At 40.3% G+C, this 72,089-nt stretch overlaps 1 long non-coding RNA gene across 2 annotated transcripts; it reads left to right on the top strand.

Moving 5' to 3' along the window:
* Positions 1–27,555: 27,555 nt before the first annotated feature.
* On the top strand, positions 27,556–68,209 carry LOC134484296 (uncharacterized). 2 transcript variants are annotated; one of them, XR_010061706.1, is made up of 3 exons: positions 27,556–27,758; positions 56,220–56,470; positions 67,894–68,209. It is a non-coding gene; the product is annotated as an uncharacterized LOC134484296 (long non-coding RNA). The 2 variants fall into 2 exon arrangements; XR_010061705.1 differs by lacking the exons at positions 56,220–56,470; positions 67,894–68,209 and adding an exon at positions 30,609–30,820 and having other exon boundaries at positions 27,577–27,758.
* The last annotated feature ends 3,880 nt before the right edge of the window (positions 68,210–72,089 follow it).

Genomic DNA, 72,089 nt, shown 5'->3' with positions numbered 1-72,089 from the left:
TTATCTTTTTGTTTGATTCTCCTGAATAAATTTTCAGGTGGTATACCTCTATCAAATCTGATCAGTATGACTCTGTGAGGTTTCCAGAGCCTAATCACATACCTAGCAATAGCCTCAACTTGAGCCACAACAAAAGCTGTACTGACCCCATTTTTTCTGCCTTCTCTCTGTTCCTTTTATCTCCTTTTCTTTTCTTTTTTTCTTTCGAGACCTTTTATCCCTCTGACATACTTTCTTGTTGCTCTGCAAGGACCCTCTGACCTGTCCTAACGGCTCTAAGGGCTTCCTCACATGGTTTATCCTCTAAGCAGGCAGGGACCATTTACCAAAGAGGTTTTGGTCCGGGCTTAAGCTTGCCGTCAGTGGCTTCTCTATCCCACACAAAGAAAAAAAGGAAACAAAATTACCAGCCTTGCCCACGAAGGACCCATAACTTTAGGTTTCTTCACAGTGGCTCTCCACCTAGGCCCATATCTTTCTTCCTCTTATATGGCTGCCTCTTCCTCTAATTCCTCCTCCTCAGACTCTGACAACTCTTGCTCAGAGTCACTGCCAGCCAGTTCTAAGGCTTCTAATTCTTTTAATGGATACAAAGTATCCTCTCCGGATGACTTGTACTTCGTCCTCCGGGGTACGCCTATTTTTTCCTCCAGCGGCATTTCTTCAGCTTTTTGTATCTCTTTCACTTCTGTTTTAGTAACCTTTTTCTTTTTGCGTGCTCCTAATTTCTCACTCTGCTCCGTTTCTGACATTCTCTCTTGAATGTTCTGTCCTGCCTTGACTATGTCCTCACATTTTAACACAACTAGTAAGAAGACAACAGTCACTATAAAAACGAGCAACAATCCCTCCATGGCAAGACTAAATCCAAAAAGGGGCATGCCTCTCGGAGCTTGCCTTTTAATTTACCTTCTCGAAGTTCTGAATCCTCTTCAGCACACTGAAGGGTCCCCTCGGCACTGGCGATGTTGGTTACCGGGTTTCAGCACCACTTGTCGAGCGCCTAATGTCCCACCAGCAAGAACGACGCACGGCAATAGGATTCTTCTGCGAACAAGCCTTTACTGTGTTACATCTCTTCTCCGTGTTACAGCTCTTCTCCGTGTTACAGCTCTCTTGAACAGGGACCCCGAACAGCAAAATCGCTCAGCTTATATAGACAACAGTTTGGTAATTATCTCTCAGGGATTGGTGGGGCATGGATCACCCCACTATTTGTCCTCCAGGGATTGGCGGAGAATGAATCACCTCATTAGCATATTAACGGTCAACTGACACCTGGTGCATAAACCGCACATGTGCAGTACCGATGTTCACCACTAGAGGAAGCCCTAGCAAGGGGAAAAGCCTGCACATGCACAGTAAGTCATTTATATCTAGACAAGGGGGGATGTTGGCGCCATCTTTTTTTCTCCACGCCGCTCTCTACAACAAGCTAGTAATTTGCAAAGTGAAATGCTATTACTTGGCCAATAAGATTAATTTTAAGTGTTTCTAGACTGTAAGAAGCATACTCTTCTATATGGAAAAAACATGCGTTTCCCAGTGTGAGTCACACATTCTTAGGCAAATTCTGTTCGGTCAAAGCGGGAAAAGCTTGTAAGAAGTTGACTTTGAACATAAACACACAGCTAGTGATTTGCAAAGTGAAATGCTGTTACTTGGCCAATAAGTTTAATTTCAAGTGTTTCTAGATGGTAAGAAGCATACTCTTCTATATGGACAAAACCTGTGTTTCCCAGTCTGAATCACATATTCTTAGGCGAAATCTGCTCAGTCCAAGTGGGAAAAGCTTGTAAGAAATTGACTGTGAAGGTAACACAGCTAGTGTTATGCAAAGTAAAATGCTGTTACTTGGCCAATAAGTTTAATTTTAAGTGGTTCTAGACGGTAAAAAGCATACTTTTCAATATAGACAAAACATGCATTTCCCAGTGTGAATTACACATTCTTAGGTGAAATCTGCTCGTACCAAGCGGGAAAAGCTTTTCGGAAGTTGACTTTTAAGATAAACACAGCTAGTGTTTTGCAAACTGAAATGCTGTTACTTGGCCAATAAGTTTAATTTTAAGTGGTTCTAGACGGTAAAAAGCAGACTCTTCTATATGGACAAAACCTGCATTTCCCAGTCTGAATCACACATTCTTAGGTTCAGTCTATTATCATCAAGGCACAACATGGCAGCATCTAGGCAGGCATGGTGCAGGAGGAGCTGAGCGCTCTACATCTTCCTCTGAAGGCTGCTAGAAGACTGGCTTCCAGGCAGCTAGGGTTAGGGTCTTAAAGCCCACGCCCCACAGTGACACACCTACTCCAACAAGGCCACACCCACTCCAACAAGGCCACACCCCCTAGCAGTGCCACTCCCATTTGTCACTATTTCTCTTTGAACTTGTAACTTATTCATAAAACTGTTCAATGGACAACAGGTAACATTAATGAAATAAATATAGAAGTATTAGAAAAATACACAGGAAGATGTGTGCCTTAGTTACTGTTCTATTGCTGTGAAGAGACACCGTGACCAAATCAATGTATGACAGGAAACATTTAATTGCCATCTTACAGTTTCAGAGGGTGAGTCCGTGGACCATCGTGGTAGACACCATGACAGCAGGCTGGCAGGCAGGCAGGCCTGGCTGTAGTAGATCCTGAGAGCTCACATCCTGCTCCCCAGATGAGAGAGAGAGAGAGAGAGAGAGAGAGACAGAGACAGAGACAGAGACAGAGAGAGAGGAAGAGAGACAGAGACAGAGACAGAGAGAGAGGGAGAGAGAGAGGGAGAGGGAAAGGGAGGGTGGGAGAGAGAGGGAGAGGGAGAGAGAGGGAGAGGGAGAGAGAGGGAGAGGGAAGGATGGAGGGAGGGATGGAGGGAGGGAGAGAGAGAAAAGCCTGTTGGGCTTTTGAAATCTCAAGGCACCCACCTCCCATTGACACATCTCTTTTAACTAAAACACAACTCCCAATCCTTTCTAAACAATCCACCAACTGGAAACCAAACACATTCAAGTATTTGAACCTCTGAGGGTCACACTTATTCAAAATCCTAAAGTATGTTTTCTTTTTTTCTTTTAAAAGAAATCAAGTAATGAGTGTCCATCCCATTTGGAAGTATATTTTATCATTACATATCATTTCTCAGAGGATAGGGTTATTTGTATAACAAGTTTAAAATCAAGCCATCACTCCCTCATAAGACAAAGGCATTATACCCCCCCCCCTTTCTACTTGATTATCCACATAGGGGTTACTTATTTGTACGGAAACAAATCCCTTCAACCTGATTTAGTTCAAAGAATTGGGAGCTATTAATGTGCAATTAATTGCTATTCATAATGGGATAAACCAGAAGCCAACATGATTGAGTCTATTGTTGTTGGGAGCTGAAGATTTCCCTTCCATTTAATAAATCGTAATAAATATGATTTTAACGCAAGCCTAGAAACCCCAATGAACCCTTGAGTTTATATTTGTTTTCAGTATTTCCAGATAATTCTCTGTGATACACAGGAAACTAAAGGAGGAGAACTGTGTGGACTTACTGACAAACACTCAAAAAGGTTTCGTTTGCACAATAAGGAGATATATAGTGTCCGCTGAGAGTTGGCCCCAAGACTCCCAATGATCTAAAAGTCCTCAGGTTCCCTGTCTAAAACGACATTGTATTTGCATATAACCTATGCAAGCATCTTATATACTCTAGTCATATTTATGTGTGTGTGTGTGTGTGTGTGTGTGTGTGTGTGTGCGTGTGTGCATAGAGACATGTAAGTGCAGAGGCTTGGGGAGGGTGGAGCGTGTCCTGCTCTTTCACTACCTACTGTATTCCCTTATCACAGGGTCCCTTGCTGAACCTGAGGTGAGGCTCACTGTCAGGAAGCCCCGGTCATCCTCCTGTTCCCATACCAAGCACTGGTGTTTGCATGTGTGACCACACACATGGCTTTACCCCTCTGCCATCTCCCCAGACCCTCCTACATTTTAAATAATCTCTGAATTACTTTTATACTTAATGAAATGAAATCATGAGGGGCTGTTATTTAGGAGATGACAAGAAAAATGGTTTGTACGTGTTCAGTACAGATATGGGACTTTAAAAACCACTTTTATTAGTTCCTTGAGAACTTTGTACATTATATAATGATAGAATTTACTTCTCACGTCTCTTGCTAACTCCTCCCAGATCCATCTACACCTAATCCCCTTTTCCAAATTCAAGCTCCCTTTCTGCCCTCTGTAATAACCCACTCAAGTCATTTATGCTGCCCATAAATTCATGGGCCTTGGGCAAGCCCCTAGAGCCTGGCCAGCTTATCACCAGCTATATCTTTGTAGAAAACTGACTCTCCCTTTCCTGTCAGCTAGGGCTGAGGGATAGTGGTCCTGTCGTGTATAGAAGACACTGCTTTGTTCTGGTTCTCGCTGACATCTGTATCTTGTATTTCCACTACCTCTTCTTTGAGGGTTCCTGAGACTCAACTCCTTCCCTTTTGGCCTCTCTCTGTGAGTCTGTGTATATGCGTGTGTGTCTATATTATAGATGTCCCATTTTACATTCAAGCACACACATGGTGGGGGGCGTCTTTACACTTGACTGCTGACGGTATCTCACCCCAGACAAAATGCTGCAATGCAGACATGGTGTAGCTCAGTCCCAGAAAGAAATAGGGGATGGCTGCCACAGCGGAGAGGACTTAGGCAGTACCCCACGAGCAAACTTGAGCCTTGGAAGCACAGGTAGGACCAACTTTTCCCCTGCAAGAAACCTGCCTGGTGAACTCAAGACACAGGCCCACAGGAACAGCTGAAGACTGTAGAGAGGAAAAACTACACGCCCGAAAGCAGAACACTCTGTCCCCATAACTGGCTGAAAGAAAACAGGAAAACAGGTCTACAGCACTCCTGACACACAGGTTATAGGACAGTCTAGCCACTGTCAGAAATAGCAGAACAAAGTAACACTAGAGATAATCTGATGGCGAGAGGCAAGCACAGGACCCCAACCAACAGAAACCAAGACTACATGGCATCATCGGAGCCCAATTCTCACACCAAAGCAAACACGGAATATCCAAACACACCAGAAAAGCAAGACCTAGTTTCAAAATCATATTTGATCATGATGCTGGAGGACTTCAAGAAAGACATAAAGAACTCCCTTAGAGAACAAGTAGAAGCCTACAGAGAGGAATCGCAAAAATCCCTGAAAGAATTCCAGGAAAACACAATCAAACAGTTGAAGGTATTAAAAATGGAAATAGAAGCAATCAAGAAAGAACACATGGAAACAACCCTGGACATAGAAAATCAAAAGAAAAGACAAGGAGCTGTAGATACAAGCTTCACCAACAGAATTCAAGAGATGGAAGAGAGAATCTCGGGAGCAGAAGATTCCATAGAAATCATTGACTCAACTGTCAAAGATAATGTAAAGCGGAAAAAGCTACTGGTCCAAAACATACAGGAAATCCAGGACTCAATGAGAAGATCAAACCTAAGGATAATAGGTATAGAAGAGAGTGAAGACTCCCAGCTCAAAGGACCAGTAAATATCTTCAACAAAATCATAGAAGAAAACTTCCCTAACCTAAAAAAAGAGATACCCATAGGCATACAAGAAGCCTACAGAACTCCAAATAGATTGGACCAGAAAAGAAACACCTCCCGTCACATAATTGTCAAAACACCAAACGCACAAAATAAAGAAAGAATATTAAAAGCAGTAAGGGAAAAAGGTCAAGTAACATATAAAGGCAGACCTATCAGAATCACACCAGACTTTTCGCCAGAAACTATGAAGGCCAGAAGATCCTGGACAGATGTCATACAGACCCTAAGAGAACACAAATGCCAGCCCAGGTTACTGTATCCTGCAAAACTCTCAATTAACATAGATGGAGAAACCAAGATATTCCATGACAAAACCAAATTTACACAATATCTTTCTACAAGTCCAGCACTACAAAGGATAATAAAGGGTAAAGCCCAACATAAGGAGGCAAGCTATACCCTAGAAGCAAGAAACTAATCATCTTGGCAACAAAACAAAGAGAATGAAAGCACACAAACATAACCTCACTTCCAAATATGAATATAACGGGAAGCAATAATCACTATTCCTTAATATCTCTCAATATCAATGGCCTCAACTCCCCAATAAAAAGACATAGATTAACAAACTGGATACGCAACGAGGACCCTGCATTCTGCTGCCTACAGGAAACACACCTCAGAGACAAAGACAGACATTACCTCAGAGTGAAAGGCTGGAAAACAATTTTCCAAGCAAATGGTCAGAAGAAGCAAGCTGGAGTAGCCATTCTAATATCAAATAAAATCAATTTTCAACTAAAAGTCATCAAAAAAGATAAGGAAGGACACTTCATATTCATCAAAGGAAAAATCCACCAAGATGAACTCTCAATCCTAAATATCTATGCCCCAAATACAAGGGCACCTACATATGTAAAAGAAACCTTACTAAAGCTCAAAACACACATTGCACATCACACAATAATAGTGGGAGATTTCAACACCCCACTCTCATCAATGGACAGATCATGGAAACAGAAATTAAACAGAGATGTAGACAGACTAAGAGAAGTCATGAGCCAAATGGACTTAACGGATATTTATAGAACATTCTATCCTAAAGCAAAAGGTTATACCTTCTTCTCAGCTCCTCATGGTACTTTCTCCAAAATTGACCATATAATTGGTCAAAAAACGGGCCTCAACAGGTACAGAAAGATAGAAATAATCCCATGCGTGCTATCGGACCACCACGGCCTAAAACTGGTCTTCAATAACAATAAGGGAAGAATGCCCGCATATACGTGGAAATTGAACAATGCTCTACTCAATGATAACCTGGTCAAGGAAGAAATAAAGAAAGAAATTAAAAACGTTTTAGAATTTAATGAAAATGAAGGTACAACATACCCAAACTTATGGGACACAATGAAAGCTGTGCTAAGAGGAAAACTCATAGCGCTGAGTGCCTGCAGAAAGAAACAGGAAAGAGCATATGTCAGCAGCTTGACAGCACACCTAAAAGCTCTAGAACAAAAAGAAGCAAATACACCCAGGAGGAGTAGAAGGCAGGAAATAATCAAACTCAGAGCTGAAATCAACCAAGTAGAAACAAAAAGGACCATAGAAAGAATCAACAGAACCAAAAGTTGGTTCTTTGAGAAAATCAACAAGATAGATAAACCCTTAGCCAGACTAACGAGAGGACACAGAGAGTGCGTCCAAATTAACAAAATCAGAAATGAAAAGGGAGACATAACTACAGATTCAGAGGAAATTCAAAAAATCATCAGATCTTACTATAAAAACCTATATTCAAAAAACTTGAAAATCTTCAGGAAATGGACAATTTCCTAGACAGATACCAGGTATCGAAGTTAAATCAGGAACAGATAAACGAGTTAAACAACCCCATAACTCCTAAGGAAATAGAAGCAGTCATTAAAGGTCTCCCAACCAAAAAGAGCCCAGGTCCAGACGGGTTTAGTGCAGAATTCTATCAAACCTTCATAGAAGACCTTATACCAATATTATCCAAAATATTCCACAAAATCGAAACAGATGGAGCCCTACCGAATTCCTTCTATGAAGCCACAATTACTCTTATACCTAAACCACACAAAGACCCAACAAAGAAAGAGAACTTCAGACCAATTTCCCTTATGAATATCGACGCAAAAATACTCAATAAAATTCTGGCAAACCGAATTCAAGAGCACATCAAAACAATCATCCACCATGATCAAGTAGGCTTCATCCCAGGCATGCAGGGATGGTTTAATATAAGGAAAACCATCAACGTGATCCATCATATAAACAAACTGAAAGAACAGAAACACATGATCATTTCATTAGATGCTGAGAAAGCATTTGACAAAATTCAACACCCCTTCATGATAAAAGTCCTGGAAAGAATAGGTATTCAAGGCCCATACCTAAATATAGTAAAAGCCATATACAGGAAACCAGTTGCTAACATTAAACTAAATGGAGAGAAACTTGAAGCAATCCCACTAAAATCAGGGACTAGACAAGGCTGCCCACTCTCTCCCTACTTATTCAATATAGTTCTTGAAGTTCTAGCCAGAGCAATCAGACAACAAAAGGAGATCAAGGGGATACAGATCGGAAAAGAAGAGGTCAAAATATCACTATTTGCAGACGACATGATAGTATATTTAAGTGATCCCAAAAGTTCCACCAGAGAACTACTAAAGCTGATAAACAACTTCAGCAAAGTGGCTGGGTATAAAATTAACTCAAATAAATCAGTTGCCTTCCTCTATACAAAAGAGAAACAAGCCAAGAAAGAAATTAGGGAAACGACACCCTTCATAATAGACCCAAATAATATAAAGTACCTCGGTGTGACTTTAACCAAGCAAGTAAAAGATCTGTACAATAAGAACTTCAAGACACTGAGGAAAGAAATTGAAGAAGACCTCAGAAGATGGAAAGATCTCCCATGCTCATGGATTGGCAGGATTAATATAGTAAAAATGGCCATTTTACCAAAAGCAATCTACAGATTCAATGCAATCCCCATCAAAATACCAATCCAATTCTTCAAAGAGTTAGACAGAACAATTTGCAAATTCATCTGGAATAACAAAAAACCCAGGATAGCTAAAGCTATCCTCAACAATAAGAGGACTTCAGGGGGAATCACTATCCCTGAACTCAAGCAGTATTACAGAGCAATAGTGATAAAAACTGCATGGTATTGGTACAGAGACAGACAGATAGACCAATGGAATAGAATTGAAGACCCAGAAATGAACCCACACACCTATGGTCACTTGATTTTTGACAAAGGAGCCAAAACCATCCAATGGAAAAAAGATAGCATTTTCAGCAAATGGTGCTGGTTCAACTGGAGGACAACATGCAGAAGAATGCAGATCGATCCATGCTTATCACCCTGTACAAAGCTTAAGTCCAAGTGGATCAAGGACCTCCACATCAAACCAGACACACTCAAAGTAATAGAAGAAAAACTAGGGAAGCATCTGGAACACATGGGCACTGGAAAACATTTCCTGAACAAAACACCAATGGCTTATGCTCTAGATCAAGAATCGACAAATGGGATCTCATAAAACTGCAAAGCTTCTGTAAGGCAAAGGACACTGTGGTTAGGACAAAACGACAACCAACAGATTGGGAAAAGATCTTTACCAATCCTATAACAGATAGAGGCCTTATATCCAAAATATACAAAGAACTCAAGAAGTTAGACCGCAGGGAAACAAATAACCCTATTAAAAAATGGGGTTCAGAGCTGAACAAAGAATTCACAGCTGAGGAATGCCGAATGGCTGAGAAACACCTAAAGAAATGTTCAACATCTTTAGTCATAAGGGAAATGCAAATCAAAACAACACTGAGATTTCACCTCACACCAGTGAGAATGGCTAAGATCAAAAACTCAGGTGACAGCAGATGCTGGCAAGGATGTGGAGAAAGAGGAACACTCCTCCATTGTTGGTGGGATTGCAGACTGGTAAAACCATTCTGGAAATCAGTCTGGAAGTTCCTCAGAAAATTGGACATTGAACTGCCTGAGGATCCAGCCATACCTCTCTTGGGCATATACCCAAAAGATGCCTCAACATATAAAAGAGACACGTGCTCCACTATGTTCATCGCAGCCTTATTTATAATAGCCAGAAACTGGAAAGAACCCAGATGCCCTTCAACAGAGGAATGGATACAGAAAATGAGGTACATCTACACAATGGAATATTACTCAGCTATCAAAAACGAGTTTATGAAATTCGTAGGCAAATGGTTGGAACTGGAAAATATCATCCTGAGTGAGCTAACCCACTCACAGAAAGACATACATGGTATGCACTCATTGATAAGTGGCTATTAGCCCAAATGCTTGAATTACCCTAGATCCCTAGAACAAAGGAAACTCAAGATGGATGATCAAAATGTGAATGCTTCACTCCTTCTTTAAATGAGGAAAAAGAATACCCTTGGCAGGGAAGGGAGAGGCAAAGATTAAAACAGAGACTGAAGGAACACCCATTCAGAGCCTGCCCGACAGGTGGCCCATACATATACAGCCACCCAATTAGACAAGATGGATGAAGCAAAGAAGTGCAGACCGACAGGAGCCGGACGTAGATCGCTCCTGAGAGACACAGCCAGAATACAGCAAATACAGAGGCGAATGCCAGCAGCAAACCACTGAACTGAGAATAGGTCCCCCGTTGAAGGAATCAGAGAAAGAACTGGAAGAGCTTGAAGGTGCTCGAGACCCCAAAAGTACAACAATGTCAAGCAACCAGAGCTTCCAGGGACTAAGCCACTACCTAAAGAGTATACATGGACTGACCCTGGACTCTGTCCCCATAGGTAGCAATGAATATCCTAGTAAGAGCACCAGTGGAAGGGGAAGCCCTGGGTCCTGCTAAGACTGAACCCCCAGTGAAATAGACTATGCGGGGAGGGTGGCAATGGGGGGAGGTTTGGGAGGGGAACACCCACAAGGAAGGGGAGGGGGGAGGGTGATGTCTGTCCGGAAACCGGGAAAGGGAATAACACTTGAAATGTATATAAGAAATACTCAAGATAATAAAAAAAAATAAAATAAAATAAAATAAAGAAATAGGGGATGTTGAGAAACCTACCCAGCTGTTTCTAGTGTGAGGTGACGTTTAGACCTCTGACACAACCTTCTGGCCTACCCTATGGGTTTAAGATACACATTGTCCCAGTTTATTGTTCAAAGGTGGGACTACGAAAATCGATTGGACCCTGTCGGCTGTAATCCATGAGTTCATCTGTTGATGGATGTGTATGAAGGTGGCAGGAAACGAGGAGATAAGAAATTAAGGGACTTGGTCATTTGGGACATGTCTTGGAGGGTGTTTTTTTGTCCTTGTTCTCTTCCTGTGTTGGTGCTTCTTGGATGACAGTGAGGTTAGCAGTTGAGCTCTATCGTGACCCTTTCATGGTTATGTGACCATGGACCAAAAGCTATGAAATCATAAACCAAAATAAGTTTGTTTACTATGTGAGTTGGTAGGCAACTTGTAAGAGTGATGAATGTGATTAACATGAAAGTGGCCAAAAGTGATGCTGTCCATACCAGGTCAGGTACGGATTTGATGTAGGTGGACCCATGACTAAATCCTTTAAACTCTTTGTCTGGAGGCTGCATGCTAAGAGAAGACCCAATGTTTCCAAGTGGTTTTATCCAGAAGATTCTGCCAATGTATCTGTCGTCTTAGCAAATCAAGAACCTCCTGCTTTCCGCTCTGGTCCTTCTCCTGACTTCACTTCTGTGTTTTTAATAGACTTCGATATCATATGAACTAGTGGGAAATGAGTATTAAAAAAGGGAAGGAAGCTATAATTTTTTCTTTAAAATCATTAAATTACACACTTAAAATAAATGGATTTTTTAAGTATGTAAATTATACTTCAATAAAGCTGCAGAAAAGGCTTGGCCAACTATGATGCTTGTCCTGTGATTTGCTATTTGTCATAGTTCCTGTGACTGTGATCTTAATAGTAGTGGGTTTTATTACAGATGACTCAGACACCAGTGTAACCATGCCGGGAGAACACTTATTTCTGTCAGGGAAAAAAAAATCAAGTCAAATTCATTGGCTTTCTTTTTTCTTTTTTTTTTTCTATATTTTTTTTTATTAACTTGAGTATTTCTTATATACATTGCAAGTGTTATTCCCTTTCCCGGTATCCGAGCAAACATCCCCCTCCCCCCTCCCCTTCCTTATGGGTGTTCCCCTCCCAACCCTCCCCCCATTGCCGCCCTCCCCCCACCAGTCAAGTTCACTGGGGGTCCAGTCTTAGCAGGACCCAGGGCTTCCCCTTCCACTGGTGCTCTTACTAGGATATGCATTGCTACCTATGAGGTCAGAGTCCAGGGTCAGTCCATGTATAGTCTTTGGGTAGGGGCTTAGTCCCTGGGAGCTCTGGATGCTTGGCATTGTTGTACATATGGAGTCTCGAGCCCCTTCAAGCTCTTCCAGTTCTTTCTCTGATTCCTTCAACGGGGGTCCTATTCTCAGTTCAGTGGTTTGCTGCTGGCATTCGCCTCTGTATTTACTGTATTCTGGCTATGTCTCTTAGGAGCGAATTACATCCGGCTCCTGTCGGTCTGCACTTCTTTGCTTCATCCATCTTGTCTAATTGGGTGGCTATATATGTATGGGCCACATGTGGGGCAGACTCTGAATGGGTGTTCCTTCAATCTCTGTTTTAATCTTTGCCTCTCTCTTCCCTGCCAAGGGTATTCTTGGTCCCCTTTTAAAGAAGGAGTGAAGCATTCACATTTTGATCATCCATCTTGAGTTTCATTTGCTCTAGGCATCTAGGGTAATTCAAGCATTTGGGCTAATAGCCACTTATCAATGAGTGCATACCATGTATGTCTTTCTGTGATTGGGTTAGCTCACTCAGGATGATGTTTTCCAGTTCCAACCATTTGCCTACGAATTTCATAAAGTCGTTGTTTTTGATAGCTGAGTAATATACCATTGTGTAGCTGTACCACATTTTCTGTATCCATTCCTCTGTTGAAGGGCATCTGGGTTCTTTCCAGCTTCTGGCTATTATAAATAAGGCTGCAATGAACATAGTGGAGCACGTGTCTTTTTTATATGTTGGGGCATCTTTTGGGTATATGCCCAAGAGAGGTATAGCTGGATCCTCAGGCAGTTCAATGTCCAATTTTCTGAGGATTCTCCAGACTGATTTCCAGAATGGTTGTACCATTATGCAATCCCACCAACAATGGAGGAGTGTTCCTCTTCCTCCACATCCTCGCCAGCATCTGTTGTCTCCTGAGTTTTTGATCTTAGCCATTCTCACTGGTGTGAGGTGAAATCTCAGTGTTGTTTTGATTTGCATTTCCCTTATGACTAAAAATGTTGAACATTTCTTTAGGTGTTTCTCAGCCATTCGGCATTCCTCAGCTGTGAATTCTTTGTTTAGCTCTGAACCCCATTTTTTAATAGGGTTATTTGTTTCCCTGCGGTCTAACTTCTTGTGTTCTTTGTATATTTTGGATATAAGGGCTCTATCTGTTGTAGGATTGGTAAAGATCTCTTCCCAATCTGTTGGTTGCTGTTTTGTCCTGACCACCGTGTACTTTGCCTTACAGAAGCTTTGTAGTTTTATGAGATCCCATTTGTCGATTCTTGATCTTAGAGCGTAAGCCATTGGTGTTTTGTTTAAGAATTTTTTTCCAGTGCCCATGTGTTCCAGATGCTTCCCTAGTTTTTCTTCTATTAGTTTGAGTGTGTCTGGTTTGATGTGGAGGTCCTTGATCCACTTGGACTTAAGCTTTGTACAGGGTGATAAGCATGGATCGATCTGCATTCTTCTACATGTTGACCTCCAGTTGAACCAGCACCATTTGCTGAAAATGCTATCTTTTTTCCATTGGATGGTTTTGGCTCCTTTGTCAAAAATCAAGTGACCATAGGTGTGTGGGTTCATTTCTGGGTCTTCACTTCTATTCCATTGGCCTATCTGTCTGTCTCTGTACCAATACCATGCAGTTTTTATCACTATTGCTCTGTAATACTGCTTGAGTTCAGGGATAGTGATTCCCCCTGAAGTCCTTTTATTCTTGAGGATAGCTTTATCTATCCTGGGTTTTTTGTTATTCCAGATGAATTTGCAAATTGTTCTGTCTAACTCTTTGAAGAATTGGATTGGTATTTTGATGGGGATTGCATTGAATCTGTAGATTGCTTTTGGTAAAATGGCCATTTTTACTATATTAATCCTGCCAATCCATGAGCGTGGGAGATCTTTCCATCTTCTGAGGTCTTCTTCAATTTCCTTCTTCAGAGTCTTGTAGTCTTTATTGTACAGATCTTTTACTTGCTTGGTTAAAGTCACACCGAGGTACTTTATATGATTTGGGTCTATTATGAAGGGTGTCGTTTCCCTAATTTCTTTCTTGGCTTGTTTCTCTTTTGTATAGAGGAAGGCTACTGATTTATTTGAGTTAATTTTATACCCAGCCACTTTGCTGAAGTTGTTTATCAGCTTTAGTAGTTCTCTGGTGGAACTTTTGGGATCACTTAAATACACTATCATATCATCTGCAAACAGTGATATTTTGAATTCTTCTTTTCTGATCTGTATCCTCTTGACCTCCTTTTGTTGTTTGATTGCTCTGGCTAGAACTTCAAGAACTATATTGAATGAGTAGGGAGAGAGTGGGCAGCCTTGTCTAGTCCCTGATTTTAGTGGGATTGCTTCGAGTTCCTCTCCATTTTGTTTAATGTGAGCAACTGGTTTGCTGTATATGGCTTTTACTATGTTCAGGTATGGGCCTTGAATTCCTATTCTCACCAGGACTTTTATCATGAAGGGTTGCTGAACTTTGTCAAATGCTTTCTCAGCGTCTAATGAAATGATCATGTGGTTTTGTTCTTTCAGTTTGTTTATATAATGGATCACGTTGATGGTTTTCCGTATATTAAACCATCCCTGCATGCCTGGGATGAAGCCTACTTGGTCATGGTGGATGATTGTTTTGATGTGCTCTTGGATTCGGTTTGCCAGAATTTTGTTGAGTATTTTTGCATCGATATTCCTAAGGGAAATTGGTCTGAAGTTCTCTTTCTTTGTTGTGTCTTTGTGTGGTTTAGGTATAAGAGTAATTGTGGCTTCGTAGAAGGAAATCGGTAGTGCTCCATCTGGTTCAATTTTGTGGAATAGTTTGGATAATATTGGTATGAGGTCTTCTATGAAGGTTTGATAGAATTCTGCACTAAACCCGTCTGGACCTGGGCTCTTTTTGGTTGGGAGACCTTTAATGACTGCTTCTATTTCCTTAGGAGTTATGGGGTTGTTTAACTGGTTTATCTGTTCCTGATTTAACTTCGATACCTGGTATCTGTCTAGGAAATTGTCCATTTCCTGAAGATTTTCAAGTTTTGTTGAATATAGGTTTTTATAGTAAGATCTGATGATTTTTTGAATTTCCTCTGAATCTGTAGTTATGTCTCCCTTTTCATTTCTGATTTTGTTAATTTGGACGCTCTCTCTGTGTCCTCTCGTTAGTCTGGCTAAGGGTTTATCTATCTTGTTGATTTTCTCAAAGAACCAACTTTTGGTTCTGTTGATTCTTTCTATGGTCCTTTTTGTTTTTACTTGGTTGATTTCAGCACTGAGTTTGATTATTTCCTGCCTTCTCCTCCTCCTGGGTGTATGTGCTTCTTTTTGTTCTAGAGCTTTTAGGTGTGCTGTCAAGCTGCTGACATATGCTCTTTCCTGTTTCTTTCTGCAGGCACTCAGCGCTATGAGTTTTCCTCTTAGCACAGCTTTCATTGTGTCCCATAAGTTTGGGTATGTTGTACCTTCATTTTCATTAAATTCTAAAAAGTTTTTAATTTCGTTCTTTATTTCTTCCTTGACCAGGTTATCATTGAGTAGAGCATTGTTCAATTTCCACGTATATGTGGACATTCTTCCCTTATTGTTATTGAAGACCAGTTTTAGGCCGTGGTGGTCCAGGCTATCTCTTTTCTAAGTCTCTTAATTTAACTGGAGAGGTTTTCAATAACTCCTAGTCCGTTTTTAATTCATATAACTGGTCTTTGGTGTTGTTATTGAATTTTATGACAGTAACTTCTTAATGTTCTTTATTTTGAATATATATGTATATGTATATATATATACATGCATATATACATATACATATATATATATAACCAAAATATTTTATAAAAAGATTAAATTTTTAGTGGAAATATCACTTAGTGATGGACAATTTTATAAGCATTCTCTAAAGTATTGAACATTCTACAATTTTAATTACTATTAAAACATTATAAATACCACATCCTTTATTAACGTTAACAAACACTGATCTAGTTAACATAGCCACAAATTTTTATCTGTGGAAATCTTTTCTTAGTTTGTCAGTAATTAATCTTGACTTCTCTATCTTCGGTTTCTCATCATTTTTCACAAAGAAATCTATTGCTGTTTTATTGATAATAGTAAGGAATGTTCATTGATACCTAGATACATAAGAATGTGACAATGTACACAATCGTATTTCATTCAGCCCCAGGAAAACTAAACTATGATGGTTTCAGGAAAATAGATGAAACTAGAAAATATACTGAGTAAGGAAACAAAGACTCAGAAAGGCACATACCATGTGTTCTTTCTCATGTAGATAATAGCATCTCATTTTCATATACTTGTATTTATGTGAAGCTGTGGGTGGTTTGAGTTTACTTAGCGGGTATAGGTCGCAGAGATTAGAGAGTAGGGTTTTAAAGAGTGTGGTATGGAAGATATTGAACATGTGGGATATGAATGTAGAAGTAAGAATAATGAAGAGACACTAGTATAAGTGGTGAGGGTCCTAGGGCAGGGGGGAACAAAGAACTGAGAAAGCGAGGATGAGGTTGAATGTCTGCAAAAATAACATAAGGCAGCCTGTTACTTTATAGGTTAGGTTAAAATAAATATTAAAATTTAAAACGAATATACCATAATGTTTAATGCTATATTGTATATCATGTTTGAGGAAAAATGCCAGCAAGTGATATCAAAATGAAACAATATATTTATCTTATTTGATCTTAGTCATATTATCCATAATTATTTGATAAAACATCATTTGCCTGCCAAATTTTGGTATCATTTAAAAAATCACCTGTGAGACAATAATTACTCATGGTAGTCGAGTATTATTTTTATAAGAATGTCAACTGGTAAAATCTGTGTTTTGATTTATGTTTTAAGTTGCTTTTTACTTAAATTTGCTCCTCCCAACATTCACTCATACTAAATTATAATTTTCAATGTTGACATGCTACTATAAAAATATGATCCAGCAGGGTTGTTGAAATTGCTCAATTATAAGTAATATTATCCATAAACTACTGGACGTCCTCCACAAAGCTCATAGATACAAAGAAGATAAACAAGAAGAAAGGCCCAAGTGCATATGATTGACTCTCATGTGAATGGGGAATAAAATAGTCCTGGAGGCAGATTGAGGGAAGGAACTAAATGGGAGAAGGAAGGGAGAGGAGAATGGATCCTGTGTGGGAAGGGACAGGAGATACGACCCGATAGTCAGGAGAAGGAAAGGAAATCTTAAACTTTTAGAGATGAGGAGGTGGGAGAAACCTCCATGAAGAGAAAGAGACCTGGATAAGGGAGGGACCCACGAATCAATGGGGTGACCTAAGATGTGACTTACGTTGGTGATATGGAACATGAGGAGGCCAACTCCTGTAGCCCGGAAGGACACCAGTGGAGGGATAAAGACAGAAATACACCCACAAAACTTTCTACGCAAAATTTTTCAAGACGAAAAGAAATTCAGAAACGCATTCTAGGGTCCATGTTGTCCTTTGCTTTACTGATGGCTGGTGATTTTTGTATAAAATAAGGATTTGGGAGATTATCATTTGAAGTAGGTATACAATATTTATACTGTTATATTCACGCTTTAGCTGGGCCCACTTTATTGCCAATATCATTGCAAAAAATAAAATAGGAAAACAGAATTTTTGAGTTCACATTCAGGAATATATAAAAAGTCCCCTTTCAAAGAAAGTACAATAAGAAAATGTAATACAATATTCATTCAACTAAACGTCTGGAGGGAAAATATTGGACTTTGGGAAACAGAGAAAACCCAGGAACTTGAACTGTCTGTCACAGGAATGGACCTGGGAGTGGAATTTTTATCCCGAAGAATCTCCTCCACCCCATGTTCCTAGATCTTTTTTATACATACCGAGACCCTGACCAACACTCTCTATTCCGATCATGTAAGTACTAATGAAGCAAAGAGAGGTCTCTAGCTTTAGAGATATATAGTACGTAAAGGTTTCCACTGTGTCACAGGAGACACTCCTGGAAAGGGCACCCTCAAATCTGGTCAATGTAAGGAAAGCTGTTCAGCAGGTAGGACATGGCGGTTCTCAGTGACATCATCATTAGGCCCTCCATGAAAAATCTCTTGTAACCTGGAGAGCCCTAGCTTTTCTGTGATGTCACAGTGTTGTCGTGACTGCATCTGCCTCTTGGATATTGTTTGAGGATCTCTAGGGTTAACTCATTGAACTCTTATTCCAGCTAAATAGCCATTTGGGAGGGAGATAAAGGAGAAGGAAGCTGGACTTCTGTCTTTCTATAAAAAAAGGAACAAATAAGTGGTCCATGGGAAAGCTCGTTGTGTCTTGGGTACGGATTGAGTGGGTTCGCTGAAATAGCCTTGATCTGAGCCTTCCACACATGGTAATCAGGAGCTGCGATCCTCTCAGAATCATCTGGACTTCCCTGCTTGATGTGGTTCCTGGAAGTCAGAGAGTTTATATAATCAATTACTTCATTACAAAAGCCAGTTGTTGGGAAGGGCACAGCTGTTCCCCTCAGAGCTCATGGCTTTACTCTTTTTGCCCTGAAGAAAAAGGTCCAAAGAAACAAAGCAAAGACAAGTATTGTCTCCTCAGCTCAGTGTAAACACCTCCATGCTTTGGATTCCTATAGTGCAGTTTGTCTCTGACACTGACATCTGGGAGAGAAGAGATTCTAGTTGAGACTTCACCATCTCAGTCTTTCCACTAGTTTACCCTGACTACCACTTCAAATTTACGAGTCAATATGTGTGATTACTTGGCAGCTTTTTCTTTCTTTTATAACATTCATTTTTTTTATTTTTTAGCAAATTTTATTACGTTATTTAACTGGATGTTTCTATATTTACATTTCAAATATAATTTCCTTTCCCAGTTTACTGCCCATAAGATCCTTACCCATTCACATTTTCCTTCTTCTCTAACCAGCCTTTCTCCCGCATGACATTCCCTTTAACTGAAAGATGTACAAGGGAGGACAAGGGCTTCTCTTTCCAATGTTGCCCAAAAAGGCTATAGTCGGCCACATGTGCATTTGGAGCCATAGCTCAGTCCATGTCCTTTCTCTGTATACTGGTATAGTATGAGAAACTCTGGTTCACTGGCATTGCTGTTCTAATGGGGTTGAAATTACCTTCAGCTCTTCTAATCCTTTTTCAAAATCTACCAAAAAGAGTTCCGTTTTCAGTTCACTGGTTTGCTACTAGAATTCACTTCTGTATTTGACATGCTGTATCTGTGTCTCTCAGGAAATAACTTTTTCAGGTTCCTGGCAGAATGCACTTCTTACCTTCATCAATCTTATCTAGTTTGGTTGGCTGATGTATACTGTCCCACGTGCCACCTCGCCAGCAAGAAAACACGTGTGGACATAGGAATCCTAGCTGCGACTAAACTTTATTGATATCTTAAGGAGGAAGCCCCGCGCGCCAGCATGGCACGCTTATATACACCCTAGTGAGGCACATCCACACCTGATTGGTCGCCTACTCATGATCTCATCAGGCACGCCCCGGAGTGGGCAAAGACCTGGCACGAAGGCACTCTTGCACATGCCCACACAGTTAACTTCCTGAAAGGAAGTCGGCTGGCGCCGCGAAGTCCGGCGCCATCTTGTCTAGCTCGGCCTTCCTCATGGGGCGCAGAGGAAGCCAGTGCCATCTAGTGGTGGCGAATGTTACTGCGGCCCTCTACAGTATACATATGATTTTGGTGGCTCCTACACCTATGTGGTTAAGTGGAATGTTAACATGGATTCTGCCCAACTATGTCAAGAATGTAGAATTCACAAATGACAATTTCAAATAGACTCCCTCCTGTTTTTGTGAACCTATTGAAGTAGACATTTAACTGCTCCTCAAGCCACGTTTCTCCCTGCACATCATCCAGTATCTTAGGATTGGCCTGAACAAAGAATCATGGTAATACATCCTAAACCCTCTACTCTGGCTGTGGGAACACTGGAAGCTACATAGTGTAGTACTGATATCAAATGGGATAAGAAACCTAACTCAATAGTCCATGTTGTCCTTTGCTTTCCTGATGTCTGGTAATTTTTCGATAAAATAAGGATTTGGGAGTTTATCATTTGAAGTAGCTACACAGTATTTACACTGTTATACTGACTCTATAGCTGGACCCACTTGTGACCAAAATCATTGCAGAAAATGGAATTGGAAAACAAAATTTTTGAGTACATGTTGAGGAATATTTACAAAGTCCCTTATCAAGGAACTTACAATAAGAAATTGAAATACAAAATTCATTCTATTCAAGGTCAGTAGGGAAAATACTGACCTTTGAGAAACAGAAACCCAAGAAAATTGAATTGTATGTCACAAGAATGAACCTGTGACATATAGAATAAAAATATTATCTAGACGAATCTCCTACACACCATGTTTCTAAATCTTTTCTACCCATGCCAAGACCCTAACTCGACCAGCAAGGAAGACAGGACCAACGAAGATCTTCCTCAAGCAGTTTTATTCAGGAACCTTGATACAATCTTCTGACCCCGGGGAAACCCCGGAGCACACTTAAATAGCTACTGCTGGCCAATCACAGCAAGCTATGTGCGTCATGAAGATCGGCTCTCACTATGCGGAAGCTGGGAGGCTAGGCAGGCATAGCCAAATAAGGACTTCCTTACTACAAGGAGCACGCACCATTGGGAGGGTGGAAGGCGGAAACCAGCACCATCTTTGAGGCGCACCATATCGCAACTGCCTATAGTTCCCCCTTATTGTTTAATTAATCAAGCAGGCAAAAGCACCCCTGAGCGTGGCGACCCATCCAACCGTCTTAGGATCATCTGTTCATTAAAGCAGTCTTAGGACACCTCGTCTCCCACAAGGTCCCATGCCTTAGGTAGAAGGGAGGTTGCCCGTCACTGGGCAGGGTCACTCATACATACTCAGGCGTGAGGTACAACAAGGACTTCTGAATGACCGTAAGCCAGGCTTGAGGGGACTGTCCTGATTTAATGGCTGCAAATACCTGTACCACCATAACCGCGTGCCGCCTCTGAACAAACCTCATTCAACAGAGACAACACAGGCGCACTAGGGAGACTAGGAGCAAGAGTCCAGCTAGTATTCCCATACCCGCCCACTCCCTCACATGATTCATAGCAGCCTCAATCCATATTACAATCCCGTAGCCAGTCTAGCATCTGCACATGTGGAGTTCACGGTCAGGATGGCTACATGTAGCTGATCCATTAAGAAATCGAATTCTCCTGTCCAATTACCTAGAAGATAACTTGACTACTTTTTAGACAAATTAGAGGAGTGGATTTAAAAGTCATGATGTATCGTCATGAGTCTCGGGAACACCGATAATATCCCCCAGATGGGTTCCATTTGGACCAGCATTTGGGTCACACCGAGAAGTGTGAGCAGCAGCAGGATCTTCATTCTTGTTGTACCTCCTGGTCAATATTTCAGGGACCCACAACGGATCTTGCTGGTCCTGAGGAAACACACAAACAGACCCTCTTGCCCATGCCAACACGGGATCTGGCCCATGCCACAAGCCAGTGATCATGTCTTTTCATTTCACATAACCTTTCTATGTGCCCGCTCGACACTGATGTCGGTCAGTGGCAGAAAGGCCATCATCATCCAAAATAAAAAAAATAAGTGTAAAAAGGGCTAAGGATATTTGTTCGCTTTGGGTTCTACCATGGCCTATTCCCCCTTTTTGTTTAATTACGCATTCCTTCAGGTACGATGTGCTTGCTCAACAAAACCTTGACGTTGGGGATTATACGGCAGGCCATGGCTCAACTGCACATCCATCTGTTTATAAAAGGATTTGAAAGATTTGGCAGTTTATGCTGGGCCATTATCAGTTTTTAAATGTTGAGGCTTTCCCCAAGCAGCCCAGGCTTATAGGCAGTGTCCAATAACATTGCGTGCATTTTCTCCACTCATAGGGGTAGCATGAATGACTCCTCAACAAGTATCCACAGAAACATGAATGTATTTTAGAGTCCCAAATCCAGATATGTAAGTTACATCCATTTGCCAAATCTTTAGGGGCAAGAGGCCTCTAGGATTAACCACGACACTAGGTCCATGGTGAAAAGTGATACACTGTTGACATCCTAAATCTATCTGTCGAGCATCTGCACAAGACAGATGAAACTTCTGCTCTAAGGTCTTAGTAGGCACATGATATTGTTGATGAGATTGTCGTGCTTGATCCAATGATGAGCTTAAGAAGATGAACTCCATTCGGGTACATCTATCCACAAGATCATTTCACTCACTGAGAGGAGCAGGCAAACCTTTATGAGCTCTAATATGTTGGACAAAAAACTTGTGACCTCTTTTCCAGATCAATTCCTGAAGTTTCCTCAGCAGCTGGCATACCGTGATGCTAATTTTAATAGGGCCAACCACTTCTAATATCTTAAATGCATTAACAAATACGTTGAATCAGAGAGCAAATTAAAGTCAAAGGAACAATTTTGAGTTCAATTATTTGTGGAGAGCCGGGTTGATATTGACACAAAATTGGCTCTTGATTGTTAATCACATAAACTCCACAGCCATTTTTGGATCCATCTGTAAAATATGTATGGCGCCCCCTGTATAGGAACACTGGAGGTAACCATAGAAAGATCACGGGATGTTTTTTAAAGAAGGACAGCAAAGACTGTTCTGGATAATGATTATCTATCTCTCCATGGAATCCACAGTGTAATATAGCCCATGCATCCACAGTGCAACACAAGATCTTCATCAGCTGACCTGTATAGGGCACTATGATCGAGGTTGGGGAAACACCAAAAAATTGTATGCACTGTTGGATCCCATTCAGGGCTAAACATGCAACTGCTGTAGGATAATTCTCTACTGATCTAGCTGGAGAAGCCTTGGGATAAACACAAAGTAGAGGGCCTTCTTGCCACAACAATCCTGTGGGCTCCATGTAGGTGGCTAGAATGCATAGCACAATGTCTCCACCCTCCTTCCATCGATGTAAAATTGCGCCCTGTAATACTTTTTCAACCTCCTTTAAAGCTTCCCTTGCTTCATCAGTCAATTGTCTAGGAGAACCCAAGACCGAATCCCCAACTAAAGTATTATACAATGGTTTTAATTAATAATTTGGTAATTTTAAATAACATATGGCCCAATTAATATCGCCTAGTAATTTTTGAAAATCATTAAGAGTCTTAAGATTATCTTTCCTCAATTCAACCTTCTGGGGGATAATGGTATAAGGACTTACTTTTGCTCTTAAATAATTTACAAGACTGCCCTTTTGTACCTTTTCCGGGGCAATAATCAATCCCCTACCTTCTAGCAATTTAACTAAATTTCCATATGCTAAATCTAAAATCACTTCATTCATTGAAGTTAAAAGGATATCATCCATAAAATGGAGGCATTTCAGAGCAGGAAACCTCTGTCTTATTGGCGCAATGGCGTTGCCCCCAAAAAGTTGACACATAGATGGGCTATTGGCCATACCCTGTGGTAAACTACCCATTCATATCGTTGCTCAGGTTCTTCATGATTGCATGATGGAACAGTAAAAGCAAACCTTTCACTATCCCTTGGACAAAGAGGTATGGAGGAAAAGCAATCTTTCATATCAATCACTACAACAGGCCAACAGACTGGCAGAGGGGAAAAAAGAGGAAGCCTGGCTTGCACTGGGCCCATGATTTGCATCTGTTGATTTATACATTGTAAATCATGCAACAGTCTCCATTTTCCTGACTTCTTTTTAATCACAAATATTGGGGTATTCCAAGGTAATAGTGATGTTTGTATATGCTTTGTAGCCAGCTTTAGCTGCGGGAAGCTTCTCAGAAGAAAGCAGCCACTGAGGAACCCAAACCGGCTCCTCTCTTTTCCAGGTAATGGGAACCCATCCTCAGCGGCCCCAAGGAAAACCCAGGTCCTGATTCCTTTCTCTCTGTTGGGCAGTTATAGGGCTAGTCCTACCCTGCAGGTGTTTCCCTATTCCTTTACTGGGTAAATAGCCCACATGTTTGATAATCTTTTGTGAAGTTTCAGAATACTCAGTGGTCAATTTGAAACCAATATCTTTCAGCAATTATCTCCCCCAAAGGGAAATGTGCAAATCCAACATATAGGATTGCATAACTCCTGAATGCCCTTCCTGATCTCTCCAACTCAGTTGTCTTGCACTCATATCAGGAGCTCTTGCATAACTGAGACCTTGTAATGTTTGAGATGAGGACTGTACCGGCTGTCCAGAAGGTCAATCTTTCTTAGTTATTATACTTCTATTGGCCGCTGTATTCAACAGTCCTAGGATGCGTTTACCATATCCCCGTAGCTCCAATATTGGGCGTTGGTTTAAACCCAAGCCTAAAAATGTAGGGTTGGAGTCTGTGGAACTGAAACCATTCTCTCCCCTCTTTCTAGACTGGGCTGCAAATCTTCCATGATGGCTAGGCAAAGTAATCGTTGCGCTATTCGGTCCCCAGGGGAAATGGCACAAATCCCTTTCAGTGATTCTAACATGATCTTGACAACCCCTGTATAATCTGGGTCAATAACTCCTGGATGGACATGTAGTCCTTTTAAAGCTGTAGATGATCTCCCTATAAGAAACCCTAATGTGCCAAGTTCAGGGGGTCCTTTAAAATCAGTTTCTGTCAACTGGACCCCCATCCAAGGAGGTAGTATGAATCTGACAGTGGAGAAGAGTTCCAGTCCTGTGGAACCCTTAGTGGCTCCCCTTGGCCCCTTGAATGGAGAAGGGACGGCGGTCTCTCATGACTCTGTTCTACATCCTGATTCTCGACTGCCCCATATATTTGTGGGCCCTGGGGTCGTGGACCCACCTGTCCATTTTTTTGACGTTGTTCACCAAAACCGGTGATTAGAGGCTGCCCATTGATGTCTTTTACCAAGTAGCACTCATGAGCCCAATGGTTCACCTCCTTGCACTTGGGGCACAGCCCTTGTTGCCTTGGGCATTGGCCACTTCCTGTACTGAATAGACTTCTCCTGTCTGGACATTGCCTTTTTAGGCGCCCCAGCTGACCACACTTAACACACACTCCTGAGCTACCTCCTTTTCTCTGCGTCATCTGCATAAGTGCAGCCGCGAGTCCAGCATTAGTCACAGGTCCCCCTATTTCTCTACAGACCTTCATCCAAGCCTCAAGTCCCTTATTCTTGTAAGGAATGATAGCGGCTCGACATTCCTTTGTGACTGTTCATAGGCCAACTCTTTAATCAAGGGCCTAGCAGTATCGGGGTAGCCTAAGACTTTCCCCGCTGCTTCCACTAATCAGGCTACAAAGTCAGAGAATGGCTCCATAGGTCCTTGAAGGATCTTGATGAGGTTTGCACTCCCTTCTCCCTTATTAGGTAAGGATGTCCATGCCTTTGTTTCAATTTCATTAATCTGCTGGTAAACCTGTCCTGGATACCCTGTCTGAGCATTGGCAAAGCGTCCCTGACCCAGCAGCGTATCTCTATCCCAGGCAGCCTGGCCGCCCCCCCCCCTCGCTACCAAGTTAGCGGCAGCGTGTTCATTGGCAAAGTCAATAAGAAAAGCTCTCCAGTCCAAATACTGTACCAGACTAAGACAGGCCCGAGCAAGTTTAATCCAATCACTAGGAGTCACGCAAAATCTGTGTAAGACCTTAACCTGAGGTATGGTAAGTGAGGCCATAATGCCATATGTCCTACTGATACCATCAGGGACTTGATCACCTTAAAGTCTAAAGGCACATGATACCTTTGTTGATTAGCATCCACATAAACAGGATAGGCCAGATGCAGTTCTGTGTGGACTGGCTTCCACACTTCTTGGCAGAATGTACTACCCGGTTTTCGCATGCCCAATGTCTCACCAGCAAGAACGACGCGTGGCAACAGGATTCTTCTCCGAACAAGCCTTTACTGTACAGCTCCCTTGAACAGGGACAGGGGGGCCTCAAGCAGCAAGAATGCTCGGCTTATATAGACAGCAGCTGAGGCTATGCTAAGTGTCCTTCAGGGATTGGTGGAGCATGAATTACCTTATTGGTATTGTGCTGCTCCCTCATTAGCATATTATCAGCCAACTGATACCAGGTGCAAAGCCTGCGCATGCTCAGTACCGTTGTTCACCACAGGAGGGCGCCCTGCACCCAAAACTCTACTCCCTTCCTCTACAACTTTGCAGGGAGGAGGAGCTGAGAGGAACCACCCAGGAAGTTCCTCCACCATTTTAGGCTTTTTCCTTTTCTTCTTCTGAATATGTTTCGTCTGTTTCTTCCTCTGTATCTGTCTTTTCTGAGTCTGTCTCCTTTGTGCTTCACTGCTTTTCTGACCTCTCCTCTTGAAGCATTTCTAGGGCAGCTTGTCCCTTCTCTATATTTGCCTGAAAACATTTTTGATCCTCAAGGCAACTACACACTAAGCGCCACACTGGATGGACCCCAGTTCTTAGAGTCCCCTGTTCCCAGGCAAAATCAAGGTCTTTCCCTAGTTTTTCCCAACTTGCCACAGTAAGATTATCCGAGACTGCGAACCAGGGGGCAATGACTTTGCATTCGCTCAATAAACTCTCTAAGGTGCTCCTTTTTATTTTTAGTTTCTTATGCTCAAATAGCTCTTGAAGAGCCAGAAAAATTGGATGAGACTGTGAGTTCCTCATGACAAAAATTTTCTACGCTTCTACGGCTAAATTCACCAGGCCTCTTCCTAATTTCGGTTCGCTGCTACTGAGAACTTTCTTGTTAACTACCCTGAGAATTTATAGCCACTTATCTCCCAAGGTCCTTATGGTCCTATATTACCTTGGGAATGTTCCAGCGCTGCCCTGACTGCAAGAAGTTCTGATTTCAGGAGGTCCCTATATGGGCTACCACTTGCCAAGCCCAACCACGACCAGCAAGGAAGACACGAATAGTGAAGGTCTTCTTCAAGCAGTTTTACTCAGGAACCTTGATACAATCTTCTGACCCCAGGGAATCCCCCACCACACTTAAAAAGCTAGTGCTGGCCAATCCTATAAAGCCATGGGGGTCATGCAGATACGCTGTCACTATGCAGAAGCCAGCAGGCCAGGTAGGCATAGCCAAATAAGGACTAGTTTACTACAAGGAGAGCTCACCGTTGGGAGGGTGGAAGGCCGAAACCAGCACCAACTTTGAGGCCTGGCATGTCACAGCTGCCTACAGTCGCTTTGCAAGGAATTTACAATAAGAAATGGAAATACAATATTCATTAAATTAAAGGTCTGTAGGGAAAATACTATACTTTGGGAAACAGAGAAAACCTAGAAAATTGAACTGTATGTCAGCAGGAAAAAACGTGTGACATACAGAATAAAAATATTCTCTAGAAGAATCTACTACACTCCATGTTCCTAAACCTTTTCTACCCATGCTAAGCCCATGAATAACTTTCTCCATTCAGAACATGTAACCACTAGTGAAGCAGAGAGAAGTCTCTAGATTTAGAGAGATGGAGTACATAAAGGTTTCCACTGTGTCACAGGAGACTCTCCTGGAAAAGGCACTCTCGAATCTGGTCAATGTAAGGAAAGCTGTTCAGCAGGTAGGCCATGGCGGTTCTCAGTGACATCATCATTAGGTCCTGCCTGAAAAATCTCTTGTAACCTGGAGAGCCCGAGCTTCTTCTGTGATGTCACTAGTGTCATGGTGACAGCAACTCCCTCTCAGATATTCCTTCAGTACCTCTAGAGTTTACTAATTGGCTCTAAATCAAAGTAAACAGCCATTTGGGAGTGAGAAGAAAGAGAGTAAAGAGAACAGTGATGGTGAGAAGGAAGCTGGCCTTCTGTATTTGTATAAAAAAGGAAGAAATACTTGGTCCATTGGAAAGCTTGGTGAGTCCTGGTTAGGGGTTGAGTGGGTTTGCTGAAGAGATAGCCTTTATCTGAGCCTTCAACATATGGGAATCAGGAACTGAGAGCCTCCCAGAAGCATCTGAACATCCCTGCTTGTTATGGTTTCTTGAAGTCGGAGAGTTTATATCATTAATTTCGTTATTCCAAAAGCCAGGTGTTGGAAAGGGCCCAGTTGATTCTTGAGAGCTCATGGCTTTTATATTTTTTCCCAGAAAGAAAGGTCCTAAGGAAGAAGGAAAAGACAAGTATTGTGTCCTCAGCTCAGTGTAAACTTCTCCTTGATTTGGATTCCTATAGTGCAGTTTGGGTCTGAGACTGATATCTGGGAGAGAGAAGTGCTTCTATTTGAAACTTCATAATATCAGTCTTTCCACTAGTATTACTATGACTACCATTCCCTGACAGTGACCCTTTAGATTTCTGAGCCAATAGGTGTGATTAGCTGGCAGTTAACTTTTCTTTTTTCTCCCATTTTTTTATTTTTTAGCAAATTTTATTGCTTTTTCTATTGAATATTTTTATATTTACATTTCAAATGTTATTTCCTTTCCCAGGTTCCTGTCCCTGAGATCCTTAAACAGTCCCACTAACCTTCTTCTATAACCCCCGTTACTGCACCGTGACATTCCCTTGAACTGGGAGGCAAACCTAGGGAGGAGCACGGGCTTCTCCTTCCATTAGGGCCCAACAAGGCCATCCTCTTCTACCAATGGAGTTGAAGCCATAGGCCTGTCCATACACAGTCTTTGAATATTGGTTTAGTACCAGAAAGCTCTGCTTAGATGAATTGCTGTTCTTATGGGGTTGAAAGTCCATTCAGCTCTTGTAATCTTTTCTAAACAATTACAAACATGAGGTCCATTTTCAGTTCCCTGGTTTGCCACTAGCATTCACTTCTGTATTTGACATGCTCTAGCTGTGTCTCTCATGAAAGATCTATGTCCAGTTCCTGGCAGCATGCTCTTCTTAGCTTCAACAATCCTATCTAGTTTTGGTGACTATATATATATATATATATATATATATATATATATATATATATATATATATATGCTTTTGGTGGCTCCTACTACTAAGAATTTTGATGGAATATTTACTAGGATTCTGTGTAACTAGGTCAAGAATATAGTATCCACAAATGACAATTCCAAATAGACTCCCTCCTTTTCTTATAACCTATGGATGTTGAGGTTTCACTGGACCTCAAGCCACTCTTGTTGCTGACCATCACCCAGAAACTGATGTTTGTCCTGAAGAAAGAATCATGGTAAAACATCCAAAAACCTCAAGTCTTTCCCTGGGATCACAGGAAGGTCGATATTAGAGAACTGATATCTAATAGAACTACAGAACCATATTTTATACTCCATGTTGTCCTTTGCTTAACTGATGTCTGCTACTTTATGGATAAAATGAGGATTTGGGAGTTTATCATTTGAAGGAGTTACACAATATTTACACTGTTATATTCGCTCTATATCTGGGCCCCGTTTGTAGCCATATTCATTGCAAAAAATGGAATTGGAAAAATGAAATTTTTTAGTACGCATGCAGGAACATATAAAATGTCCCCTGTGAATGAATGTACAATCAGAAAATGTAGCAAAATATTCACTCCATTAAAGGTCTGTAGAGAAAATACTGGCACCTGGGAAAATGAGAACACCTAGCGAATTGAACTTTATGTCACAGGATTGGACCTGGGAATAACATGAATCTTCAGAAGAATCTCCTTCTCTCCATGTTCCTAGATCTTTTCTACCTATGCCAAACCCCTGACTAACTTTCTCCATTCAGAGCATGTGACCACTAATGAAGCAGAGAGAAGTCTCTAGCTTTAGAGAGATGTAGTACGTAAAGTTTTCCACTGTGTCACAGGAGACACTCCTGGAAAGGGAACCCTTGAATCTGGTCAATGTAAGGAAAGCTGTTTAGAGGGAGGCCATGGCGGTTCTCAGTGACATCATCATTAGGCCCTCCATGAAAAGTCTCTTGTATCCTGGAGAGCCCTAGCTTCTTCTGTGAGGTAACAAGTGTTGTCCTGACTGCAACTGCCTCTCAGATATTCCTTCAGTACCACTAGGGTTTACTAATTGGCCTCTAATTCAGAGTAAAGAGCCATTTGGCAGGGAGAACAAATAGGATGAAGAGATCAGAGATGGGAAGAAGAAGCTGGACATCTGTCTTGGCATAAAAGAAAAGAAGAAATAATGTGGTTCTTGTGAAAACACCCTGGGCAGATGGCTTTAGTTCTTTTGTTCTCTAGGTTCACCGAGCTCTTGGAGAACTTGCTGAACATCCTAAAGACCTTTGGGCAAACGGTAAAGTTTCTAGATACAACTTTTTAGATTTCGATTGTCCTGTGTTTCCCAGGAAGAGTGCTAGAGCCAGATTGATTTTTATATGCTTTAGAAGACATGGAATTTTTCTGATATACTTGGACTAATGGCACAGGTCTAAATGATTTTTTTTTCGATGTGGACTATCCCTCAGACCTTTGGGAATATAAAAATTGTTTTGTATTTTTGAAGTCTAATTTTCACAATGACAAATCACTTTGAGCATGGAGAACACTTTCTGGAGCCCTAGAGAGGGGTGAAGAAATTCCCTGAAATCCTAGGGCAGATGGTGAACATGCCTTTTTGGTAGAAGGAGGAGTTACTTGAGCATCTTGGGACAATATGGAATGTGCAGCATGCCCCTGTAAGGATTGGCAACTTTCCACAATACCTTCTTCATTTTTGGAAAATTTCAATGCCCTTTGGACAGATGGAGAAGGTGTGGGACTCACCTGAGGAGTAATTGTAACTTTTGGTGTCTCTTTTGCAGAAGAATATGGCACAAGATCCCTTTGGGCAGAAGGTGGAAGGTTGAAACTGTCCTCCTTAGAGGAGAAACTTCTCAAGACACCATCAGAAGGATCAAATCTTAACCCTGTGTTTTTAGAAACTGGATGACTGTGGTATACTTTGGTAGAGGGAGAATGTCTACTATTTCTCCCCAGAGTGGACATGTGAAATAAATCTACTTGGGTAGATGTGGATAATTGTAAAGCATGCTGTTCAGATGCAGTAGATCCTAAGACATCCTTCTCAGATGAGGAAGGTCCTAATGTACCGTGTATATGTGTAGAAATCCTGACTGTAATGTCAGAAACGGGAGTAGGTATTAGAGCTACCTCTGAAGATGTGACCTCTCCTAGAGCATCATGGAGTTATGTGAAAGGTCTGAGAGCCTCATGAGCACATAAGGATGTTTCTAGACATCGTTGTGTAATTGTGGAAGTTCCAAGAAAAATTTCTTCTGCTGGAGAAATTGAAAGAGACTTTCGTATAGAAGTGTCAGGTTCCCTAGCCTGCTTGATAGACAAAATGGCTTCCAAGGCCCCTTCAGGAGATAAGGTAAAATCCAGAGCCTTTGAGGTATTTGGCAGATGTTCTGGGTCTGCTTGTGGATATAAAGAAGGACTGGAAACACTTTGTGCATATTTGGAAGAGTGTGTAGCATCTTCTGTATTTGGGGAAGATGGCTGATCTTGAGGAGATTAAGAAATTCCTATAGCCTCCTGTGAATTTTGCGGAGGTCATATGCATTCTTTTGCACAAATGGAATCCAAGGAATCCCTTTCCTCAGATGTCGAGGATGCTACAGACACTGGTGTTTGCATTTCATGTTCCCCTACACCACGTTCACATATGGTTGGATCCATAACCTTCTCTACAGATGGAATATGTCCTAGAACATCTTTTGTACATGTGTCACATCCACAAGCCATTTCTAAAGATGTGGCTGTGGGTAAAACTCCTTTTGTAGATGTTTCTCGTCCAACAGTCTCTTTATGAGATAGAGCACTACTCAGAGAATCCTGCTCATTTTGGGAATTTCTAGCATCTCTGATGTATATGTGGAAAATTTTGGAGCCTCTCCTTACATGACAGAATGACCTAGAGTCCCCTGAGTAGGTAGGGGATGTTGTATCTTCTCTGCACTTTGTTCAAATATGAAGTCTGCATGGCTCATTGACTGTGTGTTGTGATAAACTTGCCTCTTTTGGGCCTGATGACAAGTCAGGAGGGTCCTTTTTGGTGGTAGAGAATATTTGAATAATTCTCTGTTGTATAGGGACATTGGAAGTACTGGGGGAGATGGTGAGGGTGCTAGATCATATTTTTTTATGTGCAGAAGGCACAAGAGTTCCTTGGGAGGACTCAGAAATTTCTACCACATCTTGTGCGGGTGTGGAACTCTCAAGAGTCACTTCTAAAATTGGCAATGGTCCTTGATCTAATGGTGTACATGAAGAAAGGTTTGTCTCTGCTTGGGCTGGTATGTGTATTATGAGGTTCGCCTGGGGATTTGCGACTCTATTTTGTCCCTCTTGGACCATAAGTGATGATTTAATCACAGTTTTAATCGTGGAGGACGTTGAAGGTCCACTTGGTTTAAAGGGAAGTTCTGAAATCCCCTTCATCAGCAGAATCAGGTTTCAAACTCATTTTACATGAGGCAGATTGCATAAGGCACTTTGGTGGAGATGGAGGACATCTTTGCCTGTATTTGTGAGTGGACGTAGCTCTCTGCCCTGCTTTGGCAGCTGGCTTAGGTATTAAAGTTTCATGTGGAGAGGGGGCAGGATTTAAACCATTTGTGGAACATGAGAAATCACTGACATTACTTTTAAGAGAAGAAGTTTTGCAGCCCTCTTTGTCTGATGGGGCCTGTTGTACCTCCCCTTGATCAGAGGGGTCTTGTCCAACACACTATGGAGGAGAATTGGAAAGACTGGATACCTGTAGGATAGGGAATGAACATTTGAAACTCCTTTGGAAACACTGTGGGACAGAGAGCTGATCACCCAGAAGAGTGGGCAATACTGAGACCTCAGGGAAGGAGAGACTGCCACTTCTGCCCACCAGTGCACACATCCTTAGCCCAAGAGGAAACTGCATAGTGCCTCTGGACACATGGATATAGGAACACTCAAGCTTCAGGTGCCCTGCAGTCCAAACTGCCCCTGCATCGGAACTGGTTCAAACAGTATTCTACACCCAAATCTCGTGTGGGGTGGGTAAGTCTTAGACCATCAGAGGGGCAGAATCCCCTGAAAACTCATTCCTGACTCAAGAAAAAAAACACCTAGCTCCATCTGGGCCTCCTGTGCATAGGGACCTAGGAGCAGTAGGGGCAGGACATTTCTGGTTGCAGCCCTCATGGAAAGCTGAAAGTCAGCCCAATGAGCAAGTTCAGACCTGAGACCAGAGGTGAATCCAACTTTTCTGCTCGAAGTGAGCGGACTGGTGGACTCAGGACACACAAAGGCAGGACTCCTCTTGGACCAGGCCCTTCCATTTTCTAGCTGACTCCTGAACCTCCCTGATCCCGGCCCAGAGCTCCCAGATCCTAGACGCTGTGGGAGAGAGAGCCGATCACCCAGGAGTGTGGGCAAAACAGAGTGTACAAGGCACAGAGACTGACACTGCTGCCCAGCATTGCCAACATCTCTGGCCCAAGACAATACTGCATAGTGCCTCTGAACACAGGAATATAGGAGGAATGAAGCTGCAGGACCACCATGTTCCTGACTTTTCTTGGATCAGAACTGAACTGGTCAAACAGCTCCCTGTACCCATATCCTGAGGGTGGGGGAAATAGACCTTCAGAGAAGCAGACACTCCTGGGAAACCAGAGGAGACTACTCTCTGCCCAGATTCCAGACACAAGAGGAAAACATTTTGTGCCATCTGTGCCCCCTCCCCTCCAACAGAGAGACCTAGGAGAGGTATGGGAATTTCCTTCTGGTTCCTGCCCACAGGGATAGCTGAAAGCCCATGAACAGGAGAAACTACATGCCTGAGAGCAAAATACTCTGTTCCCATAACTGGGTAAAAGAAAACAGGAAAACAGGTCTACAGTGGTCCTGACACACAGGCCTACTGGATGGTCAAGCCACAGTCAGAAAGAGCAAGACAAGCTAACTCCAGAGACAACCTGATGGAGGGAGGCAAGCACAGGAACACAAGCAACAAAAATCAAGACTACTTGGGCTAATCAGATCCCAATTCTCCCATCAAAACAAACACTGGATTTCTAAACAAATCAGAAAAGCTAGCTCTAGATTTAACTTCACATTTCATCATGACGATGGAGGATGTTAAGAAGGTCATAAATGACTTCCTTATGAAAATACAGGACAACAGAAAATACAGAAGTAAACAAGTAGAATCCCATAAAGAGGGAACAAAAAGATACCTTAAAGAACTACTGAAAAAACAACAAAACAGGAGAAAGAAATGAAAAAAACCATCCAGGAGTTATAATGGAAATAGAAACAATAAAGAAAGCACAAAGGAAGACAACCCTGGAGATGGAAAACCTAGGAAAGAGACCAGGAGTCATAGATGTGAGCGTCACCAACAGGGTAAAAGAGATAGAAGATATAACCTAAGGAGCAGAAGATTCCATAGAAAACATTGACACAACTGTGAAAGATAATGGAAAACAGAAGAAGCTCCTAGCCCAAAACAGGAAATCAATGATACAATAAGAAGATCAAACCAAGGATAACAGGTATAGAAGAGAGTGAAGACTGACAATGTCAAGGGACAGTAATATCTTCAACAAAATTAAGGAAGAAAACTTCCCTAATCTGAAGAAAGAGATGCCCATAAACATACACAAAGCCTACAGAACTCCAAATAGATTGGACCAGAAAAGAAAATCCTCCCATCACATAATAGTCAAAACACAAAATGCACAAAACAAATAAAAATATTAACAACAGTAAGGGAAAAGATGAAATAACATATAATGGCAAACTAATCAGAATTACACCAGATTTCTCACCAGAGACTATGAAAGCCAGAAGATCCTGGACAGATGTCATACAGACACTAAGAGAACACAAATGCCAGCCCTGGCTACTGTATCCAGAAAAAGTCTCAATTAACACAGATAGAGAAACTAATATATTTCATGCCAAAAAAAAATTTACACAATATCTTTCTACATACCCAGTAATACAAAGGATCTTGAAGATAAACACACAGCTAGTGTTTCGCAAACTAAATTGGTATTACTTGTTGAATAACCTTAGTTTTAAGTGGTTATAGATGGTAGAATGCATACTTTTCTATATAGACAAAACATATTTTTAGCAGACTGAATCTCACATTCTTTGGCGAATTCTGTTCGTTCCAAGCAGGAAAAGCTTGTAGTAAGTTGACTTTGAAGATAAACACACAGCTAGTGTTTTGCAAAGTGAATTGCTGTTACTTGGCCAATAGCTTGATTTTAAGTGGTCCTAGAGGGTAAAAAGCAGACTTTTCATTATAGACAAAACATGGTTTTCCTAGTCTGAATCTCTCATTCTTTGGTGAAATCTGCTCATCCAAGCAGGAAAAGCTTGTAGGAAGTTGACTTTGAAGATAAACACACAGCTAGTGTTTTGTAAAGTGAATTGCTGTAACTTGGCAAATGTACGTAATTTTAAGTAGTTCCAGATGGTAAAAATCATACTTTTCTATATGGACAAAAAATGGGTTTCCGTTCCCAGTCTGAATCGAACATTATTTGACAAATTCGGTTCGTTCCAAGCGGGAAAGGCTTGTAAGAAGTTGACTTTAAAGATAAACACACAGTTAGTGTTTTGCAAAGTGAATTGCTGTTACTAGGTGAATAAGCTTAGTTTTAAGTGGTCGAGAGGGTAAAAAGAAGAATTTCAATATAGCCAAAACATGGGTTTCCCAGTCTGAATCTCTAACTCTTTGGCGAATTCTGTTCTCTCCAAGTGGGAAAAGCCTGTAGGAAGTTGACTTTCAAGGTAAACACACAGCTAGTGTTTTGCAAAGTGAAGTGCTGTTACTTGTTCAATAAGCTTAATTTTAAGTGGTTCTAGACAGATAAAGCATATTTTTGTATATAGGCAAAACTTGCATTTCCCATTCTGAATCAGACATTCTAAGGTGAATTCTGTTCTTTCCAAGCGGGAAAAGCTTATAGGAAGTTGACTTTGAAGATAAACACACAGCTAATGTTTTGCAAAGTGAAGGGCTGATACATGGCCAGTAAGCTTAGTTTTACGTGGTTCTAGACGGTAAAAAGCCTACGTTTTTTTATGGACAAAACCTGGGTTTCCTTTCCCAGTCTGAATTGACCATTCTTTTGCGAATCGTGTTCATTCCAAGTGGGAAAGGCTTGTAGGAAGTTGACTTTGAAGATAAACACACAGCTAGTGTTTTGCAAAGTGAATTGCTGTTACTTGGCCAATAAGCTTAGTTTACGTGGTTCTAGATGGTAAAAAGCAGACTTTTCTATATGGACAAAACATGCGTTTAACAGTCTGAATCTCTCATTCTTTGGTGAATTCTGTTTGTTCCAAGGGGGAAAGCTTGTAGGAACTTGACTTTGAAGATAAACACACAGCTAGTGATTTGCAATGTGAATTGCTGTTAATTGGCGAATAAGCTTAGTTTTAATTGGTTCTAGAAGGTATAAAGCAGACTTTTTTGTATGGACAAAACATGCATTTTCCATTCTGAATGGAACATTCTTGGCGAATTCTGTTCGTTCCAAGCCGGAAAAGTTTGTAGGAAGTTGACTTTGAAGATAAACTCACAGCCAGTGTTTTGCAAAGTGAATTGCTGTTACTTAGTCAATAAGCTAAGTTTTAATTTGTTGTAGAGTCTAAAAAGCTTACTTTTCCATTGTGGTTTGCCTTGGATTTCTCTCTGAATTTGTAAAATGAAGGCAAGAGTGCAAGATTTGGGCAGATGGAGGAGTCGGGAGCGAGAGGGGAAGAGGTTCAGAGAATAGGGTGAGAGACGACAGTTGGTGACAGTTGAGCCAGTAGAACCTGAGGAGGAGGGAGAGGATTGGACAGTTGAGAGTGTTGGGAGAGGAGGAATGAAGATAAGTGGGAGAGCGAGAGTTTAGCGACATGATGTGGAACTGAGAAAAAGTTAGAGGACTCAGGGGAGGAAAAGGAAAGGAGCGAGGAGAGGGTCGTCATGGGAGAAGGAAAAGCTGGAGACCTGCAAATAAAAGGTGCAAGGGATGAGGGATTTGGGAGCTAGGAATAGGACAGTGTAGGGTGGATCTGCCCAATCTAGATGCTGGATTGTTTTCACATTAATTGAGTTGTGTTTTCTTTGTACGGGCCGATTCTGGTTGGAGAGGAAACTGCAACAACTGGCGCTCAACGTATCCATTAGAACTCAACTAACCTGAGATGCAAGTTTACTTCCCTCTCACCCCCAGAATAGGGCTCTGATAGAGATCTAGGCATGAGTACTGGTGGATTAGAAGTTGAAGACTGGGTCTGAGGGGTCTAGGAAGAATCGAGGGGACTGCACGTGTTCTGAAGCAGAGGGAAAAAAAGGTACAAACGGCTTCGGATCAGATACTACTTTGATGTAAGAGAGATATATAACTTTTTGATACTTAAAGAAGAGAAACACAATGAATATCTTTTGGGCCTTATGGAATGATATTTTGATTGGTCTGACGGTTGTGAATTTTGAGGAAAAAGACACTTTATCATTGACCGGTATTGCAATATTCATTCTTCTGATTTCCTATATCTTCTCAAAAGACAGGGCCCTAAATAGCAAATTTCTAGCATTAGGAAAGAAATTACAAGTAATGCTAGAACAGAAATTTCTGAGATATATAGATGACTCTGAACAACAGAGAGATAAGCTTAAGTTTTGGCAACAGGAGCTAGAAGAGACACTAGAAAAAAGAATTCGACAACTCAAAGATCAAATTGAACAGCAGGAAAATAGAGATAGAATCTGGAAACAAAGTCTAGAGGATAACTTACTAAAACTAGCAAATCAAAATAAGGCAGAGGTTGCAATATCAGAATTACAACATAAAGAGAAGCTAAAATTATGGAAGCAGGGCTTAGAAGAGAAGATACAGGTAATTATGGAACGACATGAAAAACAGAAAGAGAAAATTAAATCTTGGCAAAGTAGCCTAGAAGAAACACTAGAACTGAAATTATACATCAGAATAAGAGACAGAAAGATGAAAATAAAAGTGGTAGACAGGAACTAGAAAGGATGTTAGAACAGAACATACAACAGCTCACAAGTCATACTGAACAGCAGAGAGAAAGTAATGAGGTTTGGAAGCAAGACTTGGAGAATAACTTTTAAAATTAATCAATCAAAAGAACATGGACAACAAATTATTAGAAGTACAATATAAAGAAAAATTCAAAGTGTGGAAGCATATCCTTGAACAGAGAATTCAAGAACTCAAGGGACAAGGGGGAAGACAGAAGGAGAAATGTGAAGCATGGGTACAGACTTTTAGAGAGGAATTTAAAATTACAATTAAAGAAAAAACTCAGGTAGAGACTGAAGATAAAATTAGGGAAAGCCAAACTAAGGTTATTAGGAAACAAACTTTCGTCTATCCAGTTATTGTAGAACAAAAGCCTCCAAAAGATGATCATCCACAGGGTTATGAAGAATTTGAATGGCAACCCATGGATGTGTTAGAATTAAGGAAATTTAAGGAAAGTGTAACTAATTTTGGAATGCATTCACCATTTGTAAAACAATTCTTGATTTCTTGGGCTATTAAAAATAGAGTAATCCCCCAAGAATGGAAAGATATGGTAAGAGCAATTCTAGAGCCTGCTGAAAATATACAATGGATTTCGTGGTGGAGAGAAGAAGTGAGGGAGACAGCACGACAAAATAGAGCTAGGGGCAGAGAGATTTACACAGATCAACTGCTTGGTGAAGGCCGCTTTGTTGAAGTAGAGGTGCAGGCTGTATATGATGAAGAAACTCTGGCATGGTGTCGATCGTCAGCCTTAAAGGTCTGGGACAAAATCGCAGAATCAGGGAAAAGACTTGAAACATTCACTCAAGTCATACAAGGTCCTAAAGAAACCTCCCCTGACTTTTTACAAATGCTTACCTCAGCTGTGGAAAGGAGTGTATCAGATTCAGCAGCAAGAAAGGCGATAATTGAGTCTTTAGCCTTTGAAAATGCAAATACCGAATTCAGGGAAGTAATCAGACCACTGAAGGCGAGGTCCGCACCAATAGATGAGTGGATTAGATATACAGCTATTGTTGGATCTTGTTCTCCTGATACGACTGTGATAGGAGAAGCTGCCACTGGGCAGCTAGAGATGACCCAAGATTTCAAATGTTTTAATTGTGGTGAGCAGGGTCATCTCTGATATTACAGCAAGAAAAACCAAAGTAATACCAAAAGGGGGACTATGCCTCCTGGAATGTGTCAAAAATGTGACAGACGTGGACATTGGACTAAGCAATGTAGAGCAATAACAGACAGATGGGGCCGCATCCTGCCATTAAACTTCCAGGGGGCCTCTCGCAGGCCCCAATGCCAGGCAAGGAGAGTTCTCTTCCTCAGAACAATTAAATGGCATGAATTCAAAAATAGATGTTCTGGGCCCAGAGGAGTCTGAGGGAAGTCCTATGGACAATCCCAAAAGCCTCAAAGGGAGCGAAAAATGTACATTTTGGACAACGTCTATAGTGGACAAAAGACCAAAACTAAAAATACTGGTAAACAATATTGAAATTGAAGGAATGATTGACACTGGAGCAGATGTAACCATCATCTCTCCAAAATCTTGGCCCACTAGTTGGCCACTTCAAGGAGTGGATATGCAGCTTCAAGGTGTTGGCACTTTATCCCAAATAATACACAGCACCAGTTGGCTTAAATGTATAGGACCAGAAGGTCAGGTAGGAAAATTAAGGCCATACGTGGCTGATATAGCCATTAACTTATGGGGAAGAGACCTACTACAGCAGTGGAAAACTCAAATTAATATCTCCTCAGTTTCAGGGTCTGGCCGTGAAATTCATCAGGCTCCTAATGAAAACTTTAAATCAGTCAGGGAATGTTATCAAGGATAGTTAGAGATGGTCCAAGCTGTCCATAACCAAGATACAACAGAGGCTGACAATTTAGTGCTACCACAAGGAGCCACTGCTGTTAAGACAACAACAGCCTTGCCACTAAGGTGGCTGACTGACCAACCCATCTGGATTGATCAGTGGTCTGTGACAAAAGAAAAAGTACAGGCATTAGAACAGCTAGTCCAGGAGCAGCTGGAGGCTCAGCATATAGAGGAGTCCACCAGCCCTTGGAATTCTCCAGTATTTGTCATTAAAAAAAGGTCTGGAAAATGGAGGGTGTTGACAGATCTCAGAGCAACTAATAAGATTATTCAGCTGATGGGTTCCCTGCAGCCTGGGATCCCGCTGCCTTCTTTGTTGCCTAAGGAATGGCCTATTATAGTGATTGACTTAAAATATTGTTTTTTCACTATTCCTCTACATGAAGGCGATAAGGAAAGGTTTGCCTTTTCAGTGCCTTCCCTCAATAGAGGTCGGCCCATAAAAAGATATCAATGGAAAGTCCTGCCACAGGGAATGTTGAATAGCCTTACCTTGTGTCAATATTTTGTACAGCAGTCATTGGAGATGATTCGCAAACAATTTCCCCAATCTATTATTTATCATTACATGGATGACATTTTATTGTCTGATTCAGATATAAATATCCTGGAAAGAATGTGTGATGAAGTGAAAAAAACCTTACCTTGCTGGGGATTATGAATCACTCCTGAGAAAATGCAAAGAGGGGATTCTATTAATTATCTAGGGTATAAAATAAGTCGACAAAGGATTAGGCCACAAGAGGTGCAATTCAAAAGAAAGCAATTAAGGACACTTAATGATATTTCCGAAACTACTGGGAGATATTAACTGGTTGAGGCCTGTGACTGGCTTGACCAGTCAAGAGTTGAACAATTTGTTTCAAACGTTACAAGGCGATAAAGATTTAAATAGCCCAAGGAAACTGTCAGCTGAGGCTGAGAAAGAGCTAGCTTTGGTAGAAAGGAAATTGCAGGACACACATCTAGATCGTATTGATCCAAAGATGGCCTGCATATTAGTCATCTTACCCTCTACTCATTCTTCTACAGGAATTCTCATGCAGAGGGAAGATTATATCTTAGAATGGATATTTTTAGCACATAAATAGAGTAAGAAACTGAAAACCTACATTGAGAAGGTCTCTGAATTGATACTTAAAGGAAAATTGAGATTTCGACAATTAGTTGGAATGGACCCGGCTGAAATTGTGGTACCTTTTACTAATGCAGAAATTGCCTCTTTGTGGGTACAAGTTGAACATTTGCAAAGAGCGTGCAGTAAGTTCTTAGGAGAGATTAACAACAGATACCCTAAAAGCAAGCGACTTCAGTTCATAAAACGAACTACCTGGATCCTCCCTCGTATAATAAAGGGAACCCCAATATCTGGAGCCCCTACATTTTACACTGATGCCAGTGAGTCAGGAAAGGCAGGATGTAAATCAGAAAATGTAAGCAAGGTGACTGAGAGTGACTATAAGTCAGTTCAAAAATCTGAATTATATGCAATACTCATGGTGTTGTCAGATTTTCAAGAGCCTCTTAATATAGTAACTGACTCTCAATATGTAGAAAGGGTTGCTTTGCACATAGAGACTGCAGAACTTATTCAGGATTATTCTGAATTGACATCACTATTTACTCAGCTACAACAAAAGATCAGAAATAGGAGTTACCCACTATATATAACACACATAAGATCTCATACAAGTCTGCCAGGCCCTCTGGCGCAAGGTAATAATGAAATTGACCAGCTACTGATAGGAAGTGCACTAGAGGCTTCAGAATTCCATAAAAAACACCATGTTAACAGCAAAGGCTTAAAGAAAGAATTCTCTATCACTTGGCAACAAGCCAAGGAGACTGTGAGGCAATGTCCTACTTGCTCGTTATATAATCAAACTCCATTGCCTACGGGAACTAACCGTAAAGGCACCCAAAGAAATGAAATTTGGCAAATGGATGTTCTCCATTTTACAGAGTTTGGTAAGCTGAAATACATACACCATACTATAGATACATACTCAGGATTTCAATGGGCAACTGCCTTAGTGTCAGAAAAGGCAGATTCTGTAATTACACATTTATTAGAAGTTATGGCTATAATGGGAATACCCATACAAATTAAAACGAACAATGGTCCAGCATGTATCTCTAACAAGATTAAGCGCTTCTTTGAATATTATAAAATAAAACATGTTACAGGTGTACCACACAATCCTACAGGACAAGCGATTGTGGAGAGATCTAATAGAAGTCTAAAGGAGATGATTAACAGGCAAAAAGGGGCAACAAAAACTCCCAGAGATAGGCTACATAGTGCTTTATTAACTTTAAATTTTTTAATTTTTTAAATGCTGATGAACAAAACAGCACAGCTGCTGAAAGACATTGGATTGTGGAAAAGACTACTGAACTGAACCAGCCTGTTTATATTAAGGATATTCTGATGTCAGAATGGAAAATGGGAAATGTGTTACTCTGGGGAAGGGGTTATGCCTATGTTTGTACAGGAGAAGAAAGCTGTGGGTTCCTTCCAAGCTGATAAAGATCAGACATGACAAGGGGAGACCTCCTGAAGTCCTCGGCAACACAGAAGAAAAGGGAGACTACGACAATCAACTAATAGGTGATGTATATATGAGGATGTTTAGGTCTCCATGTATGAACTGGCTGAGACTAAAATGTCTATAAACAGCCAGTAATATTTTGAGTACGAATTTCTCATAACTTGTTATTACATGCATCCTATAAAATGGCATGTATTACAAAATTATGGTACGGTTTGACTATATGATCAAACTAACGTGAAGAAAGGCAGTCACCTTTCTTTCTTGATCTTTATTAACTAAGCTGTGCACCCTGCCTACTCCATGTGGATGCGCTTACAGAACTATATGATGCTTGTAAAGTTTTGTGTGCTGCAGGAGGAAAGAAGAGAAAGACAGCCCTGAAATGACCCACAATCTGGGATACTGAGATTCCGGGACCTTCCAGTCCAACTTCGAGTTTGAATCTCCCTCAGTTACACTGAAGCTGCTTCATTTCAAGGCCTGCTTTCAGAACTTTTCCAGAATGGCCATCTTACTTATCCAGCCCTTCAGACTGTCATAGTCAAGAGGTCAGCTAAGAGATGAACTTTCTCAGCACAGAGTGACTGGCAGGCAAATCCCAGCTACCTCTACTCTGACAAAGCCAACTTTTCCTAATTCCCCTTGGGCCCCAGAAGGGAATTCTTCACCCCAATTCAGCTGGAAGAAGACGAGGAAGATTATCTTCCCAGTTCCTTATGTTGGGGTGGATGGTTCTGGTTATTCTAAGAACACTGGATATGTTTTCTTTTAAGGGATACTATACAAATGTAGCTTTGGGCAGGGGGAACTAGAGAATTTAAACTCAGGGATTGCTATCTTTCCTTTCCTCCTTTCTATCCTTCTTAGTTAAAAAGAAAAGGGGGGGGTGATATAGTAATACATACAAGTTAGAGAAATAGACAAACAGGGATAGATTAGCAAACATACTCTTAAACAAAATTTTACAGCTATATCTTACATTGATAGAAATGTTTGTAATTGATACAAAGTTGAAGCTGCAATCTTTTCGTTGGTATAGAATGCATTTTACACAAATGCGAGGTTTTCGTTGGTATACTTCCTTATTGATTTATAATTGAGATTAATATTGCTACTTTAACATTAGCATTGTGCCTCCACTATGCATCTAAGAATACAAGTCTTAGACACAGTCCTATAACTGCTATCATACATTATTTTTAGTTGATTAACAAGAACCAGCTAAAGACCAGATTGCAAAGTCATGGTTCTGAGTCAGTTTAGATGGGTTTTGGAAATTCTTCTATTAGAGAGGGCCAACGGTAGTCTATGCTTAACAGTTCAGAAACACCTATGTAGATAGGAAATCTTCAAGGGCACCAGAAGTCCACTGAATAACCCGATATGGACATTTTTTTGTCTAGATCATTTGACTAGAGACCTGTCTGCCCCTGACAGGACCCCTTAGACTCAAAGAAGAAATTGAGCATCAATGGAGTTGCTCAAATCGTGGTGACACAGCCACTGAACAAATTGCTTCAATTCATCTACAGACAAAACACTGTCCAGAAAGGGACAAATTATGCAGAATAGTTGATTGATAATCTCTGCCAAGGCAGGGTGATCAGCCCTTCAAAATCTGCATTCAAAGTCTGTCAGCTGATCCTGGGCTAGAAGGCTGAAGACTGATGCTCCGACATATTGAGGAATAGGGGGACTGTCCAGGTGATCAGCAGTCTCTATAAATTGGCTAAGCTTGGAAGCCATGTTTTGTGCTTCCCATATTTTCAGGTAATATTAATCATTCTTGGATTTCTGATGTGGTTGGAGACTGGAAGACTCATAGACAACCCAAGCGGTTTAGTATTGAGAAAGATGATAAATCTGGTAGGGTGGTTTTCAGGTGGCATAGGATCTAGAACCAGGATATAATCAGGTATAGTTTTTAGTATAGATGACATGGTTACTGAACAAAATTGATGCACTGGGTGATGAGTGTATTGTTGGTTTTATAAATTACAGAATGGTAATAAACTTAGTTCACATATGTATAGGGAAAAGGTTTTTTAACTGGACAAAAAGTGGGAAATGTTGTGGTCTGCCTTGTAGTTCTCTCTGAATTAGTAAAATAAAGGCAAGAGCTCGAGATTTGGGCAGAGGGAGGAGTCGGGAGAGAGAGGGGAGGAGTCAGGAGAGGGGAGGAATCAGGAGGGGGGAGTGAGAAGGGGGAGGAGTCAGGGAAAAAAAAGGAAAGAAGTGAGGAGAGAGTTGTCATGGGAGAAGGAGAAGCTGGAGACCAGGCAAATAAAAGGTGCAAGGGATGAGGGATTTGGGAGCTAGGAATAGGACAGTGTAGGGTGGATCTGCCCAATCTAGACGCTGGATTGTTTTCATATTAATTGAGTTGCATTTTCTTTGTACTGGCCGATTCTTTTTGGAGAGGAAACTGCAACAAACTGCAACAGTTACATTAGGAAGGTTGAGACCCTCTCTTCCTGACCCCTCTAAGATATGCCTGTCGATATGGACTGGAGATATAATCCCTTTTATTCAATCAGGCAAATTCAGAAAAACCAAAACACCACCAAAAGTTTATGAAGGATAAACAGCCACTGCACCCACATTGTCAGGACTGCTGACATCTTAGACAAATGATGTCAAAATGGAAATCACGTCACACCATGACCATCCCCCTAAGTGAAAAGCAGAGGAGAAAAACCAGTTCCCTGTTGGTGGCACCAAGAGAAAACCATTGTCAGAATCATCAGCAAGGATTTTAAAGTCAGGATTCAAGCTTCGTCAATGAGAAATTTCCAAAACAAACATCCTGGTGAGGTAATAGAAGAAACAAAAGAAAATCGAATAGTAACTCACTGAATTAAAATGAACACTAAAAGTAGGAATTAAAGGCATGTCTGGGCAAGATGAACAATGAAGTGGACTTTAGAGCAGGCAGAAGGGGTGGGAGATGGCTCACTGCTTAGGAACACAGGATGCTCTTGCAGAGGATCAGGGTTCAGAGGATCTGATGGACTTTTTGGTCAAAACACACACACACACACACACACACACATACACATACACAAACACAAACAAACACACCCACACCCACTCACATATACACACACACATACACAAACACACACACACTCACATACACATACACAAACTCAAACACACACACACCCACTCACATACACACACACACATACACACAAACACACACAAACACACACACACACTCACACTCACACACACACACATACACACACAAACACAAACACACACAAACACACACACTCACCTAAACACACACATACATACACACACACATACACACACACAAACACAAACACACACACTCACATAAACACACACACATATACATACACACAAACACACACAAACACACACACACACACACACACACCATAGATATAAATTTAAAAAAAATTAAAAAAGATGAAGCCAGGTATGCCCCTTTAATCCCAGCATTCAGAAGCAAGCTGATCTCTGTGAGTTCAAGGACGACCTGGTTTATACAGTGAGTTTCAGGCCAGTCCTACCTACATAATGAAACCCAGTGTCCAAATAAAACAGAAAAGAGTGTTCTATGTATTTCTGATAATGTAGGCAACAGAGAAACTATTAATACAGAGAACTTATTGTTGAGAGAATCAGTGGGCTGGAAGGAGACACCAATTCTCTGTGTCACTAATTCCATCACGGCCTCAGCAAGAAGCAAGAATGGGTACAGCTAAAAGGGAAGCAGGGCGATTATGAGCAAAGCTGTGGACATGAATCAGCCTATCAGCAACAGAAGCAGGCAGAAAATCAGCTGGGATGAGATGGCGTCACCAGCCAATGTCTCTGACTGACAGTCCCTAGTAGCACCAGGATGTTCTTTTCCTTCAAGTACCCCTGGACTTTTCAGATACTCAGAAACCACAGAACAAAGTATGGCAAATGCCTCAGAAAAGATGTCCTGTGTTACATATTTGTTTATACAGGCTTCATGTAGCCCAGGCTGGCCTCAAACACACTATGCACCCGAGGATGATTTTGAACTCCTGGTTCTCCTCCTGGTAATGGGACTCTGAGCATGGACCACCACACCAGGCTGATGAGGTCCTGTAGGTGGAGCCCAGAGCTGTGTGAGAGCCAAGTGAGCACTCTGTCCACTGAGCTGCATCTCCAGCCCCTCGGGATGTGTTCTGCTAATACAACGAAACTAAAATAGACGTCTTCAATGAGAGACAACAGGAGTCTCCCAGTCCAGAAACATTAAATCACACATTCACAAGTAATACAGATGTCAAGAAATAATGAAACTATGTAACAGTAAGAAAAAAAGAAGAAGATAGGAAACATACTATCAAAATGTGTGAGACATAACTGTGAATGTGCTAAGTGGAAACTTTATTTACAACACTAATTCTTAGATTAGAAACAAATAACAGCAACCTAAATTTTTATCTACACTAGAAAGTAAGAATATAATTAATTCAATGAAAACATAATTGTTAAACTGAACCCCAAAACACTAAAAATAAGAAATTAACAAAAAAAAGCCAAAGAAACACAATTAGTTTTCTTTTTTAAGCAAAGAATGGTATTTTGTTGTCTCGATTAGACCTAGATAGAAAAATATAAGGATATAAGGTCCATTCTGTTTGGCGATTAAAAAAAAAAAAAAGAAAGAAATTGCCGTGTTTTAGAGCCTATGCAGAACACTGAACCTGGTTCCACAGACAAAAATTTAGAAAAAAAAAATTCCTCGTTTAAACCCTTTTTAATGACAGTGTTTATACTCAACTTGTCTCTCCTATAATCTGTTTAATATCAGACAAGATTTCAAGGGATGCCATATGGAGATTGTGCAGTGTTGAAATGAAAGCACAGCATTGTATTCCCAACACAGACTCTGGATGAGAACATCATTGTTTTTATCACGAGGAAACTAGCACAAGATCCAAGTCCAGTCTCCTGAGGTGTTGTCCCATCTTAGAGCCATTTCCTCAGACAGCACTTCCCATGTGTCATATTTTTCTTCAAAAATCGAAACAGACTTGTTTGCTGCCTCTTTGGTTTGCAGTGCTGCTAGGGAGATCCTGGACCAGCAGAGATGACAAAAGTTTTCCTCCACCACCCCAAACTACAGCACTGGTATCAGTGTAGAGGAAATAGAGAGACAGAAACCAAAAAGGAAGAAAAAACCTGTTGTTGTTTGGAGAAGATTCATGTAAGTAGGCCAAGCTGACCTTGGACATTCTATGTATCCCAGGATGGCCTTGTACTTATTCTGTAGCCCAGGCTGGCCTTGGATTTATGATGTAGCCCAGGCTGTCTTTGGACTTACTATGTAGCCCAGGCTGGATTTGAACTTGTGATCTTCGCGAGTATTGAGAATATAGGTATGCACTACCACACTCAGCTTTGTATCTGTTATTATAAGTGACTCAGCTGTGGCCCCTCATTTGCCAGCCTCCCTCAACATCAACTACAGCATCCACAATCACCCACTAGGATAAACCAATCCTTTAACTCATCTGTTAAGGTAAGACTTTACAGGACAGAGAGTCAGCAGGGTCCTCCTTCATATTAGAAAACATTTGTGTGGAGGGATTTGAGTGATTGTTTGAGTGAGCCAGTCATACCTCAACCTGGTTCTGATATTATGACCAAGACGGAAAAAAATAATAAGAAAACAAAATAAAGGAGATGGGGCCAACACCGGGACTTGAACTTAGCAGCTGAGGAGATGACTCACAGGTCTCAGGTAAATGATGGGTAGGCTTTGTGGCCCACACAGAATCCCAGTCCAGGGAGGTAGAGTTAGGGTAGATACCCAGAGCAAGATAGCTGTAAAGACTAGTCATATTGGTGAACTCTGAGTTTGACTGAGAAATGCTGCGTCAATGAATAAGGTAGAAGAGAAATGGATTAGTCCCTACATTATACACTGTGCATGCACATAGGTACACACACACACACACACACACACACACACACACACACACATACACAGGAACAAAACAAAAAACCTTGGACTTAAGGCATTGCCTCCACTGTAGTAGCACATAGTAGGAGGTGGGGATCTAAATAAGTGTTCCTTTCCACCCCCACAAAGACCAACATACTTATGAACTCTCAGCCCTGGATCTGTACAATCTGCTGAGGACTCCCAGAAGTTTAGTTTAGTCTCCTCGCTCTCTAACATGTTCTGGTGTTCTGTTTCAGGAATCCTGAGCTGGGGCTCAGCTGACTTGAGCCTCACTCACAGTCTTGCATCCAAGACAACTTTCAGATGCCATGTATTGATCCTTGGGATTCCCTGCCAAGGTACCCTGACTTGCATTTCTCACGAGGCCACGCCATGAAGCCAGAGAAAGTGCGGCTCTGCCATTTATTAGCTTAGTGTATTGGGAAATTGGCTCGATGTTTAAACCTCACTTCCCTCGTATATAAATGAGCAGGCGAACAATTCCAGTTCATCAGTTCTACATTAGGAGTGAGTTAGAAAAACACATCAAAATGATTAGTGCCAATGTGTTTTATGAGTGATAAGCAGTATTATTTATATGATTTGTAACATTGGAAATTATGGTACATGGAACGTAACGGTTTTCATTATCTTTGCACAGATGATGCGAGGAAAGCATCAAGGATGCAGAAATGCTTCCTTTTTTCCTTTATTTCCAAGAAGCATTTCTTTCTGGTCCAATTATTTTTTTAAAACTTACTTTCCACTCCATCTCCCCTTAGGTGATTAGGTTAGAACGGGGTTTGGTGAGAGGGGTTATAAAACGTTGTGTTACAGAATATATCTACAAGATCAACTGTTCAGTTCAAATGCAGGCAGCCTCCATGGATAAGCCATGCTCCCCCTGAAGATATTGATTTCTTTTCTTTTTTTATTTTCATTGATTTCTTGTGATGGCTAGTCTAGGAGGAAAGAAACTCCCTCGAGGAGCTTCCCCCTTCAGATTGGCCTTGACTATGTCCAGGTGGCATTTCCTTGACTGTTCACTGATGTTGGAGAGCCTGGTCTACTTTGGGCAGAACTGCCCTATGCGGTGGGTCTGGACTCTGTAAAGGTAGTTGCATGTGAGCTTAGAAGCAAGCCAGTGAGCAGTCTCTGTAGTTTCTGATTCACAATCCTGTCTTGGATTTCCTTGATGATGGACTGGAACAGATAAGATGATATAAAGTTTTCCCTTCCCAAACTGGCTTTGGTGAGTGTATTTATCAGAGCAACAGAAAACCAAAATTTAGCAAAGATCACAGTGCCATATGTGGAATGTCTTCCTGAAAGTTGCTGACCAGCGAGATCCCAAAAGCCCTCACAACTTTATAGGTTGTTGCCATTGTTCTTCGTAGCCCTCCAGATCTTGATGGTAAGACACTATTGCTGAGGACACTGAATCCTTTGGGTCACAGGTCACAGAAGGGTCAATGTAACGTTGAGGTGGAAGCATCCTTTTAATGGCTAGCCTTCATGGTTCAAGAAAGTTCTATGTAGGATTCCAGGGAAGAAAATCATCTACAACCTTACTCGGGTGTGAACCATTCAAGCTAAAATGTCAGGCAAGATGTGCCCCTAATGTGTTAGTGGCATCGCAGTCATGGGAGTAACCAGTGGCTTTCCAATTAGATACAAGTCATATTCCACAAGAGCGAACACACACCAGGTTCTGTAAAGTCGTCAAGAACCGATGGTTAGGGTGATATAGTCCCTATGAAAGAACCTCATGCTAAATACATTGTCGAACTTCCTTCCAAACGTCCATATTTGTATCTACAGATCAGCATTGCACTCAGCTCTCATCAGAGAAGAAGCCTCTGACTACCATGGGCAGAGACGTACAACTGTTCAAAGTGCTGGGAATCAGTGGTGTTGGACTGTTCAGGTGGAAATAGGACAGCTAAGTCTTCTCCTCCACAGCTCAGAGAACATCATGAAAGAGTGGGTGGAAGGAATATAAGAACCAGAAGATGGGGAAGGGGACAGCAAAAGGATATCTTTCAGATTGTACCTAGTCATTGAACTCTTAAACTGATGGCGGCTATGGCCATGGGCACAAGACTGGGCCGCTCAACACTTCATCACAAATGGGAGAGGCCATAAAGACCCTCCCCTCCCTTGGCAATCAACATTTATTGGAGGAGGGTTCTATTCTGCAGGCTTAGATTTTTCAAGACCTACTTTAGTAAGAGTTTTTAAACCCTTTAACCTTCCTCTAGCCCACCACCCACCAGAGGTAGTGGAAAGGAAAGGACAATAGGGCAAACAAAGGATGATATGGACCTGCTTAGAAATTGTTCTCTGGGACGATTTCAATCTTCATCATCAGGATATCAGTTCAGTTGACATGAATCAACAGAGGTAGGTCGATCCACTTGCAAACACCATTCGCGAATCACCAAGGACAGTTCAACCCAGAAGAAATTGCTGAGCTCTTCCAATTGGCCTGGGTTCGAGTAGGCATCAAGAAGCCACCGCAATGTCACCACAAGAAGTTCTCTGGGGCTTTTCTCTCTACAAAGTCATGACAGACAATGGTCAGTGAGGAAGGAAAGTTGAACCAATGCCACAGCATGGTCCATGAAGACCAGAGTCATCAAAGTCCATTGAGCATCAGCGAAGAGTGTCACGGCAAGCCAATGCCGTGGTGTTGCCCACTGTTGTCCAGTGTTATACTCGAACCCTTTCTAAACATCACATGCCGTTTTCCCAGGCAGCTACCAGAAACACCATGGGATTGTTCTCAGCAAAACATCCTCCCCTAAGACAGTTTCCAGAACAACATCCATGACACAGTTGAGTCTCCAAAGAAACCAGAAATTTCTGCTTCACTCCCTTCTTCATTCCTGTACCCATAGATAAGTGGTTCTATTGAATTCCTCTGTACTCATGTAATTAATTAAACTTAGGGAATACACACAGAAAGGAGACATGAAAGATGAGGGGGGACTTATTCAGATTATCGGTGCCAATTGGAGAGGGAATGGCGTGAGAGAAGGGGTTGACCAAGGGTATGACAGAGGAGGAGAGGGAGGAAGTAAGGGAGAACTGAAGGATGGGATGGGAGGCTGAGTGACGGGGATTTGGAAGGGGAATTGGGAAGGGAAATACAGAAAAGAAATGACTAAAACTCATTATATAAGTATATGAAATTGTTAAACAAAAACATCAAAATCGTCTTTTTAAAAAAATAATGTTTCTCTTTATAGAGGGTCAATCATTACAACTTAGGGCTTATTTTCTTGGATCAATTTGTCTTTAAGGCTTTTTTTTTCCTTCGAACAATTGTCAGATGTGAAGTTTTAGTTCGAATCAGTGCCGTGCAGGGTTCTGTGTGACTGAAAAATCGAGTCAATAAACACTTTGTATTTATCGTCAAAATCCCAGTGAGTTCTCTCCAGTAATTTTCCTTTTATCACACTCCACCCACAGCCTTCCCTAATGCTGGCTGAATTAAGTACCTGCCACTGAATGGGACAAAGTTCTAACCGGTGGAAGTGGGAAAAAGCAACTAAAAGCAAACAAAGTAACAAACAGCAAAACTTCTTCCCTCTGCATCTGGGATTCCATTTTATGGTTTTGGTGAGTCTACTACACTGAACAAAATGAAAGAGTAGAGTCTGAGGTGGTGTTTAACTTAGTGAAGAAAGGCAGGCATAGCTGCAAATGGGGGGGATGCGGGGTAGGCTGTCAGGGCGGTTCCTCTCTTGATGATGTATGTAAACACCGAAGCTGAGAATGAAGAGAACCTTCAAGTGAAAACGGCGATGCCAAAATTTATGAACACAAGAGCGTTTGTATCACACTGACTGAACATTCACACAAATAAATCACACCGCACTTCTAGTGTGCGTGTTTACACACATCAAGTGGTGCTGTGTTTGGGGGCTGTATAAACAATGATTGTGTGTGACTGGAGAGGTGGCTTGGTAGTTGAGAACCGTTACTGCTCTTGCAGAGGACCTGAGTTCAGACCCTGGCCCCAACATAGTGGCTCACAAGCATTCATTACTCTTGTTCTGTTCTGTGCCCTGCTCCTATCTCTTGTCTTGATGTATACACATGTATGCAGTTGCCTGGCCAGAAGTCCTGGTATGCTTTCAATTCTGGTAAGTTGATTGAACCCAAACTGTTTGCGTTACAAGCTTCGCTTGTAAATAATTCTTTTGGTGACCCCCAATTATATTGTACAAATGCCTCCTGCCTTTTACAGACATATTTGCAATCACCTTTGCTTGGAAAAAGGAGTTAATTGTTATGCCTTCTTTGTTTGAAGAGGAAGATCTAAGTCTACACTCCTCAGAGAAACAAGATATCATGTACTGTAGGAAGAAATATGCATCTAGGCAACAATAAATATTCCAAATACCCTGTGCAGTAAATTAATGTTTGGAAAATACTCTTATTAGTAGTATTATTAACCATTGTATTTGTTTATATTTCAAATATCACCCCCTTTCCATAAACCCCCTTCCACATATTCCTCCTCTTTGTCTCTAAGAGTGTGACTCCGTAAGCCCCATTCACTCTTTCCTACCCCTCTAGAATCGCTCTTCTCTGGGACATCAAGCATCCAAAGGACCAAGTGCTTCCCCTTCCACTGGTGTGAGATGAGGCCGTCCTCTGCTACATACGTAGGGTACCAGACCATGTATAATCTATGGTTTGTGGTTAGGTCCATGGGAGCCCTGAGGGGTTCTGGTTAATTGATATTGTTGTTATTTAAAGTCTCCTTCAGGTCCATCATCCCTTCCCCTACATCGTCTATTGGGATCTCTAGGCTCAGTTCAATGGTTGGCTGTGAATATCTGCGTCTGTGTCAGTCATGTGCTGGCAGAGCTTCTCAGAGGACAGCCACACCAGACTCCTGTTTGCAAGCACATCTCAGCATCAGCAACAGTGTCCGGTTTGGTGTCTGCAGATCTCCTGATGGCCTTTCCTTCAGCCTCTGCTCCATATTTTCCCCTGCATTTCAACTAGACACGAATAACTCTGATTTAATAAGAGATGGGTGAGTGTCCCATCCTTACACTGTGGTCATGTCTATCTACTGCAGGGCGTGTCTTCAGGTTCAATCTCACTGTTGCTGTGTATGTTGGCTAATGTCATCAGTGTTGGGTCCAGAGAACTTGTTGGATCCTTAGTATCTGAGACATTCTAGAGGTTACCCCCATCCTCCAATGTTCCTTCTTTCTACACTCATTTTCCTGGTCCACTGTGCTTCTTTCCTGCCTCTTCCCACATCTTATCCTGCTTTCCTGTTTTTCCATTTCACTCCCCTCTCCCACACAGGGTCCTTCCTCCATCTGCCTCCCATGATAATTTTCTAACCCCTTGTAATTTGGATTGAAGCCGTCCCTCTTTGTCCTTTCTTGTTAAGCTCCAGAGTGTGTATGAGTTTATTGTGTATATTCTGAGCTCTTGGGCTAATTTCCACTTACAAGTGAGTGCATTCTATGTGTGTTTATTTGTGTTTGCGTTACTTCACTCAGGATGATATTTTCTAGTTTCATCCATTTGCCTATGGACTCCTTATGGACTCCTGTAATTATTTAAGGGATTTTTTCTGTTTTCTGTATAAGGGCTTCTATCTCTTTACATCTATTGTCCTGTATTTCTTCAATGGAATTATTTATGTCCTTTTAAAAATCCTTTAACAGTATCATGTTAAGTGATTTGAAGTACAAACATTTCTTTTTCTTTTCTGTTGTGTTGAGGGTATCCTAGCCTTGTGTTGGTGTGAGAACTGTGTTCTGATGATGTCATGTAACCTTGGTTTTCATTGATTAGTCTATTATACTTCCCTCTCACCATCTCGTTTTCTCTGCGGTTAGCTGGTTTTACTGTCTCTGATAATGGATTGATCCTCCTGTAACCTATGTGTCAGGACTCCAGGCACACTAGCTCTCTCCTGAAGGATCTTGTGTACCAAGAGCTGTGGATCAGGTTCAGCGACAAGGAATAGATAGAAACCAGAAGTATCCTGTAATAGACTGCCCTTCTGTTCCTGTGTTCTGAGGGCTCCAGGCAGTTCCCCCTGAAAAGTGGTAGTCTCTCCTGTGATCTTGAGTGTGTCAGCACTCCTGGAAGTCCAGCCATTTCCTGGTGGGATATGGGGAGAGAGAGATGAGGTACAGGTTCAGCTTTGTAAACACAGCTTTGGGTCCTCTTGGTTTTTAATCTTTCACTGAAAGAACTCACAAATTAAATTTGACTCCGTGACCAGTAAGCCCGTAGGAATGATCATCTCTTTGTATTTTCAGAGATGGGACCACAAATGATTGGCACCTGGCATTTTAACATGGGTGCTATCAATTAAAATTAGGTATCTTTTTCTTTCCTGAAAATTTATTCCTAGCAGAGATAATTACTCAGTCAACAAAGCATTGCTGTTGAACATGAAATAGACTATCATTGACAAATAAAAATATTTAGGCAATGTCATCTAGGTCATCGAATTGTAATATATTGAAGAACTCACATAAATAATTCATGATGGTTTAACCAATGCATGGAATGCATGTTCATTAAAACAAAGAATAGTATAAAGTTTATTTTTACAACTTACTGAATGATGTAATAAATTATAAGTCTCCATTAATGTACCTGGCTCCATAATGATGGTATAGATTAGGAATGAATAAAAAGTATTATGAGCTTTCTCTTATAAAAATTGCATTACGATATAAGAAAAAAGAAAGATGAATGCATAAATCAGTGTGTTGGAGTTGATTGTATGCAATAATTGAAGAATCTGTCTTAGAAATAAGGTCATGGAGATTGTCCCAAGAAATGACAGCTAAGTTAAATTAGATGAAAAATAATTGAACTATATTTCGGGCAATATTACTATAAATATAAGGTCTATAAAAGGAAAAGAACTTGCATATACAAAAAGTATATGTGATAGTAGTTTGTATACATTAAGTGATGGAAGAGAGGACCAAATAAAGCTGAAGTTTGATATCACATAGAGGCTTACAGAAACAATATGAGAGATATAAATTTTTATTTATGGAAAATGTATAAGAAATCATTGAATAGTTATAAAAAGTTTGTTTAACTCTCTATGTTCATAATAAGGGACTCTGGTTACTTTGTATTATGAAATGATACACAGAATGATTTGAAGGATGTTTTTGAAGTCAATCTTGAAGTAGTGTCAGTTTTAAAGAAAAAGATTCATATCAGACACTTATGTTGGAAATAATGTGTTTGGTAGTAGACTGATTATGGGAGGGCCGGAAGAAAGAAAGACAATGTCTTGTTTTGAGAAAATGAAAATATGTTGGAGTTTTACTGTGATGTGGAATATTTCATGATAAGTGTATTTAGGAGAATTTTAAAGGAATATATTTTAGATCGATTTATTTGAAGATGCTTGAGAGAACCTCTAACTCACTAGAAATTCCTATTTACTGTTCCAGGTTTGGTGATATAAGCCATTACTCACACCATGAATAAATAGCTGCTATATAACCAAAAATTTCTTTAATAGATGTATTTTTTCACACTATATCTGGTAGTTCTTATTTCATTAAGAGCAAACCTATGGTTACATTACATGTTTGTTTAGTACATGCGGACAAATAATTTGCCGATTTACTTACTCCAAACATTTTGGATTGCAATTAGCATTTAATCCAACTTTAAGGGAGCTGACACAGCTGTTTGATTAGAATATAATAGTTCATGAATTTAAATTTCACAGAAAGAAGTGATTTGCTCATATTTTGTAAAGTTACAAACTCTAGAAGTGTAAAAATATATAATAAATATCTAGCTCTTCTACGTTTTCTCTTTAGTATTTTAGCGTGTTATGATATTCATGCAAAAATTCCTTACCAGATGATTTTAACTATAATATCCAGTACTGTTAAACATATGCACATTATTTTACAACTATGTATCATATATGATTTCAGAAAATTTTCATCAAATGAGCCAGAAATTCTTCCTGACTTCAACACAACATGGCCATTGGGAACAGAATAAACCACAAATAAGAAAATGGAGAAAGTGGTTGACACACGCAAAATTCTTGGTTTTAAAATTAATAATCATGCTAGTTATGGGATGGAGCTTTGAAAATAGAGCCAATGACAGGATGAAAAACACTGACGAAGAGTATTTAAATTGAATTTTTACTAAATAAAAGAAAACAGTGGATCTGAAGGTAAGCAACATTTAACAAAATGACTCTGTTCTTCTGCCACTATTTATTCAATGCTTTGTTTTTTGTTCATATATATGTTCCAGAATCATCTCAATGATTCTGGTTAGTCTTAAATTAATGAACATGCAGTTCAACTGATTTAATATTCCACATTATTTTAATGTTCTTCTGCATCTATGGTTATAAAAATTATAGAGAATTATTTTGACTAGAATAAAATTTTATTGTTTCTTTATTATATGAGAAAAGCAATTATTTACAGAGAATGGATACCTGATATTTTCTAAATAATCTCAATAGAGTTTTAAACCATATATATTAGATCAATCATTCATACCTTCTCCAAATGAAACTCCTTAAATGTTACTACACATATAGTATGTAAAGAGAGTGATATATAGAAATAAAAACATCACCTATGCAGCCACAATCATCTATTATCCCCATAATGAAAGACAATACTAGGAAGAGAAGATGGTACAGATACACTGCAGGAAAGATCAGCATCTTTCAAAATGAAGATTGATTTGGAAAGTGATTTGAACTAAGTATAGTTAAGAATAATGTAAATAAGTTTAATGTTATGAGAACTAGTTTACCTGTTAGGGTTGCCTTATCTTTTCTTAACTTGGGCAGTCACCATTCTGCTCTGTGGAATGAGACAGTCTCCACCTTCTCTGCCCTCACATATTTCAGTTTGTCACTTGGTCCTCAGGACATCCATATACCTGCCGATGAATTTTTCTTCTTGGAAATTTGAAATGTTCATTTTTCCAGACTTTGGAGTGAGGGTTAAAAGAAAATGGGAAGTGAGTGACATACCACAACTCTTCTGTATTATTATCAAACTGGGTTTTTTTTTGGGAGATGGGATACTTGAGGTGAGAAGAAAGGAAAGTTGCTGCTTTATTTGAAATATGTACTTATCTCATTCTGTGCCCCTGTAAAGGGCCCAGGCTTATCTGTCAGGCCTGGCCATGTTCCTGTCACTACTCCACAGCCTTTCTCATGCAGTTCTTAATTCTAGGTCCTGCTTGCCACTCTAGGTTTCATATTGACCAGATTCATCTAATTTCCCTGTGATCCTGCTCTGAAACATAAGCACATTTTTTTCTTTTGTTTGATTTTCAAACTTTTAAATGTTTTTGTTATTTTTTGTTTAACCTGTTTTATGGAAGCCTTATAGGAGAATTACTCATGGATGTCTGTTTTGATTGGAACGAGAAAATAATGAAAAAAAACTATTTTTAATTTTACAAGACATTTTCATTTCTAAGTATTTCTCTTACATAAACCCACCATGCTAGTTTATCTTCCTGTCTTATCCTGAGTTCCTTCTTCCCATTGCTTCTTGAATACTGCCTCTTAGGACTTACTGCAGAACCATAAATGCTCTCATACATGAGGAAGGAGTTGATTCTTCTACACTTTTCTAAGCCTTTTTTAGACGTATCTTCCTACACTCTTGAGCTATTTGAATTAATTTGGATCACTGTACTCAATAGTATAGTATTGTAGTGCTTGGGCCTTGAAAATATCTGTCATTATTCCCTTGTCATAGTTTTACAGCTCAGGGTTTGGCCTAGTTATATTTTGGAACCTTAGTCCAAGAAGTTTGTGAAATTGGAAAAAACCTAGACAGCAGCTATCAGTACTTTCAAATGGTATTTTAATACATGAGGGCTATAAAAACCTTTAATAAATCATGGAAAAGCAGTCTGAGATTCCTGTTTCTGCAAAGTACTTGAAAAACATGAAAGGGAGAAAGACCATGTCACACTCACTTTTGTCTTCACATAGTGTGCTCAAATATGACTTTAGTTTTGGTGCCTTTTCTGGTTAGAACGTAAAGTTGTTTGTGTTAGTTTGCGTTAATGATTTGCTTTTATTAATATACACTTTTGTTATTTTTTTTGTCTTCAACATTCCCATTAGGGCCATGGTTCCCCACTTTGTATAGATGAAAGTTGGGTTCAGTCCAGCTATTATTGTCCTGGGGAACAAACCACAATTTTGGGAACAAATGTTCACAATTATATACTTGACCATGGTTTGAAATTCTTCCTTGCCATCACTTTCTTGTATCAACATAATTGTTTACTTCCGCTCAATTAATTTTATTGACCACTCTATAATCCCATTATGTATCTGTGTGTAGGGGGAAAGGGATTCTTTAACTTTTTTGTGGTATGTGGTTTTATTCTTCCATAAATTATTTCCCACCACTACATGAGCACAGCACAATACCTGGCATTATTGCTTGCTGGGAACATTGTGGAAGGGTAGTGTGAAATTCATCTCTGTTCTTTGTTTCAGAGATTCTTATTTTTCATAAGTAATCCATCCTATTGAAATGGCTAATTAATTCTTGTATTCTTCTTCATATATGGCTGCTGCTGTGAATAAATTGCATTTTAACATTGATAAACAATAACAAAATCCCATAAAGGCAAGAACATACATAAAGAGGGAAAAATATTCACAAAGAAAAAATGCATTTAAAATGGAGAAAAATATAAGCAAAATGAGATCAAAAGTTATAGTCAGAAATTATAAAATTAAAAATTTCATTATAAAATTATAAATTTGTAAGGTTGGATTTTTTAAGTTATTAAAATAACTTCTGTTATTTTAACCATATCTGTTTAGTTTCAGTTTCTATAAATTGTCCGTTGTTGAGAGAGCAGAATTGACGTTTCCAACAATTTATTTTGTGTGGTGCAATATTTGCTTTGAGCTATAGTTATGTTTCTTTTATGAATTTAGGTGTCCTTGCATTTGAAACATAGTTGTTCAGTATTGAAAGTTCATCTTAGTATTATTTTTTCTTTGACAGTATGGTTCGCTTCCTTATCATTTTTGATAACTTTTTGTTATTTATTATTATAATTATTATTTTTATTATTATTTTTATTTTCACATTTATAATAATATATTATTATTATTATTATTATTATTATTATTATTATTATTATTATGTGTCTACTTGATATTTTCTATGATTCTAGTACTTTAACAGGTATCTCTTTCTGATTTGAGGAATATTGTTCCCAGAAAATCACATACAAATAGTTATTGTAGTTGATTTTATTTTCATGCTTCTCATAATGTCCTGAACTTATGAATCAGGGACCCTGCCTCAGTTGGTTCTGATTGGAAAATAGAGATATTGATAGCCAGTGTCTAGGCAGGGCAGACAGAGCAGGAGTTTCAGGACGCTTGGACAAAGGTCCAGAGTGGAAGAAGGCATGGAGATTCTCCAGGACAGACTTTCAGGACAGAGAAGCAGCTGACATAGAAGAGCATGAGAATAAGCAGACCCAGGTGCGCTGCTCAATGTTGTCCAGGGCAAGAAAGATGGGATACAGATTTTAGCAAATAATAATGTGGGAATATCTGTGGTAGATAGTTTAGCCACTCGGAGGTTAGGAAGTGACCTTGCCATTGAGTTGTTAAAGGCCTAGAAAAACATAAAGACTGTATGTGTGAGGCCTCCATGCATAAGCCCCCTATCCCTATCCTCTTCCACTGCCCTGTCTTCTTCAAAGGTGTTTCCCCTCCGCAAAAACATCCGCTTGCTGCCTCCCCAGCATGCCATTGTATTTACTGGAAGATCTAGCCTTTGCATGACCAAGGGCTTCTCCCATTCGTATAGAACATGGTCATCCTTTGATACATATGCAGCTAGAGCCACCAGTCTGTCCATGTGCAGTCTTCAGGAAGTGCTTTAGTCCCGTGGAGCTCTGGTTAGTGACCACTGTTGTCCTCACTGGGTTTCAAGGCACTTCAGCTCCTTTAATACTTTCTCTATCTTCCCCAAAGGGGACCCTGTTCTCATTTCGATGGTTGGCTGGAAGCATCATCCTCGGTATTTGTCATGATCTGGAAGAGCCTCTCAGGAGACAGCAATATCAGGCTCCTGTGAGCATGCACATGTTGGCATCAGAAATATTGTTTAGGTTGGGGGCTGTATGCATGTGGGCTGGATCCCAGGTGGTATAGGCTTAGTAGGGTTATTCCTTCAATCTCTCCTCTAAACTTAATCTCCATATCATGTCCTATGAATATTTTTGTTTCCCCTTTAAGACAGACCATCCTCACTTGGTTCATCCTTCTTCTTGAACTTAAAGCGGTATTTGAATTGTATGTTGTGTAATTAAAGGTTTTGGGGTAGTGTGTATGTGTGTGTGTGTTTGTGTGTGTGTGTGTGTGTTGTTTTTTCTTTTGTGTGTGTGTGTGTGTGTGATTTGGATGCCTAATTCATGATGGTATTTTATAGTTTCATTCATATGCTTATGTATTTCATGATGTCATTGTATATGATTAGTGAGTTGCACTCAATTATGTAGATGAACCACATTTTCTGTATCCATTCATGTGGTCAAATCATCTGGGTTCTTCCTAGCTTCTGGCTATCATAACTACAGCTGCTATAAACATAGTACAACATGTGTCCTAGTTATATGTTGGGGCATCATTTGGGAATATGCCCAGGAGTGAGATAGCTAAGTCCTCAGCATATACTATGTCCAATTATCTGAGGAAAGCCCAGAGTAATTTCCGGAATATTGTACCTCATTCCAATCCCTCCAATAATGGAGGAGTCTTCTTCTTTCTCCACATTGTGACCAGCATCTGCTGTTAACTGAATATTTGATCTTAGCCATTCTGCCTGGTGTATCTTTTCATTTGCATGATTAATAATGATGTTGAACATTTCTTTATGTATTTCTCAGCCATTCAAAATTCTTCTGCTGAAAATTATTTGTTTAGATCTGTACCCCATTTATAATGGGGTTATTTGACTTTCTAGAGCATAACTTCTTGAGTTCTTTGTACATATTGAATATTAGTTCTCTTTCAGATATAGGAGGGCAAATGTCTTTTTTCAAGATATTAGTGGCCATTTTGTCATAAAGACAGTGTTTCTTGCCTTACAGACACTTTGCATTTTTACAAGGTCCATTCTGTCAACTCTTCATCGTAAAGCATAAGCCACTGGTTTGGTGTTCTCTTCTAGAAATTTTCCATTGTTATCATGTGTTTCAGCTTTTCCCCACTTTTTCTTCTATTGGTTTATCTTTTTTCTGGATGCCCTTACTCCACTTGGACTTCAGCTTTGTACAGCGTGATAAGAATGGATGGACTTACATTAATTTACACGCTGACATCTAGATGAACCAACACAGGTGTTCTACTTGCCTGTCTCTGTACCAATACCATATTATTTTTTACAGTGTTGGTGGGTATTCAACTTGAGGTTAGGGATGTTGATTTCCACAGAATTTCTTTTATTTTGAGAATAGTTTCCACCTCCTTGGTTTTTTTTTTTTCTTATTCTAAATGAACTTGCATATTTCTTTTTCTAACAGTATGAAGAAATTTGTTGAAATTTTCTTAGGGATTGCATTGAATCTGTAGATTGCTTTTAGCAAAGGGCCATTTTTGCTACATCAATATTGACAATCCATGAATATGAAAAGACTTTCCATCTTCTGAGATTTTCTTCATTTATAGAAATTAAATTCTTTTCATACGGTACATTCCCTTACCTATTTGAGTTACACATAGGTATTTTTTGTTATTTGTGATTATTGTGAAGAGTGTAATTTCCCTAATTTCTTTCTTGGTCTGATTATTCATGGAAGGTTACTGATACGTTAGATTTAATTCTATATCCAGGACTTTGCTGAAGTTGTTTCTCACGTGCAGTATTTCTCTGGTGGAAATTATGGAGTCACTTAAGTGTACTATAATATCACCTGAAAATAGTGGTATTGACCTCTTCCTTTAATATTTGTATCCCTTTTTACTCCTTCTGTTGTCTAATTGGTCTGGCTAGCACATTGAGTACTATATTGAATAAGCAGGAAGAGAATGAATAGCCTTGTCTAGTCCCTGATTTTGAGGGAGAACTTCAAGTTTCTCTTAGTTTAGTTTGATTTTTGGCTACTGGTTTGCTGTCCACTATGTTACTGTTGTTGAGTATGGGCCTTGAATTCCTATCATTGTATGACTTTGGCTATGAAGGGGCGTTTTATTTTGTCAAATGCTTTTGCAGCATCTAATGAGATGAAAATGTAATTTTCTTCTTTCAGTTTGATTATCTAGTGGATTATATTGTTGGAATTACATATTGAACTATCCTTGCATTCCTGTTATGAAGTCTCCTTGATAGTGATGGATGATAATTTTGATGTGTTCATGGATTTGGTTTCCAATCATTTGGTTGACTATTTTTTGTCAATATCCATAAGGGAAATTGGTTTGAAGTTCACTTTCTTTATTGGGTCTTTGTATGCTATAGGTATTAACATAACTGTGGCTTCATAGATGGAATTGGATAGTGTTCCTCTGTTTGCATTTTGTGGAATATTTTGTACAATAGTGGTATTTGGTTCTAGGAAGTGCGGATAGAATTTTCCACTAAAATCATCTGGTCCTGGGATCTTTTCCCAATTGGGAGCATTTTAATAATTGTTTCTAATTTTTTCGGATTCATGGTACAGTTTAGATATTTTATCTGACCCTGATTTAACTTTGGTAACTGCTCCCTGTATAGAAAATTGATAATTTGATCCAGATTTTCTACTTTTCTTGACTATAAATTTCAGTAATATGGTATGATGATGTTTTGAATTTCTGCAGATTCTGTTGTTTTGTTTCCCTCTCATTTCGGATTTGGTTATTTGGATACTTTCTCTGTGCCCTTTTGTCATTCTAGCTCAGGTTTATGTACCATGTTGATTTACCCTTGGATCCAGCTCCTGGTTTTATTCATTATTTGTCGAGTTCTTTGTGTTTCTCCTTAGTTGATTTCAGACCTGAGTTTGATTATTTCCTGCCTTGTGCTCCTCTCAGGTGAATCTGCTTCTTTTTGCTTTTGAGCTTTTATATTTGTTGTCAAGCTGCTAATGTATGCTCTCTCCAGTTTCCCTTTGGATGCTCTCAGAGCTCTGAGTTTTCCTCTTAGCTCTCCTTTCATTGTGTCCCATAAGTTTGTTTGTTGTACCTTACATTTCCTAAAATTTTAAAACATTTTTATTTTTTAAATTTTTTTCTTTAGTTCTTCCTCTACCAAGTTATCACTGAGTAAAATATTGGTCAACCTCTATGAGTATTTGGGCTTCCTGACATTTTTGTTGTTATTGAAGTCCAGCCTTAGGTCATGGTCGTGTGAGAAAATGCACGGGATTATTTCACTCTTTGTATCTGTTGATGCCTATTTATGACCAACTGTATGGTCAGTTTTGGAGAATGTGCCATGAGTTCCTGAGAATAAGGTACATTCTTTTGTCCTTGGATGAAATATTCTATAGATATTTCTTAAATCCATTTGGTTCAAAAGCTGTTAATTTCTCTGTGTCTCTGGTTTCACTTTCCATGATCTGGCCATTGCTGAGTGTGGGTTGTTGAAGTCTCCCACGACTATTTCATTAGCCTGAGCTTTAGTTCGGTTTCCTTTATAAATTTAGGTGCCCTTGGATGTAGTGTATAGATATTCAGGATAGAGAGTTGATCTTGGTGGAATTTTTTCTTTGATTAAAATGAAGTGTCCGTCCTTATCTTTTTTTTTCTTTTTTGATATCTTTTGGTTGAATTAGATACTGGAATGTATCCTCCAGGATGTTTCTACAGACCATTTTCTTGGAAAATTGTTTTCCAGCCTTTTATTCTGAGATACTATCTGTCTTTGTCACTGAGCTGTGTTTCTTTTATGCAACAAAATTCTAGTTCTTCTTTATGTATGCAGTCTGTTAGTCTATGTCTTTTTTATTGGAGAATTTTGCTTTGATGCTAAGAGATATTAAGGAATAGTTATTGTGGTTTTCTGTTATTATTGGTAGAGGTGGAATTATGTTTGTGTGACTCTCTTCTTATGGGTTTGTTGCAAGAGGATTACTTTCTTGCTTTTTATGGGGTGTAATTTCCCTCCTTCTGTTGGAGTTTCCCATGTATTATCTTTAATAGGGCAGGATTTGTGCAAATATAGTGTGTAAATTATGTTTATCATAAAATACTTTGGTTTCTCCAGCTGCGTTGATTGAAAGTTTGGCAGGGGACAGTAGCCTGGACTGGCATTTATGTTCTCTTAGTGTTTTATAAAATCCACTCTGGATCTGACTTTCACAGTCTCTGGTGAGAAGTCTGGTGTAATTCCTATAGGTATGCCTATATATGTTATTTGACTTTTTCCCTTAATGCCTTTAATATTCTTTATTTTTCTTTGTGCATTTGGTGTTTTGACTATTATGTAAAGGGAGAAATTTCTTTTTGGTCCAATCTATTTGGAGAAATGTATGATTCTTTTATTATTATAGGCATTTCTCCCTTTAGGTTAGGGAAGTTTTCTCCTATAATTTTTTGAAGATATGTACTGGCTCTTTTATACGGGAATCTTCACTCTCTTTCATACCCATTTTTCCTTTGGTTTGATCTCATTGTGTCCTGGATTTCCTGGTTGTTTTCCATTAGGAGCTTTTTGAGCTTTACATTTTCTTTGATGGTTGTGTAAATGTTTTCTACAGTATCTTCTGCCCCTGAGATTTTTATCCTTTATCTCTTGTAATCTCTTTCTGATGCTTCTCTCTATGACTTCAGATTTCTTCCCTAGGTTTTCCAACTCCAGGGTTGTCTCTCTTTGTGCTTCCTTTATTGATTCTATTTCCACTTATTGATCCTAGATTTTTTAAATTCCTTCATCTGTTTGACTGTGTTTTCCTGTAATTCTTGAAGGAATTTTGTGTTTCCCCTTTAAGGGCTTCTACTTATTTACCTGTGATGTCCTGTATTTCTTGAAGAGTTTTATTTGTTCCCTACTCAATGTCCTCTATCATCATCATGAAAAATGATTTTGAATCCACATCTTACTATTTCAGTTTGTTGGGATATCCAAATATTGCTTTCTTTGGATAAGGGAGCTCTGATGATGACAAGTAGTTTGGTTTCTGTTGCTTAGGTTCCTGTGCTTGACTCTGGCCATCAGGTTTTCTCCGGTGTTTCATGGTCTTGCTGTCTCTGATGGTGGCATGACCATCCTGTAAAACTCTTTGTCACTGTTCCTAGAGACTTCTTTTCTCCCACCAAGATGTGGGTACAGAGATATGTAGGACCAGATCAGCAATGGGTGCAGGCAGAAACAGGAAGTGTCCTGTCCCAGACTGCTCTTGATTTCTGCGTCCTGAGGCCTCCAGCCTGGTTGCTTGGAGCAGAAGGGTTGGTCTCGCCTGTGTTCTCAGTTGTGTTACTTTTCCTGGCCACTGGCTTCCATCTCTGGACACAGGTAGATACTGGAAGGATCCCCTCCCTTACTCTCCCAAGGTTCCTGTATCCATAGGGCTCTAAGCAGCTCCCTCTCAGCACAGGAATGTGAGCAGAGGTAATGGTTTCCCCTAAGTTCTCAGAATTGTCCATGATTCTGGGAGTCCAGCTTTCTCCCCCTCCAATTTTGGGTACAGTGAGCTATTGTAGTATGTCATCTCTGGGCGCAACCAGAAACAGGAAGCTTGTATCTTCTTGATAGTATCATCCTAATAAATTGAAATATCAAGATAGGCATTTCCAGTATATGAAATAAATATTGATGGCGTTGTCATGGGGAGGTGAATACAAATAGATACAAAATACACTTGAATAAGTGTATTAAGATACATCCTGACTGGAATCTGTGGAGAAGAATGACAGAGTCTGTATTATATAAAATGGATTATGAAATTGAGTGGAAAAATTCTTCTAATAAACATAATATAAATTTAAATTGAATCTTCTTCATCATTTATTTATATAACACATCTTCACTAGGCATCTAGAATTTCATCAATTATGATACATTAAGGATGCAAATAAGAAAAAAAACGAATCTTCCATAAACAGGCATTTTAGATTTTTGTTGCATCTTAACCAGAACCATGGATAATTCAGAGAACTTAGGGGAAACCATTACCTCTGCTCCCTTAATGTAAAGGGAGAGAAAGAACTTAGAGTGTTGTCAAACATGTGCTCACAGGTACTTACTTATATAATGGGTCCATGGTCTTTATTTTCAGTGAGCTTGGTTTTGGTGGGGGTAATCTGAGATTGAATTTTGTAAGTTATTTCTGTGTTTTTAACTTATTTTTCTATATCATTTATCTTTAATAAAGATTTATATTTTATTCAGTTTTTTTATTTTATTTATATTTCATTTCAGCATTTCTGCTGACAATAGATCTCTCCAAAGTAAATGAACTAAAGAAACCAATTTTGATATTTTACTAACATACCAGATTACCGCAGACGATGTGGCTATTTGATTATAGGAGAGCACTAACTATGCTTCCTTTGGTATAGAATATGAAGATGAAACCAAAACACAAGTTAAATAATTCAAATAAGGTATTAGCTATAATGGTGAATTTTGTAATTGGATGCATTCACTATCATTATAATTAGACCTGATATGATGTAGAGAATTACAAAGAGCTAATATGTGACTATTTCAATACAAACACCTAATATACAGTGACTAATTTCAGTTTCATTGACATTTTGGTTGGGTCACAAGCCTTTAACAGCTGAGGTATTTTTGTAGCCTCTTATGTGGAGTTCTCATGCACACTAAATGTATTTACTCTATAGTATGCAGGAGAGTTCACAAAGCATATATAATATAATAAACACAAGAAAAATAAAATTTCATAGCCATAATCATAGAAAGATTATTTGTCCTCAACATTTATGCTTGCATGTCAGAACAGGATTCAATGTACAATTGACTTAACACTCTTCCAGGCAAGCCACACATCCAGGGAGGGGCTGATGTGAGCGGATCCACACTGAGTTGTAGTGACCTAAATCTGAGCTGTTCTCGCCATACTGAACGTGTTACCTTTCATCCTCTGTGGCTGAGACCTTGTATGAACAATCCTAAGAAACCTTGGCTCTCCTGTTCTATCTGCAACTCATTAAGTCTCTCAGAAACCACGTTAGGAACCCCAGTGTGTTCCGTTACCATAACCTTTCTCTGCCTGAGGCATCTCATCTGTAAAATAAGAATAAAAAGCCTCTTTGTTTAACAAACACTTAATGTTGCTGAGACCCGGGAGCTGTCCTGGGTGCTGAAAACAGAGTACAGCCAGACACAGGTTCTGTGCTCATGAGAGTTAAAAGCTGAGCTGGGAGAGATGCATAATCAATACGATCATATATGTATATAATAAAGAACTTGGTAGTGGAAAAGCTTGAAAGAAAGAAAAATAAAACAAGAAAAGAACAGAGAATCAAAACAGAAGGTAAAGGTGTGGTTTGACTGGAAATCACGCCCACTGCAAAACAGGCAGTATGGCACAAGTTCACTTCTGAAATAAATAACTCTAAAGATCAATTCTGTGCTCAGAAGAAAAAAAGTGCCTATTAAAGATAAAACTTCTAATTTTTTTTCCCAGACAAGATCTAGTGGAATTGCTAACCATCTGGACTAATTGAAGAAATCTTAAAAGGGTGCCACAGAGACGACATAGTAATTAAGAATGCAAACTGCTTTTACAGAAGATCTGAGTTTGGATTCAGGCTCCCGTGTCCTGTGACCCACAACCACTTGTTATTTCAGCTCCTGGGGATATACCGCCTCTACTGGCTTTCTTGGACATAGTGCTTATATGTGTATACACAAACACACACACACACACACAAACACACACACACACACACACACGTTCACTCACAGAGATAATTAAAAATTAAAAAGTAGACTTTGAAAAAGAATGTTATAGAAGAATCATTTAAGGAGACAAAATAATGAGTCAGAAATTGATATTCATACACAGAAATCAGTGCATGAGGAACAGGGCAATTAAAACATGACTAAAATTAACATTTTCAGTCATGATTGCTCTGTAACATGAAATAATAGCAATATATGTTCACATCTGAAGTAAATATAAAATAGACAGCAAGCTAGAGCAGATGGGAAGGAGTAACTGGAAATATAAGATTCCACGGGCTAAATATTAATACATATAAATTAATACAAATAAGGAAGTATTTAAGTAGAAGTGAGTCTGCATTCTTTGACACATATTGTAAATACCAGGTGTGGTGGGAACACATAAAACAAGTGTCTTAATTTTTTTAATATATCTCGATGCTGAGAAACAGGGATACCAGAACATCTGCTTACATCCTGCTACTAGAAAAAGAGTGCCCTCATCTTTAGTGCCCATTCTTGGGAAGGTGAATAAAAAAAAAGCCGGGTTATGACTACTGGGTTTGAAGAACATGTGGACTGTGACAAGTTGGTATCCAGAGTGACTGCAACATCCACAAAACACAGTACTGGAGAGAACAGTGAGAGATTCAAAGAAGATCACACTGTGGGCCTCCTTCTGCTGACTCTTCTACTAACAAACTGGGACAGGTAATTCCCCACACATTCCAGGTTCACATAAACCTTCCTCTCTTGCCATAGAGATCTCGGATCTTCCACTTTTCCAGGAATTTCTGGAACTACCCAAATGTTTCCAAGGATCTATAGGTCTTTCCACATTTGCCCAGGTGTACAAAGTCTTCCCACAGATCCTGAAAAGAAATCACACTCTCCTCTTCCAGAAGGAGTGTTTTTTTTATTCCATCTTTATTAAATTGGGTATTTCTTATTTACATTTCAAATGTTATTCCCTTTCCTGGTGTCCAGGCTAACATCTCCGTAGCACCTCCCACTCCCCTTCTATAGGGGTGTTCCTCTCCTGATGCACCCCCACATTCTGCCCTTTCCCAACAATCCCATTCACTGGGGAGTTCAGTCTTGGCAGGACCAGAGACTTCACCTTCCACTGGTGCAGGACTCCCAGCTGCCGAGAAGGTTCTTTTCTGCGCATGTGCACACACGTGTGCTGATGAGCCCGCAAACCCTCTATTCCTCTGGGAGAACGTTGCCCTAGAGATATAACAGCCAGAATGTAGGCATCGAGGCCCTGGCAGCCTGAGAGTCCTGCAGAGACTGACAGTCTCCACTGCCCCTTCTGTGACAATCAGTGTTGAATGTCTGGGAATTCTGAAGTGGCTTTTGTTGTATCGACTGACTTGTTAGCAGAAATGTGAGAGCATCAGTAACCCACAAAGAGGTGGCTCATATCTCACAGGTGACAGGCAGGGCACTTGTGCTTGCCCAGATGCCCTTTTATCGTGTGGATGTGTTTCTCTCCCTCTCCAAGCAGGCTTCGGTGCAGGGAAAAATCCCGTCCTCTCTCTCTCCATAAAACGATATTCAGCTCTGGTTTGAAAGTCAAAGAAACAGCCATGTGTGCCGTGGGACAACAATGAGGACAGATTCTTTTACGTATGCAAATGTATTCCGAGTGATACTTTGGATTTATAATTTTAAGATTATTACCAGCAGGTAATGAAATTAAGATTTCAATATCGTGCTCCATTTAAATGGCAGGTAAGCTTTTGGCTGGATCAGGAATCATCACCTTGTTGATTAAATACTAATCGGGCTGTGATGACATCCCGTAATTAGTTAGGGCTTGGGGGGGAATAAGATTTCCTTTGCTACCTGCCATTTTAGCTCAAGGCAACTTTGAGGCTTCAGGGAGGACGCTCTCAGTCTCAGAAGGTTTCCATTAGAAGGAGTAGATGGTTGAGCAGTTCTCCCATCTCCGGGTGAGAGTCTAATTCTAGACCTGGGTAATTAGATCAACAGTTAGATGTAACTGCAGACACACAATAGGATGCAGTTCAGGCTGATTAGCCACACAAAGCCATTAGGTGGATCAATGAAAACTCAGAATTTCTTTTCCAGAGCAGAACAATCCACACTGGAGCTGCGCGTGGGTGGCTGCAGGCTCGTGTCTCTACAGGTGCTCTCTGAGCCACCTGCAGGTATAGGATGGTGTACAGTCTTTGTCCCAAGCCTACAGTGAAGAGGTGCTCATCCTGTCTCCGGGCTAGAAGGAACTGAACTTCAGAGATGTCTTTGTTCAGGTCCATACAGCAAAGGGCAGGGCAGAGAGAGCTTCACTTTCGGTATGTCTGATCTTTAAGACTTCCTCACAGACACTGCTGCAAATCTCTACCCCCAACCATTGATCCCAAAGCAAGAGTGACCATCAAGATATCTAAGACGTGACTTCCACTGTGCACGGAGAAAAACTTCTGAACGAGTTGAGGTCTCTTCTAGGGTGCACAAGGAAAACCTTCCTCCAGTAACTCCCACCAGCTCTGGGGTGCCGCGAGAGGGAGCAGGCAGGGTCCCCCATCTTGACAGCTGCAAAGGCTGTTTCAGGCTCAGTCCCCACCTTCCGGGTTTAGAGTGGGTTGGGGGTGGTGGTGTGGAGAGCCCTGCCTGGACTATCCGAGATTGAAGAACACACGGAGGGGCTCCAGGCCACGTGCGCCCTCTAGCGCCAGTCAGAGAGACGACATCTCCGTGAGATCTCACCTGGGAGACCTGCATCCATCTCTGACCTGGGCACAGCCGTATCCCTCCAATTTGAGAGGGAAACCTGCCCTTTGTAGGTCCGTGAGCGCCTAATAGGGCTACAGGAAGAGCGTTTAGCTGCACAAGGTCTTGGATTGGGTCTTCAGCGCTACTTAAAGAACAAAACAGGGCATTTCGACCAACCCCTTTCTTTTTACATCAAAAACGGATAAATGGAGCCTAATTGCAGTTTCTACTTATGTATTTTATCTATCCATTTCCTCCTTTCTTTCCTTCTCTCTCTCTTTCTTTCTTTGTGTGTGTGAGAGATATGTATGTGTACTCATGTGTTTGATTGTGTATTGTGCAGACATGTGTGTATGTGTGATATGATGTCATAGATTTTCATTGCTTTCCTATCAGATTCTCCGCAGCAAGGTCTTTCAGTCAAAATCAGACTCATTGATATGACGAGTTCTGCTTGCCACTTTCCTCTCTGGATTCCCTAACTCTGCCGTCCCAGGCTTTAATTATAGTCAACCTCCACACCCACCCCCTCCGACCCCTCCCCCCATTTATGTGGGTTTCCAGGGGAGGGGAGTTGTACTACGTCTCTGTGCTTTGATGGAAAGTGCTTTAGTTGTGGATCCATTTCCCTGGCTTCTGTAGTGTATGTCAGATGCTCATATTTGACTGAGCGAGTCTTTTGAAATTTCAAAGGAAAGATACCTAAGCCATCTCAGGCCGGAGGGCCATGGCTCTTGGTGCATTTGGAATGTAGGTGGCGGTCCTCAGCCTCATCAGTGTCTCTAACACTGAAATTGTAACCTTTTCTTTTTCTTTTTTCCTTCTTCATTTTTTTTATATCAGTGTCTATTCATTATCCACAGTGCTGGGTTGCATCGAGACAACTTCCTTTAACCATGTCATGTGCTTTACCCTGTTCGACCTTCCTGCTTACCCCCATCCCCCACCCCCCCGGCCTAGTCACTTTCCTTCTCCAGACCTTTGTCTGCCTTCATGACATATGGACATATTTGGTTTTTTTTGATCTGTTAAGAACCCATAAATATTCTGTAAAGAATTACAGGACTTGGGGTTGGAGATTTAGCTCAGTGGTAGAGTGCTTGTCTAGCAAGCGCAAGGCCCTGGGTTCGGTCCCAGCTTCAAAATAAAAAAGAATTACAGGACTCACAACGAAACAAAAATTACAGTATTTGC

The sequence above is a fragment of the Rattus norvegicus genome, chromosome Y (assembly GCF_036323735.1).
Source record: "Rattus norvegicus strain BN/NHsdMcwi chromosome Y, GRCr8, whole genome shotgun sequence".
Taxonomy (NCBI): Eukaryota; Metazoa; Chordata; class Mammalia; order Rodentia; family Muridae; genus Rattus; species Rattus norvegicus.
This window is presented reverse-complemented; position numbering and strand designations above follow the sequence as displayed.